We start from the raw sequence: 67703 nt of genomic DNA, 5'->3' as shown, positions 1-67703 counted from the left end.
AAAGAATCAAAGTCTGACCCAAATTCAGAAAATGTATAACGAGTTTATATTTATCATATAGTCCTTTACAATCCATCAAGGTTAGCATGAAGTTAACATTATATGTTTTTTCCAGCCTCTTCATATAGACATACTTGAACAATACTTCAAAACTCATCTTACTGACACCATCATCATCATCACATGATGACCCACCATCATCATTCCTATCATTGATCATTCAATCAGAACCTTTGTCAGAGTCTGAAAAACTGCCAATTTTTTCTTTCTCTTCATCTTCATCAGTATAGTTTGTTGACACTGAAAAAGAAATTCCATGGTTGATCAAATATTATCTAGCAACAAACTAGAGTGTGTTAGGGCACAGACACACCTGTCAATCGAATGATTAAGTAGCAATCTTTAAAAACATTAGACAGGAGGTGATACATATGACAAGCCAAAGTGGACAAAGATGCCCATTTATAAATATTTATAATTGAATTTTAAATATTCATAATTCATTTATTAGTATTTATAAATCACATATCTTTATTAATATTTATAAATGAACTCTAATTATTAATAAATGAATTATAAATATTTATAATTGTCATATTTATAAATATTAAAAGAATGAATTATACATACTAATAAATGATTTATAAATATTTATAAATGTTAATAAATAGGCATTTTTGTCCACTTTGGCTTGCCATAGATACATGCATATCAAAAACCCACAAACATCACTTTTATATCTCATTCAGGAACAGTTATAGACCACATAACCAGTCTAGGTTCGTCATTTTGTTATGAAATTATATAGATTGTGTAAGAAATTGGGCATTTTTTGGTAAAATCATATAGACTGTGTATATTTTTGTTGTAAAATCATATAGTAGCACTTTGCAGGCCTATCTTTATATAAAAAACAGCATATGTAGACAGAAAAAAACATCATTTGTTTAGTGGTTTTTTTTCAGCACCATGAATCACCTCTGCTATAGCCACTGCCTGAATTTTATATGGACGGGTACTTAAATAACAGGAAGAGCAAAACCAGTCTCACACATGGTACAACTCATCATTCTTAGTCCCAGTTTTTATTTTTTATTTTTTATTTTCCAAAATGCATCTTGAAAAATAATAAGTTTCTGGACATATTCCGTGTCTTGTCTGAACCTGATTTAAGATAATCATTAATTTGGTAACTTCTGGTTTGTAAATCATAGTTTTTTGCAACAATTCCTTTGTCCTTAAATAGAGCTGTTTCAATATGTTTGTGCTGGTAAAATCAGTCACCAAGCACATATAGATGATGATAACAACGGTAGTTGTTTTGGCACAAGTAACAGTTACTGTGGTTAAAATAAAAAATAAAATTTTTCCCCAGAAAATTTTTTCTGATAAGTTCGAGAATCAAGGAATTTTTTTTATTATTGCCTCATAGTGAAGAAACACATGGATAAATACATATACTGATACGTATTTATATTGTACAGTAACACTTGAATTTTGTGGCTGTCTAATTTTCGTAATATTTCACACTTACCAAGAGATAAATCAATTTAAATTGTAAAATATAACTTCAATTGATCTTTAAATGAATTAGCTTTAAAGCAATGAAACATGTAAGTTTTCCAAGTACTGCAATAGATGACAAAAATTACATACTTATTTTTGATTCTGAACAAAACTGCAAAAAGTTCTGTCCTAAAAAAATGAGGGTATGGTCTAATTGGTTTGTGTCTGGTCCAAAAACCCTTTGGAGCAGAAATGTATAGTTATCAACATAAAATACAAATTTACTACTTTAGGCAAAAAAAGGTCTTGTTTCCTGCTGTAAATCATAAAAAAAGAGAGAAATAGGGTAGGAAGGTACGGAAATTACTTCACTATTCAAAATCATTTTACACTGAATCAATGGGGAAACAATCTAATCTTTAACAGGGCTTGAGCAAATATGGTCATAAAATGTTTAGTGTAGGCAAAAAGACTAGTGTAGGCAAAAAGACTGGGGTAGGCAAAAAGACTAGTGTAGGCAAAAAGACTAGGGTAGGTAGAGTAGCAGGAAACCCTTAAATTTCAAAGCTGTTAGTTTTATTTTGGCTCTTGCTGTGAATATACCTTGATTATCTTTATGAATATAATTATCAGAGCCACCAACACCTGGATTGGCTTTAGATTGCTTGTTCATGGCTTTAGATGCACTGTCCATTGGATTGGCTTGAGATTGCTTGTTCATAGCTTTAGATGCACTGTCAACTGGATTGGCTTGAGGCCGCTTGTTCTGGGCTTTAGATGCACTGTCCATTGGATTGGGTTGAGATTGCTTGTTGAGAGCTTCAGTTTTAGAAATTCTTTTTGACTTTTGTCCATTTTCAGGACGACTTGTGCTACTGCTGAGTTTCTTGTTACTTATAACAACTTCATCCTTTTCACCTAGATAAGTTTAAAAGGTGTCTAATTTAAGCAAAGGTAGATATGTAAACATGTATATCATATATATATGTATATGCAAGACATCCATTTGGTTGATGTCCAATTTGATTTATTTTTCAAATTTCCCTTTAAGGGAAGTACATTGTACACTCTAATCAACCTAAATTTTAACTTCTCCACTCTCCACAATGCGTCTCAATTTTCCTCCACTGTGACTCTATCAAAGAAAAAAACTGAAATCCATCCAATCAATGGTCATCAATCCATCAAACAGTTGCACGGATCGGCTCAAGGACTGTACCTTAAAGCAGGTAATTTTCTCAGTTGCCAATTTCCCCAATTTGCTCTATGAATAGGGGTATTAAATTTTTGCGGTCTATATTTTTAGCAACTTCAGATTTCATGGAATGAATATCTAAAATATCTTGGCTTAAATTTGGCAAGCTTTTATTTTCTTTATTCCAAAACCCTTGCGAAAATTTCACACTATGTGATAATATTTATGATAACAGTACTGTATGTAGTCAAAGTTATGTATTTTGATAGTCTGATACTGCTACAGATAATTACTGCTAAAATGTAAATGTATTTTTTTTTAAATTCAAGTTAAGATACCTTTAAATCAATTGACCAAGTCCAATTACATACTAAAACTAACCTAAAAATAAATTGATTCACAGAGCAAAGCCAGATACACCTGGAGAGATTGAACCATAAACAGCGTGGGACAAATATGGACACAAAATTCAAGCTCAACACAGCTCTGACTTATGCGATAAATCTCTTGACATAAAATAATTATAAATGAAAAGGAGCTTACATTGATAAAAATGAACAATTCAACAAAGTTTCATGGAAATAACTTCAAGCATTTTCAAGTTAGTCTGCACTTATGGGAAATCCCCCTTTACAGTACGTGAATAACTTAAAAATGCATAATCAGAATTTATTATACATGTAAATGAAAAGGAGCTTACATCAGTGGAAATTTACTGTTTTCCAAATTATCATAAATTTAGGTGTAACCATTATCAAGTCACAGTCTAAAAACTGACAATTCCCACCTTTCTAGAACTAAGTTGTAAAATTAAGAACTTTACAAACACAATTCACTAAAGCTTCACAAAAAATAATTGCAGCGTTTTTGTATTAATTGTCCTCGGTCTGAACAACTGATGACAATTAAACAACTATTTAGAAAGATAGGTGTAAAAAAATCTTACACAATTTTTTATCATATCTTCTCCAGATTCTCTGATTATACTGTATAATAAATCATTTATCAAAATTTCATAAAAATGCAAGGGAATTAAAAAAGAAGATTAAAAAACTCTTGCAAAAAAAGCTCAGAATACAGTTCAACGGAGAAGGGGCATAACTCCAATTTGATCTTCAATGAAAGGTCAATGCTAATTGAAATTGAGTGTTCATGCACATGGATAATACTTTCCATTATCTGCTTTTCTTTTTCTACTTATAGGATATTCCATTTTTGTTGTCTCTGAAATATCATTTTCATTTCCTCTACAGACTATTTCTTTAAGTTTTATTTTAACAGTAGATTTTTTCTGTATTCTACCCTTCCTTCCAGACCTTCCTGGCATTTTTTTCCGTATCAGAGATAGTCAATTAGATCTACAAAAACAGATTAGTAATTTTCTTTTATCAAAATGACATTGAATAAATATACTTCGGTATTTTAATGTAAAAAATAATTAGGTCACTTAACTTAACTTGGAGATTATTGAGTTTCAATGAAGGCAATTTTTATATGGATTCTGTGAGGAATTTCACTATTTCAAAATCTAGATCAAAAACTGTTTGATTGAATTTCTGCTAAAATTACATACATCTGAAGAACACTTAACTGATATTCTTTCATATTTCAGAAAGAAAATTGGGATTCCCCAAAGTATAATTAAATAAAAGAATGGCGTTCCAATATCCCCCGCCAAAAACGAGGAGCCTGAATTGCTCACCTGGTTAAATTTTTGCCTTTTAAGGGCAATAACTCTAACAAGGAGTCGTCAGACAATTTTGACTCCATTTGATTCACTGTAAGCCTTATAATAAGGATCAATTCAGGAATTGAAAGCTATTGGCTAAACCTAACAGAATTGGTGATGTAAGCAAAAATCTGCTGACCCCATTGTTCTATTTTTAGAAATGGCAGCCATTTTTTTTCAGCGATCAAAAATCTGTCATTTCGTGAAGGATACCCTATAAAAAAATACCAACTTTCATTAAACTCTGTAAAGTAGTTTCTGAGGAGAAGATTTATGCACTGATTTAAAATAATAACATTAAAAACAGCAAAAAACGTCCAAAAAGGGCAATAACTCCAACATGGTTCAACATATTTTCACCAAAATTTGACCACAGATAGATCATCAGTTCTAAGCACAATACCCCAAGAAACATTCATACCAAGTTTGGTTCCAATTGGTCAGAGAAGATTTTTACCCATGTCCGAATTTGGCTAAACCTAACGGTGTTTGAGATATATGCGAAAAACTACTGTCTGACCCCTACGTTCTATTTTTAGTAATGGCGGCCATTTTTTCAATGGATCAAAAATCCCCACAACAGTTCTATGCAGGATATCCCAAGGAACTTTCATACCACGTTTGGTTTCAATTAGGAAAGTAGTGTCAGAGGAGAAGATTTTTGAAAGAAATAACATTAAAAATAGCAAAACTCATTGAAAAAGGGCAATAACTCCAACACGGCTTAGGTCTCACTAACCACTTCCGGGTCAAATGGCCACCCCCACCTATGTAGTACCAAAAACACACTGAACCTAGACATATGCACTGTAAGTGCATTATTTGTGTGTATTGTGATTAAAAGTAGTCAAAATAAAGCTGAGAATGTGTATTTTAAAATCATATATGTAATTAACTACAAAAGTGTATGAATATTGTTTACATGTGTGAGTAATTTGCCTCCATGCTGTCAGTTAGCAGAACAGGTAAAAATATGGATTTTCAGTATTATTTATTCAAGTAAATTTTGTGAAGAATTTCTACAATCATCGTACCATTAGCATAATGATTTTGGAAGCCTTATTTTCCAAGCTTCGCAACTTGGAAGATGTCAATTGTCCTGGGAATTCACAGTGAAACTTTGAAAATTACTTTTTTAACATGTAAAGTAATGGAAACGTTATAAGTGGTTAGTGAGATCTTAACGGATTAAAACCAATATTTGACTGCAGATAGATCTCATCATGCTGAACACTTTTATCCGTGTCAAAATTTAGTTAAACCTTACGGTTTTGGAGATATTTGTGAAAAACTACTGTCTGACCCCTTTTCTATTTTTAGTAACGGCAGCCATGTTTTTCGATGAATCAAAAATCCCCACATTAGTTCTATGCAGGATACCCCAAGGAACATTTATACCAAGTTTGGTTCTAATCAGTCACGTAGTTTCAGAGGAGAAGAGATTTGCATAATTGTTAACGACGAAGACGGACGCCAAGTGATGGCAATAGTTCACATGGCCTTAGTATTCACTGAAATTTTCTAAGTCCAAGTGAAAAAAAAAAGTGCGGAAAAATTTATATACACTGAGGGCATAACTTCTGTAAAAACCATTCAACCATAACCAAGTCAAACTTAATCTGTAAATCTTCATGATAAGGCCACATACCAAAAACATATTTTGTAAAAGCCTTAAAAAAATGTGGAACATGCAGATGGACGGATGCCCAGCATTTCCATGTCCCCTCGTTATGAGTCGCGGGGGACAAAAACTAAACTTTCCATTACATCCATTACTATAGAACATTTTTCCTCCAATTACCTCCTCTTAAGTATTAAATTTCTGAATCATCTCTTATTGTCAGAAAATACTTTGGCAACTGAAAATGATAATCCTTGAGACTAGCAGGGTCTACTTACACATAAAAAAAACTTGGGTTCTCTTACATTATTGAGAATAAATGCTCCTTTAAACATCTTCTAGCATGTATTAAACAAAGAATTTTGGATCAACCTATCTAGGAGCAATCATCACTGATATCAAATTCCAGTAGACTTACATTTTTCCAAAGTATTTACTCTAACAATAAATGTAGTAATTACATGGACATTTTACATAAAAAATCAGAGAGATCTGCATTAAGTAAAATTCGACTTGGTGCTCATAGCCTTGAAATCGAAAAGGGTAGACATTTTTCAATACCAATAGATGAAAGGCTTTGTCTTACCTGTAACACTGGGGAGAATGAAGACAAACAACATTTTTTATCCAAATGTAAATCTTAAAATTTAAAAGTCTGTTAGATCCAAGTTTAAAATAATATTGTCTAATGTAATAAATATTAATATCAATCTAACTGATGATTTTCTCATGAAGTGTTTATTTGTTTGTTTGTTTGTTGGGTTTAACGTCCGAGCAGCAATATTTCAGCTATATTCAGACAATGAACATGGAATTGATGATAAAATGAACATGAAATGATGATGAAATGAAAAAGGGGTGGGACACAAGGACAATCGGGTCGACAAATTGTGATTGCCACTGGAAATAGGGAGAGGTGGATAGGGTCGGGTAATTTAGCCTCCTGTGGCGGAGCCCTGTGGTTCCTACTCCGGGAGAATACCACAGTAGCAATCTTTAACGTGCGAGGAACGTGGCATCTTTCCCAACACGGTGCACCACTATGGTTTGCGGTCAGGTTTTCCGTATTATAGCCTGACAACCCCAGCATGTAACATGCCAGGGGTACCCCATTCCATCACCTGGGGCACACAGGGCTGCACGGGGCTGAAATGTTTATAAATAGTAAATCTCTAGTGGTATTAAGACTAACAAGTAATTATATTAGTGATTTCTGTATTGTCATAATCACCATCTATGATCTTATACATTATTATTTTATACTTTGATTATCATTATGAAACTTGGGCCTTTGCCAATTATTATAATTGTGTATGTGCCAATTCCCTACTTGCGGAGCTCGGGATGCAGCCATATTTTATTCTGTTTTTGCAGAGTTACCTCCCGTAAGAGCAGGTATAATTTTGAAGTCTCTTTAATTGATGTTCGGATTTGGGTGCAGAAAAAGAGGTAACTCAAATGAAAATGGAATCCCCAGCAGACAAACACAACGGTATTTCTAAAATTTACAGGGTGTTTCATTTTGTTGGTAGGTTACATAAGGATGATTTTCATTTGTATCCCGGGTAAAGGAAATTTATGGCAGGGTCAGTAGAACGAGAAATTCCCTTTTGACTTTCGAGATTTTCTTAATGTGTTCCGAATAGACACCTGCTCCAAAGGGAAATAAATGTTGACAAAATGTTGGTCTGCAAGTTGGGAATAAAGAATTTGAATTTGAATTAAGAGGCTTTGTACAATTAATTGTAATTTTACCGTACAATTTTCTGTCATAAATTCTGTTAAAATAATTCGAACATATTGTTTTTACATCAATTTAAACATTATTATTGAAAATATACATCTATGATTTTGTAAGATTACAGAAAAAAATGCTCAGTGTAAATTTACAACTCCTTCTATCAGTTATAATATGCGACTCAAATCGTGTTCTATTGTTACATTTGGCCACAGGGGCTTGTGTAATCCCCTTTGGAATGCAGCGTCTGAAGCGATTTTCTGAATTGGACCGAAAACTGCTTTGGACACTGAATCACAAGAGATCAGGCCCCACAAAATAGAGTAGGAAGGTAGGGAAATTATTTTATTTTTCAAAAACCTTAACATTGAGTCGATGGGGAAATAATCTGGGCTTTAACAATGTTTCCCCTTCCACATTTGATGGAAATATACGAAAAAAAATACGTCTTTTTGGGGTGTACCTAGTTTGAAACGTCGTTTTTCGCAAGTTACCGTATCGATCCCGTTTCTACATGTACGGTCAAATAAGCATTCCTATGCGAGTTTGAAGGCGTATTAATTATACTGAAAAGTGATGAATAAATAGCAGAAACTTACCATTTTCTGACAACATGTTCAGGTTTGTTTTGTTTTTGTTCAATCGTGTACCGTGTTAACGATATCGCGTTAACCCGGGTGCAAACGATTAAACTGTAGTACTTGACTTATACTATCTTTCTCGCTTGACAATGTGACGGGGATGAAGACTGTATTACTAGTCCTTCAACCCGACGAGGGTCTATTCGTGTACGTCATGGACGCATGCATTGCATTGTGCTGTCCAATTATCAAGATTTTTCATAATTTCAAAGGTAGTTTTCAACTTTTTCCCTTGTTGTTTGGTTCTGGAACTGAGCAAATTAAGGTAAAAGTAAGTGTTTAAAAAAATGAATAAACATCAGTGAACACACATTCACAATAAACATAAGATACTGTAAAGAAGTAAGTTCTTTGGATTGTCAAGTGGCCAATGTCATATAAAACAAAAAAAATGTAAAACATAAATTTAATAAACAAAACAAACTAAAGTAAATTCAAGATAAATGACATCATGAAATGAATAAACATAAATGTAACTGAATATACACGCACAAGACAGAACTAAATATAATGGAATGAAATAAACACATAAACTAAATGATTCACAGTCTCAACACACCACCATTTTTTCTGCACACCTCCCGGTAAGGTCGAACGTTGCATGTACTGTAAAATTAACGAATGAAATGGGTTGTTTCCCTTGGACTTTTGTTATAATTATAACTGGACGAAATATAGACTAATTTCACACATTTTTTTGTAGATTTCTATATTGACGAAGAGAACACCAGATGATATATATTTCACTATAATGCTGTATTCAGTAAGCCATGACTGGTTAAACGAACATATCTAGCACGGACTTCTCGGTTACTTTACAAATTAATATAACGGACTTTGTGCTCCAAAAATAATAAATTCCTAGCGTTCCAACGGTTTTTTTTTAATCACCGACATTACTTCACCGACTCTAGGCGTTATTACACCATCTCGGGAACATCAGGTTGATAACCATTTTATCACCGACAGGTCGACGCTTCTAGCTATGTGCAAGACGCACACCAAAACCGGGTCTAAAAACCCCTGTAAATAGACATTGAACCCAAAAATTACTTACAACATCTATACCTTTGCATGATATGGCAATTTCTCGTACATTCTGGACCACGAGCAAGAAATATCATCTCGACAGCAAAATAGACTATAATTTACCATATAAAATTAATTATTAACTTACCTGAGTATTGTAAACATTAGCCTAGGGATATCCATGTCCTGAATTGACAATTATAATTCCCCACTGCTACTTTACCAAACTCAATGCTTCACTCAATGACCATGTGCCGACTGATATAAAACTCACCTGTTAAATTTCTATACGTGTACAATCTCGTGATTTCACAAAAGGTCTACTTGATTCGATTTACCGGTGTTAGTGGTATTTAAAGCTAGGATAGTTTAAATAGTCCTGTATGGAAAAAATGTAAACGACAATTAACTGAAGTTTGTTACAGATACGTAGAACGTGAAATTTAAGACCATCTGGCAAAGAGTAATCAAGGGAACCAAGGTTATAGCGTTAATCAGAATGTAATCCAGGGACAAAGACCAGACATGGAAAACAGACATGCACAACAAAGAACATAAAACAACTAAAATCATACATACAAAGTACAAAAGTAAATGAGCAACTCGGACTCCACTAAAAACTGGGAGCATGGACCAGGTGCACCGGCAGGGTAAGCGTCCTCTGCTTTTCTAGAAACATCCGCTGAGTTGCTCATAAAAAGTCAAGACCCGTTGAATAAATCAGTTTTCATGGTGCTGATGGATACACCATAACGATCCACGAGTTCATGATGACGACCATAAAACTTCTGTAGTGATGACTTCAATCTTGTAGCAACATAACCCTGTTCCAGAAGCCTATTTGTTAGAGTTCTAGCGCGATACAAAAAGTCACCGTAGTTTCGGCAAGCTCTGGGATAACGTATGCGTTGTGATATGAACACTCCATACGCAGGAGCCGAAAGGATATTGCCACAGATGAAAGGAAAGTTGACAATTCTGAATGAAAAGTCATCACGTTTGTCGTAAAGTTTGGTCAATAGTTTTCCTTTACCATCGATTTCTAAGTGTAGGTCAAGATATGAGGCTGACTTCGCAGTGTCTGTAGTATCTTTTATCTCAAGTTCTTTTGGGTAGATGCGATGTATCAAATCCCCGAAATTAGGATTGTTTAAAGATAATACGTCATCTATATAGCGGAAACTGAGATTGAAGGATCTAGCCAAACAATATTCTTTCTTTCTGATCAGATCAGCTATAAAGTCAGCCTCATAAGAGTGAAGGAATAGATCAGCTACTAAAGAAGCACAATTTGTTCCCATTGGAATGCAGACCGTTTGTTGAAAAACACGTCCACCACACTGGACAAATATGTTGTCGATTAAAAATTCCAGCAGTTTGTAAACATCTTCCTCTGTATATTTGGAAGATGATTTGGAATTATTTCTTACAAAGTATGAGGAATCTCTACCAAGAACTATATATTTGTATCTAGGTGTACCATCTTTTTTGGAAAAACAACGATGTATAATGTTTTTAAGTCGGGATTTTAACTGAGTATGGGGAATAGAATTATACAGTGTTGAAAAATCATAGGTTTTAATGCTATTATATTCAGATAATAGTCTTGAACTGATTGTCTCCAAAAGATCATTTGAATTTTTCAGGATCCACATTGAATTAATACCACTACGGGAGTAACAAGTGTTGTGGTAGGATTGTAGACCCTCTTTGACAGTTGTGAGTATAGAAGTTAAATGTTTTGAAAGAGGTTTGGTGGTACATTTTGCAGATCCAGCTATGAAACGTTGTTTGTATGGATTCTTGTGAAGTTTAGGAATCCAGTAAATAGACGGTAAATCACAATCATCGTCCTTGGTAGAGAGACCAAAAGAGGATAGCACAGATTTATGTTTTTCCACAATCTCTTCTTTGGAAAGAGTGGTAGCAGTGTAGGTCTTATAACTGCTATTATTTTCTTCGTCTACTTCTGATAATAAACATTGGATATAAAACGTTTTGCAGACAAAAACAATGTTGTTTTGGGCTTTGTCTGCTGGTGCGACAACATATTTGTCATGTATAGTAGACAATGTTTTTGCTACATCGGGGTCTTTGAAAACTGATGTAGCCTTGGGACTCATTGACCTACTTAAAACGTTCATTCGTTTCAAAATTAAAGACCTCACGGCCTTCAACCACTCTGACAGAGAATCAATGTCTTCTTGCAAATATGCGATTTTTTTGTCGCGCAGGGTCGCCAAGCTTGTATATCAAACCTAATCAACTTTTTAGTCATATCCATCTAATGATTTTTGACGAACAAACAGCATACAATTGTATTTTAGCCCAGCCTTCCAAATAGTTAACAAAGATGAACTTATATTTAATTTGGGTCGAATCAAAGAATAAGAAATTGAATTTGAAAAAGTGGATTGTATCATGTGGTTGATTATAGGTACATTGGATAAACCAACAAGTTCGGACCTCCACAAATCAAATAATGTAACCTTTCTATAAATTTTAACAAAATTAAAAAAACATTTATCATGGTGCATTATATTTGCATATTTGAATGAGGAGATGACTCTGAATCAGCTACAAGGAAAGAAAAAATACAACGGCATATGCATAAATCGGGTTCTATCTTCGATAACAACTCATTAATTTTTTACTCATGTAAAAGCATTTACAAAATTTCACAGTACATGCACTACAAGACAAATAATAACCAAACGAAAATTATGGCAAGTCAAAGTGGACAAAAATGAGCATTTTCTAATATTAAAAAGTGATTTTTTTTTAATATTACAAATTCATTTTCTAATATTAAAAATTCAGTTTGTAATATTACAAAATTTGTGATATTTTATAATATTACTAAATCAGGAGTTTATAATATTAGAAAATGAATTTTTAATATTACAAAATGAATCTCTTATATTAAAAATCTTTTCTAATATTAAAAAAATAAATTTGTAATATTAAAAAATCATTTTCTAATATTACAAAATATTTATTTTTGTCCACTTTGGCTTGCCATAGAAAATGTATCACAGAAAGTATTAAAAAGTCTATCAATAGAAGAGATAAATATAGATATAAATATACAGAGCAACAATCACATAAGAAATAAGATGATTTAGTGAAAACTGACGCAGAGTGCGACATAAATGCTCATGATCGATCACAGTTATGTTTATATTCAAGAACTTCAAGAAAAACAGTTATTATGGGACTAGAACCGAAAAAGAATGTTTCACATAAGATCACATGACTTTGAACTTTGACCACGTTTTATATTTTTCTGACGTTGTCTTCTTTTATATTCCTCTAAAATTGCCATCATGTCTAAGTAACCATTGTCTTCTGCAATGTCCTTTGGTAGTTTCCCTTCCTACAATTAAAATAATTTTATTTAGAGGAATATGCTGATATACTTCTACATTAAAGCTTCTAGATAAATAAGGTTTTGCCAGAAATGCCATAATAACTAGCTTTATTGTTTCTTTATTACATTTCAAAAGTATACTGTAAGACATATAAAAAAACCCCACACATATGAATTATGTCATTTTGACAATACATATAGAAAATTTAAAGCTTGAATTTCAATAACGCTTGGCTCTGATTTTTAAATAATCTGTACGCAGTTTTGCACCACCGGCCTACTGGTTATTTCAAACAGACCGAAAAAAATGTAATATCATTCTTTATAATTCAATTTTAGCATACATGTTGATGACACAACAGTCACATTACGAAATTTAGTCTATGAGACGACGGACAAAACTTTTTATCCAGTTAGAAGCCCACGTATTCCTTCTGAAATTAAATAATAGCCAAATAATTCTACATTTATGACACCAATCACAACATTCAGTCAGTGACAGTTCATCACTTCTCAATGCATTTTGACTGCTCAAATAGAATGACTACGGTATGAATACTAAAGAAAAATATTAAACCATAACATCTGAAATAAAAGCATAGTGAATACAACAATAAAATGCACTTATAAGAAAGACAAAGTTGCACAAAAATTAGCCAAATACTGATAACAATGCAAGAATTAAACTTTGCATTTGAACAATTTGAATCCCTTCAGCACTCACCTGATACAGAAATCTGTCACATGATAAGACTGACAGAAAAATAAGCAGTGTTAGCAAGATATAGAAAGTTCTGATAAATATGCATATTTGAACAAAGAAATGACGTCGACAGAGTGAAGAAAAAAATTACACTACTGGTAACTAAAGAAATACTTGAAAACTAGAACTGACATAGCATACTAAAAATAAAACGTTCCACAACCTAATAAACACTCGGCGTTAGAAAGAAATAAATTGCGATGTTATATGATAAGGTAGACAAAACAAGCGCAACTCGTGCACATCTATGTTAATTGAAGCATAAATTCTTCTATAGCTAAACTATTCCATTCAGTGAAAATGTAGAATATTTAACCTCGTGGAAGCGAATATATGAGCGTATTGTGCAATTAAAGAGGGAAATAGCCCTTGATTTTTGTTGAACACAATTTCAACTTGAAAAATATTTTCATATAAACTGAGTTAAATAGTTGGTATTTAAAATGGTAGATTTTAAGGAATTTTATATGTAAAATAATTTGAAGGAAAAAAAAATTAAAAATAAATTTTACCAATGGAAGATCATCAGGACTATGTACAATATAAGAAACCCTGCTTTTCATACGTCATTAATATGGTAAAAGTAATTTCAACCGTACTGCAATACTAGAAAAGTCTTTCCATAGGTTTAGATATACTGTTATTTCATATTTTTTTCATTTTGATGTTATAAGCTTACTACTTGATATCAAATATGTGTAATTGTTTTCTTTCAGCTGTCATTAGAAAGTGCAATTACTTAGGTTATTTTTCTCCATTTAAGACTACAATAAATCAAATCGTTCAATATTTCGCATGTTAGAAAAAGGTGGTTTTAAATCAGCTGCTATGCCACGAATACAGAAAAAGGTATAAGCTAGCTACAAAGATATAAAATAAATTTGTTTTACTTCTTGATTATTATAAAATTGCACATGTTGAATTCTTTTTCTCTTTTTCTGAACTTTTTTCTTTCTCTGACTCTTGAGTATTTCCATATTCTTTCAATATCTGGATCATTTCATCATTTTCGCGTTTTTCAGCAATATCTAATGCAGTCGATCCATCCTGTAACATTGTATGTTTATTGAATTGAATTGCAAGTTGTAATTACACACGTACATGTATGTCCATCACAATGACCCATCCCTTAAACTCTTCAGATGGAATGGATAGTGCATGAGGAGTAATCAAGTGAACAAAGATTCGAGCGGAAATTCGAATATATATTCCAAGGATTATAACCAGATAGGAAAAAGTTTGTTTGTTGGGGTTTAACGTCCGAGCAGCAATATTTCAGCTATATTCAGACGATATAGGAAAAAGAGACACATACAACAAGGAACTTGAAATAACGAATTTGAAAATAAACACGTACCAAGAATAACAGGAAAATGAGCAACACGGACTCCACTAAAATCTGGGAGCAAGGACCAGTTACATCGGAGAGTAAGCGTCCTCTGATTTTCTAAAAAAAAAACCCACCGAGTTGCTCCTAAAATGTACAATAAGTGTCAGTAAGGTAACCAAGAACAATACAGCATATTCACAAAATATATATATATATATATATATATATATATATATATATATATATATATATATATATATATATATATATATATATATATATATATATACTTTTATCATTGCAACATTAACTATGATATAAAGGACCCAATCCAAAAACAAACCTTAAATCACATATTATGGTACTAAAAAGAGACAAATAGAATGCAAAAATCTGTAAACAAAAATATAACACATGAATAAAAAACAGTTACGAGTAAATATATATTTTCAGACTTGTGTTTAACTGTAAAAGTAACGCACCTTCACCGAGGATTCTGATGACTAAAACAGGCATAATAATTTATATAAGATAGATATAAAACCATGGGTACTTCATGCAAAATATAACTTCTGAAGTTTAGGTACCATGTATATTATACATTTCATGCAGTTTTAGTAAAATAATTTACGAAAAACGATTAATTATAATAACAGGTTAAGAACATGCTTGATAATTATGACATAAAAGTATATTACTCATGAAATTAGACATTTATTGTCTTTTTTCTTAGCTTCCTTTCCATTATTCTGTGTGTTTGTTTCATCTTTATCCGGTTGAAGTGTTTTTTCGTATTCGTTTAAAACTTCTTTCATTTCGTCGTTTTCATTGTCTGTGGCAATTTCCGAAAGGGTTTTACCCTCCTGTGAGACAAGGCAACATAGTAAAATTTGAATTTTACTGATTTCAGTGTATGTAATAGGTAACTCGTAATATTTTCCGTAAAGTAAAATCTGACAGTTGATATGAAGTTGCAAGATAAAGTAAAAATGTAAATTTACCGATTACTGTGTCAATGTTTGTAAAAAGTAACTCGTAAGATAACTTTTGTTTTTTGATATTTCTCCAAAAATGTTAAAATCTGACAGTTGATATGAAGTTGCAATATTACAATTTCTCCACTATTAGAAAATATTGGTATTGCAAGGCAAGTTGTCCTGAACTACATATGTAACTAGCATTTTTAATCAACACATAAGGAAAAACTCCGTACTTCAAAATAACTTTGGTTCATGAATAAAATCCATGCAGTAAAATGGTTTATTGATCTTTTCTATGACCGTCATATATAAAAAAAAAATGATGCGCATTCTTGAAAATTTATTATTTATTTGCTTTTGTGGCACAAAAATGTTTCTACTGAATAGCGGTCACATATTTCCAAGTATTATTTTACTCTCCATGAAGCCCTCCTCACTCTGATCTCAGAGATAGTGTTGGTTTGACCTTCCTCCACCTTTGACCTTTTAAATTTTAACATTTGAATGAAAAGTAAACTGAATTTAAGATGATACACAACTTACATTATTCGGTGCATTATACATAGGTCTGTGTTGTAGGAGTATTTTCACAGTTCCAATTTGGTCTCTAGCCACAGCCATATGAAGGGCTGTATTACCTCCCTGTAATACACAAAATCAATCAATTTGAATTAGAAAGGTTGATCTCTGGACTCGATTTTAAATTTGTTAACGAGAAAGGCTATCATACTTGGACGATTAATCTGAAAAAAATGTCTGAATGAAAGTGACATAGACCGGAAAATGTAGGAAGTTTTTTTTTTAAAATTCAACGGATATACGGCGTATTTTTGTCTCATTTCATAACATTATAATAACATTATAACATCATAATATTTCAAAACATGGTTTTGTTTTCGTAGAAGTTCCCAATGGTGCAATTTCGACAGTTTAATGGCTAGGACGTGTGTACAGCGGAGATTAGAACTGAATCGCAGTCAAGCTCTGCATTAGACACGCCAGGACGCTTACCCTACCGGTGGACCTGGTCCATGCTCCCAGTTTTTAGTGGAGTCCGAGTTGCTCATTTACTTTGTATGTATGATTTTAGTTACTTTATGTTCTTTGTTGTGTATGTCTGTTTTCCATGTCTGGTCTTTGTCCCTTGATTACATTCTTTTGATTACCGCTATAACCTTGGTTCCCTTGATTACTCTTTCAAACGAGATTGTTAAAATACAATTATTCGTCAAAGAAAATTCATATCCGAGCCTGCGTATATAAGATTAACAATGGAACGCGAAAAAAAAAGTTGAATAAAGCAGGCAGTGCTTCATTCATTGTGATATAATTCCAGCCTTTAGGAAGAGGATAGACCGGCAAGCATGTAAATAATGAGTTATATATTCAACAAGATATGTACAATCAACTTAGGATTAAATCTTATTGTAGCAAGATATAACCTATAATATTAATATTTTTTATTCAAAATTATTATATCGTAAAAAAAGAATATAAATGAATAAACTAGGTAATGTAACAATTTTCCAGACTGTCCATGCATTAGCATTAATAAGGGACAATATACTAACATACAATGTTAGTATATTGTATTTAGGTCTAATACAGAGAGTAAACTAATTGTAAATTATGCTTAGAATAAATTTTGATATGTTTAAATGACAAAATTACACGGAGTTGTATACAGATACACTGCATTTGCTACAGGACCGTCAGTATTTCTGTTACATCTCATTTTCCTCTGTAATTGTGATTTTAAACTTTTTTCAATATCAACCGAATAACGTCGGTTTACTAAACTATTAAACTATACTAATGTAAGCATATCTGAGAACATTATCAGTACCAAAAAGAACATTCACCGGAAGTCTTGGAAGCAATTAATCAAGGCCTTATCTCGTAAGATATTTTTTTTATTTACAAATCATAGTTTTTTCCCTTCATTTAAAAAAATATTAAAACTCCAGATGGTAAATATTAAGACGATGAAGTTTGTCCTATCTTAATAGCGCAGGTATTAATTTTTTGCAGTTTTGAAAAGTATTTAGTGTTTCATAATTTTAAAAAATCAATTTTCGCCCAAATCCTCTTTTTCCTCTGTGAAAACTAAGACGCTTAAAATAGTAAAATAAAATATCACAATGCTGTATATTGCAGGGTTAAGCATACACCAAGCAAATGAAACAATAAAACAATTTAAGGTAAATAAAAAAGAGATACAAACAAATTAAAGCACCAGTTAAATGTTTGAATACTATAACGAGTATGTTTACATTCTCACACCAAACAAGTTTCGAATAAAATATAGCGTAGACTAAAGCCAACGAAACCCATGTATACATGTAATATCAGGACCGACAGATTCATTTTTATAAGCGTTTTGTCATTTTCAAGTTACCTGTGTTATATATATAAGGATGTATGGTGTTCATGTTCAGCCATATCTGTCAGATTTTCAGACTCCTCTGTTTTTTATAGCATGAATATTACTTGCTCTATAACTCCCACGTTTCTTTTCATAATTTCATCAAACACATTAATATAGTACTTGGAAAGTTTTTTTTATGAAATCCTTGTTTTTTTTTTATAGTGTCTTAAATAGATTAAACCTACTAAGATCAATTCTATGGAAAACCTAGGGAAATCTTCTTTCAGTTAAAATTCAGAAATCTTTGATTTCATAACCTTTCGAAGTTCTTCTTATCAATAAATAGGGTAGCAAACATTCTTAAACTACTACTGTAAACCAGCTTATTGCGCAAGCATTTTTATTGCTAACTTTGAGAAAAAAATCGTTACGAATTAGCCTTTCAATATGTAATACATGTTAAACTGAGTGCATGTTGCGAACATAATACTTACTAGTAGCAAGATCGAATTGATATCTCGATAAGTTAGTTTAAAGAAAGTTGCTTTTTCTACAACGTGTACTTCGAAATATAAATGACTAGACTAAGCTACATGTAATAATAAGCCCCTGATCAAAACAAACAACCTACCTCGTCATGGTCCTCACTCTATACATTAAAAAAGTACAAACAACGAAGATAAAAATACTTTAATAATTGTTTATCTATTATCTGGCTTTCAAATAATCCGAATATAATCATAATGAATAGCAAACGCTCTTGTGTACTTCCATAACAACATAATCTATTTTCAGACTATTTTAGGGAGGTAGACCTAGGGTAAGGGACACAACTCGTATAATTCATTGGAACGTCTGTATTAAGCACTTTACATCAATCTCATGTAGTTATCAAAGTAACTTGGACTGTTTTCATCCACTTTCAAATGAAAGCTTAATTAGCTTTAGTGAAATTGAATATGATACTAAAATCACCTGTTTCAAGAGTTTTGTTCCTTACCCTAGGTCTACCTTCCTTAAAAGTACACAAATATGGATTTAAAGTATTGCTCCACACAAGACGGTTTGAATTCGCAAGTATCGTGTTATAATTTGAATGTTACTACCGAGAATGGTTAAATTTGTTCATTGGTTTGTTCGTAGACTTACAGCTGAGATCAATTCTGTTTCTATCCTAAACTTAGAAATTTTACGGAAATAAAATACGGAAAATATTCTAAGGACATTCATAATCGACACAAATGCTTAAATGTCGTGTGCATTAATGTACAAAATCACCATCTGGAAAAGCATAAAATACTGTCAAATCAAAATAAACAATTTTGTTGCACCTAATTTGTTGGATAACACCAGTTATACTTACAGCTTTAGCTCTTGCACCGATATCCGCCCCTTTAGCTAAAAGTTTATTCACGAGTCTATTCCTTTCAACCGGGTCTGTGCGTAGAATAGCTTGATGCAAAGGGTATAAACCAAGCTGTAAAAATGATAAACAATTTTACATGTGACAAAATATAAATACATGTATATAGGTTTTGTTGCCTTTTTTATATAAAATATTTTTTGATAAAAAAAAATAAATTACTAACCGAATTAGGTTGATTCACATCTAAATCTGGATCATCAAGAATATCATCTTCCTCGTCATCTTCCTCTTCTAGTTTAGTTGATGGTTGTCGCTTAATTGGCTTTGGGTAGTAAACATAATTCATTAGATGTCAAAAGTAGCTTGTTTTTTGTATTTATTATATGAATCTGCCCTTAGCGAGTGATCTTTTATTTTCATGAAGAAATAATATTAAAATATATAACGTAGTATAATTATCATATTTCATTTGAGCACTGCTTTATATTATTTACATTATATATATATATGTGCAACATATATTACTTTGAAACATTACGAAAAATCCAAATTTGCAATGAGCCTAGTCAATTCAACCTTTAAATATTTAGAAATAGCATGGATATTACATTATTGAAATATAACTGTTTCACTATTATGAACATGACAATAAAAGACAATATGAAAGACAATCATGTCCTTTTTCATTAAATCAGTAATTAGGTGTTTGTTAAGTAAAACGTAGCGTCCAATTGTTTTATTATGTTCAATTAGTGCTTTTATATGATTATTATCTCTTTAAGTTAAATACTTCACTAAACTTTATGCTATATATTAAGAATAAAAATTAAATTTCCTAAATTCTGTAAAATGTTAAATTTGTGACATAAAAATGTTTTCTGTAAGCACTAGTTCAAGGCATTAAAATATTCCAAATAAAATTGTCAGTTAATATTGCTTTTACACGGTTTAAACTCCCATTAACACCAATAGCACCGCTTTCCCGTAGTTCTAAACCACATTCGCCCTAGAAAATCCAAATTCCAAATAGAATCCCCATTGCATCTTTTCATAATATTACTACTTTTCAAGTCATGGAACCGATTTAATTTTTTTTTAATTTTTCAGCATTTATACCATTAGTTCTATTTCACTAAAACATAAGTTTAAAAAATTGATTTTAATCTGGTGACATCGAATTTAGCGATTTAAAATCCCCATTTTCCGTACCTCACCCCCATACATCACAGAAAGGTACGTTTCCCCATGAAAGTCCTGTACATGCTTGAAGAACAAACAACAAACAACAGAATACATGCATCACAAAATACCTACTGAACATGGTCTAGTTAATTTATTTCTCATTCGTAGAATATAATACAAAATTCATTAAAAAACAACAGAAAACAAAAAGTAGCTTTAATCTCTTACCAGTTGTAATATCTGTGTTTTCTATGATAATAATAAATTAGTGATATATTTATTTGACGAAAAAGTATATACAGCGCGATCTGTCTAAACCGAACCCTGGATATGCCGATGACCTCTGTAAACCAAACATTGTTTCGAAGCCCCTTCGTACCAATTTCAATATGTTTTAAACTTAATTTGTGTTAACTTAACATCTATCTTCACCAATAAATTTCTTAGTTCTAATGGCGTTCAGTTCGGACAGGTTTCACGGTTTTATGGGGTCGAAAAGTTACTAACAAGTAGGTCCATCTGGTTATAATGTACATCACACATCATCATTTCTCAATGCAATATTGAATAAATGTAAGTTCGCGCTCTCATATCTACTATATACATACATTATGTTTTATATTCGACTCCTGATCTATATATCACATCTAAGGATATTTTCTTACAACCAATCCCCTCCCCACAAAAAATACACTTATACGATTAATGCCGCCGTTAGACGTGATGTTCACATTCATTCTCATATACATATAAATGAAGACAAATAACTGGACTAGTATGTAAGCTCTATTTTGTAACTTGTTATATAAAAAATCCGTATAGATACCATAGATTTATAGAAAACGTAGGTTTGTTTGATGGAACGTAAGTGGCCAAAGAGAACATAAATTGCATCAATAGTAGATTATTGTAGATATTTCCTTATTATGGTTAAGCATAATTAATAAAACACATTACCGATGAACAGATACAGATACAAAAAAAAATGCTATTACATAATCAACCATGCAAGTGATATTATATTTCTATATAACTATAGAAAAGCAATAAATTAGTGAACTGAAGTGAAAGTGGTATATTGTGCAGTGTATATCTACAGAAAGTGCTTTCAAGGGAAGAGATACATAGAGGCAGTGACTACTGTTACCTCTTTATTGTCTTCATTGTTCTCATTTTCTATTTGTTTTGGTTTCATTCGAGGAGTAGGCGTATGATCACCCTAAAGATACGTAGGAAGATCAGGTTTGGTCAAAGTAAGAAGTAACAAGAAATTGTATTTAAAAGATAAGTTCTACGTATTCATTTTTGCACGTCTAGAAGATAAAGTAGTTCAGACGTCTATGTTCACGTTCTTTGTTCCATTGATTACTCTTTAACGTTTACCGTGTATATGTATTATGTTTCCTCGAATAGATATGAAATTATTTTATATTCACTGTATAACATTACAAAAGGCTTGAATGTTAAGGTGACTTCATAAATAAAGTCTAGGTTTATTCAATAGTAGGTCAGAAATGAGATACATATTCTTTTTCAATTTGTATTTACTTTGCACTCTGTTTTATGAGGGAATGAGGTACTTAAGATGTATACACGTACTAAATACTCCGTCGTAAATGGGGAAAAATATCTGTTATGAAAATATTTTCAAAAGGCAAAAAAAACCAAAAAACAAAACAAAACAAAAAAAAACCGAATAATTTTAAAAACTAATAGTGATGAAGAGACACTCACATATATAAAAAAGAAGAAAGAAATGAAGGTTTTTAAAAAGCATTTTAATGATTGTACATGAATGTCTGCTTAGACGCTGACTGCAGTTCTGAATGAAACAGTCTTCAACTCTCCGCATGAAATCAAAATGTTAGTTCATCAAACAAAAATTACATACATCAAAACTTGGTTAAATCTCTTTTTTAAGAAAAAAAAAGCAATCCTTTTGTTAGATAAGGCAGACGTTTATACGCATTCAATTTAATTAAAAGATCATTGAACAAATAACTAACATTAAGTCTTGTTTCCAGAAAAGTAATAAAAAGGATTTCTTCAAGGGCAATCAAGGACACCAGGATTTAAACGATTTTTAAAAGAGTTTTATCAAAGGATAACGACGAGACAAATTGTATGTTGTATACATATACAGAAAGTACTTTAATGGGAAGAAATACAAAATTGCAGTGACTACTATTACCTCTGTTTGGTCTTCTCCTTTCTCGTTAAAAGAGACAACAACAACAAAGAACCAAAATAACACAAACAAAGAAACAAAGGTAAAAATGCAGATTGACTGAAACATGGACTAGGAGCTTCGTGTTTTTCTAGAATCACCCTCCAAGTTGCTAATAAAAAGTCATGTCCGTGTTCAAAGGTTATTATTCAAATGAAAATAAAAAAAGACATTAAAAACAACAACAAAAAATCAAATTGCATTCATGTTGTTAAACGTGATGAAGTAAAATGAAATGAGACATACATGTATAAGATATGAACATTTAAAAGAACCTGAACCTTATTAGATTTGTTTCCGTATTCAGTTGATGAAAGGGAAATCAAAGGAACCAAGAATCTAGCGGAAATCAAAAGAATGTAATACAGGGACAAAGACCAGACATGGAAAACAAACATAACAAAGAACATAAAATAACCAAAATGGTATATACAAAGTAGCAAAATTGAACGAGCAACTTGGACTCTACTAAAACGGGAAGCATCGACCAGGTGTACCGGTAGGGTAAGCGTTGATATAAAGTTGATTCGAAGGCAAAGGTATAAACAAAGATGAAAACCAAAACTCCAAATTAACGAGAACATATCATCATAAAGTCCCATTATATGCTTAACAGAAAAGATTTGTTTTCATTGATTCAACCATAAACAACATGCACCATGCAAACTTACTCGAACTGCATTTGTAAAAGTTTGCTAAAATGAAGAAATAAATGCTATATTTTCAAACAAGAAAAAAAGACTCTTAAATATTACTTGTGACTTTTGCCGACAAACTCAATAGTTCTACTTTTTAATTTAGTACGTTGTAATTTTTTTTCTGAATTAGCAGATTTATACAAAATTAAATTCTCCACAAAACTGTAAAATGTTAGGAAAAAATCACTTCACTTCATTTGCTTACCGTAGGATTCCGGGAGGGAAAAACACCATTTTTATTCTGTAAAATTTGTTGATTAAAGTTCATTTGAGAATAAAAAAAAAGTGTACATTGGATAATTAGGTGATAACGTGTTAGTGTTGGGGAAGACTCAAATGCAACTGTATATACGTTAGAAATATTGAAAACACACAATTGGTTACTATAGTATTAAACTCTTGTTCATGAATGAACAAAATGTTTTACGATACTAAACTAATAAAGTGATTGCTGACTGTTTTAAGCTTTAAAAGCATTTAATGAAAAAGGGATTATGTTTGAAATAATGCTATATCACATCTCAGTCTTTTTTTTTTTGGGTTTTTGATATCCTATAAATAAAAATAAACCACTTTGCGATAGATATGCTTCGACTGTAAATACAAGTCTTTTAACTGTATTGTTATTCATTCATGTATGGTAGTATTTTTTAAATAAACAGTGCAAACACTGCTTTTATTTAGATTATCATCAGAATACTTTATGAAGTACCTATCCATATAAATGCAAGTACTTTCAATAGTAGAGTTTATCTAAGGTGCATAAAACAATAGCACAAACTAAGCTCTTTTGGTCTACATTCGTCATATTTTCACGCAACTACAGCCCTTTCTGTATACAGATCAGTATACTGGAGAAAACCATACATTCGTCTCTCTCTCTCTCTTAAATCAACCATATCAAGAACGATAATTGTTGTAACGTGCCAATGTTGTATTCGATTTAAATATAGTTGTCTCTAAAAAGTTAACTAACAATTAACAAACTCAGATTGGCAATGCGGTTTCCGATTAAGAAATAAAAGAGACAATGTGTGTGTTTCTGACATGCATGAACGCACACCGTTCTGTCTGATATCTATAACGACTACTTTTTGAGGAGATGAATATGCAATACAGTACTCGACAATAGAGCTGCATAATTCTGACTTCAAAATTTAAAATTAATTCAGGAAATAATGTTTTGTGGGAGAGACGATTAATGAAAAATGAATAAAAGATATATGAATGAATAAAAACATGTAGAACTAAAATCAATATTCAATGAATTTGCAACCAACAGTCCATGGTATGGTACTTGAATTGTTAGTGTAGCAAATTTAAAACTTGCAAGGTTCACAAATGTAGAAAAATGATGAACATGTGAGACTGCTCGAGCTATTGACCACGAAGTCATGCAAACATTGAGTTGTGTGGTGAAAGGCAGATCAATCAGAAGATTCTTATCGGCTTATTTTTTGGCATAACAGGCTCAATCTGAGACATAAACATATACTGGTATATATTGTCCCTTGAAATTTTATTTACAAATCATTATGCTAGATTCTGACGGAAACTTTAGGAGGTGTTAGTAAATAAAAAGAAATGTCAACACAATTCGCTCAAAAAGCAGAAATCAACCCCTGCTTTACATGTGAATTGTCTATGTCAATAATAATATTCTTTACAAATTGTTGAAACAGAAATTCTTTTAGATATGCGCATCTCAATCAAAAGACAAAATATTGTAACATTTTACTAGAATACAGCAATTAATAAAGGAAGGGTTGTGGACTTAATGCCGGAAAGACGGGGAGACGAACTGTTAGATAGACTGAAGCCTTAACTCTTGGGCTGGAGATATAAATTGGTAATTTAACTAATATTGATATATAGTTCAGCAGTACGAGATTAAATTGCAATAAAACATTAAGGTATGTACTGTTGCTTATAGAACTGGTTAAAAATATGCCCGGGGCACAGACGTGCAAACAGAATCATGAACAAAAGAAGAATCTTGTAGTTTAGACCACAAAACAAAAATGTGTTGTGTAGAGGAAAGGTGGCCATAGGTTTCTTACCGGTTTATTTTTTGGCACAGCAGGCTCAATCTGAGATACAAAAACAAATAGTAGTACATTATTTCCTGTGAATTTTGTGTTATCTAATTATAATGAAAAATGTTGACGATAAAGTGTCTGGGAAAAGTGATTATAACTAATATGATATGTTCCAATAAATAAAACCACAAAGAAGTTGTCAACAGTTGTGGACAACGAAGGAAAGTAAATGATCAAAATGTGAACAACTTAACTGACAATCATTGATTTAACTAAACTCTATTTTTTTAAAGGAACTTTACACCCACTCTACATGTTTGATGCGATAATCATATCATTTACAAAGCTTGTATGTAGTTATCTTACGATTATTAACGTTTTATGAAAAACAGGAATGCAAAAAAAAGGAAGACCTGGCGGTTGTGGAAAGTGCACTGTCAATAATACTGAAAGCAATGTACCCTAAACAGTAATTGCTGTGGTATAAAATCAAAACTTCGTACTAACAATACAAAAAGTAATAGCATTTATCGTAGAAGGTAAATAAAAAAGTGCATAAATATACAGATTTTTTCCCTGGTTTAGAGAGAATATTCACATATAAGGACAATACGTCTTGCCATAAAATGTACTAAGAAATAAAACATAATAACATTTATAAGAATTGCAGGTTTGGAATTGTAAATTTTTGCAAGGATCACAGACGTGCAAACAGGACCATGAGATGTGGCAAATCTCGTGATTTTGACCGCAAAACACATTTACACTCTGTAAAATTGTGTAGTGTAAGGCAGTGTTACTTGCAAATCTTACCGGTTTAATTTTTGGCACAGCAGGCTCAATCTGAAACAATGGCATAGTCGAAGAATCCCAAATTAATGTTTTATTAATGACGTTTGAAAAAAAGGAGGCAGTGATTATAGTTATTGGCGTTGAAATCACGATATTTTTGAGTCACTTTTCACAAGGTAAGATGATTATGTGTTCTTTTTATCCTGAAAGATGTATGTTTAATACAACATGGGTTGCAAAGAGTAATCAAGGGAAGCAAGGTTATAGCGTTAATCAAAAGAATGTAATCCAGGGACAAAGACCAGACATGGAAAACAGACATACACAACAAAGAACATAAGTAACTAAAATCATACATACACAGTAACATAAAAAGTCTCATCCGAGGTATGAAAGATGCAAAATGAATCATAGGCAAACAGGAGAAGAATAAATGTACAGATTGATAGGTAGTTCGGTATTTATGTGGATGTACCCGCCCCCGCCCCCCCCCATCCATAAAAAAACAAAAACAAAAACAAAACAACAAAACAAAACAAAAAAACGAAACAAAACGAGAACAAAACAAAAACAAAAACAAACAAAACAGAAAAAGAAGTGTACAGTATAACGGTGTACTAGTAACAGTATCATGTTTATTCAAGAATAGCTTTTACGTACAGTCCTGATAAAAATCAGACAGGAGGTGATTCATTCATTTCAAAAACTCACTAAATTTACTTTGATTCCTATTCAGAATCAGTTACAGACCACATCAACCGTTTCGGTTTTTTATTTGGGTGTTGCATTTTTGAGATAAAATTTATATAGATCAAACATGAAATTACTTAGCAAAATTTGATTTTAGAGTGAGATGAATGTATGATTTCCTAAAAAGTGCACATCTTAATGCAGAAATGATTATCGTAATGTGAAAGTATAATATATGTAGACTGAAAAAACATCGTTTGCTTGGTGGGTATTTCTTCATAATAAATCACTTTACCAAAGGCCGTGTCTGAGTTTTATTTGGACTGGTATTTTTTTTTACCAGGTTATACAAGCATTACTTAGTCAAAAATCAAAAAAAATCCTTATGATTTGATATATATATATAATCGATCCTGTCAGAATTAGAATCATTAGAATTACAGACCGCTATCTTGCCCGTAAAACAAATAAACAATCAAATTAAATCATTAAGTAGGCAATTAATGTTAAAGAGTAATCAAGGGAACTATAGAACAATATTCTAAAGGAAATCGAAAGAATGTAATCCAGGGACGAAGACCAGACATGGAAAACAGACATACACTACAAAGAAAATACAGTAACTAAAATAATACATACAATTTAACAAAAGTAAATGAAGAAATTCGGAATCCACTTAAACCTGAGAGTATCGACAAAGTGCACCGATGGGGTAATCGTCCTATAAAACAAATACATGCAAGGTACGTATAATTGCTACTGCTTGTGACTGGCGAAACCCTTTACAAGCTAACCCATCAGTAACTGAAAATCACATTATTCCAAATTATTTTTGATGTAATAGGACGAATAATAAAAAAAATTGGTGGGGAATGTAAAAGTAGCAGGTGTAGGGGATATAAGCGGGAATACAGAAGATTGTGTATAAGAATCCAAAGTATTGTACGATAAATTATGCTTCACATTTGAAGGCAAACTCCAAGGCAGCTCCAGTTCCGTACCGTTGACGTTCCTCCACTGTATTCTGAAATGGCAAAAGTAGTGCAGGCATGGAAGAGACCAATGCTCCGGACTTTGATTTGAAGGCGTCAGTCAAAGATAAGTAAACAAGATTTTAAACAAAGGGAGAAATATATTCATTCCTTAAAACAAAACAATAGTGTGATACTTGATAAAATAGTGTAAGGGGCTTCTATGCACAACAGGCTCAATAGTCAATCTGAATATATAGCGTTTAGGGAAGGAGGGAGTGATTGATTAAAAGTAAGGTAAATTAAAATTAACGTTATTGTGGAAGTCTTACCGGTGTATTTGTCGGAACATCAGGTTCAATCTAGGAGAACACAACATCACAGTAAATTTTTGAATTTTACAAACGTCTTGCATTTTAATTCAAAATGCCAGTGGGTAAATTGAATAATGTAAAAACACGATGACGCATACATAATTGTGCGCTAGGATATTGCAGTTAGAAAGTCTTGTATCAAAGTATCAGTGCAGTTAGGCATTACTTTTTTCGATCTATTAAATATACAAGCCAACTGTTCCGGTGTCAGTATTTCTTAGTCAATTTCTTTTTTTTTATATATATTTTAAATTGATACGTACTATTCAATGATATATCACGACCAAATACTTCCTTCAGTTCAACAACAGTATTGTATATAAATGGACAAACCATCATTATATGAGATCAGAGTGCTAATTAAAAGTAGAAGGTTTGCACATGTGACAGGGACAAAAATATGTGTGAACATGTAAGTCTATCAGACATGTTTGTCAATGCGACTTTTCTTACCGGTTTATTTGCTAGGACTGCAGGTTTAATCTAAATAAAATGCAAAATATAGTGCTGTTTAAAGAAAAGTATGTTACAAAGCAATGGATTTGTACATGTATGAAGTTTTCAATCATTATAAGATTTAGAGCAACTCTGTATTTTCTCATTAAAAATTATTATGAATATTTCTACAGAATAAAATGTTAATACAAATTGTCTTAGTACTTGTCCTCTTCATTAAATATATAAATTTTAAAAATATTTTAATCAAAAGTTATCAAATAACTAAGGTCTAAAAATGGCATATTTCTCACCGGTGGATTGGCAGGCATCTCAAGTTTGACTTAAAGTATAAAAGTACAAAATTCACATGCACTTTCTTTTATGATTCTACTTTTTATAATCAAACAAACAATAAAATGCAAAATTGAAAGTATAAAAGTTTAACTGTTACCTTTGCGTTGCAGTTTTCTAGTTATATAAAAATGATAATATACGGAAACAGATTAACCAACAAAAAAAACTTTCGATGACATAAGGAGGGCACATGGGTATTAAACGTGACGAAAAATTTGGAATCAAAACGTGTGAACGATATATTTCTGTAAGGCGAACTTATAAAAGTAGAAGCCGGTTTTCATGAACAATCTCAAATTTAGTTTCCACCTATAGGTATTCTTCTTCAATCAAATGTCACAACCAGATCGCTTAAAATTCAAGAGTTAAGGCACAGTATGTGAAGATTTGAAGAAACGTTTTCATTTGAGACTTTTTATGAACCTGATCAACAAGGGTTATTTTTGTAGTTGAGTTCACGTGCTCAGATCGACTACATGATTTGTTCCGAATGATCTTTTGACGTCGAAGGGACAATCAATGTATTTCTAAGAGGCTGTCAATTCAAAAATCAGGCATGTCTCAATATCTTATTCCCACTGAACTTTTGTCTCAATGTAATGTTAATATCATACAAAAAGTAAATATGTCAAAGATTAATTTTAATCGACAACAGATGGCTCAGAAAATAGTTTTAAGTTCCATAACAAAGCAGCCAAATATTGCACAAAATAAAAAATTATCTCCCTTTTAAATGAATTTCAATGCTTTCTATGTAATTTATTTCTCTATAATCGTTGAAGTTAATCAAAAACCAACATTTAACTTTGAGAAAGGATGCAAGTTCAGGAAAGTGTAGTGTTTTCTACAATGGCTGACAAAAGTGTAAATACGTGTATTGGAGTAACAGGAATAATCTTACCGGTTTCTCATCATGCAAGACCGGAGTTTGTCTCTAAAAAACGTATTGTTTAATTAGAATGTGCAACGCCGTTTATGGTGCTTTCATGAAAAGGAGACAATGTGTGTTACACCTTGGCTATGAGTTATTTTAACATGCAAATATAGATGTTTACATGCAAAAAAAGTTAATCAATAGATAGAAATACTCATATCATTTAATGTTTAAGCCTGATTTTAGACGTAAGTAGCAGTTTTATTTAAAATTAGACGGTAGGTAACTCATGCATGTCAAAAAAAAAAAAAAACAAAAAAAAAATCACCGAACTCAGTTTTATCTTTTACAGAAACAGTTACAGACAACATAACCAGTCTTTAATTTGTGTTCGGCTTTTGCACTTTTGAGATAAAATCTATAGATTGCACATGCATATAGCACTTTGTCAGAGTTATTGTTCTTGATTTGCTTATATTTGGTTGATTATAGTGTGAGATGAAGAATGGGTGGTTTCCTAAAAAATACAGATCTGAATACAGTTAAGACTATTGTAACGTATCTAAAGACCGAAATAAGTACCATCTTTAAAATAAGATAAGCGACGCAGTAAAATTGTTCTTTTAACTTATAATTTTCTGCATTTCATTCAGGAAATAACGCATATGGCACGCAATTTCAATTTCCGTTCTTGGTCAATCGGGAGGCAGACTTGCGATCAGGTGGCTTGCGTTTCCATGGAGGAGCGTCTTTAAGGTCAAAGGGTAAAAAGCGAAACTATACCGCTACATGGCATATTCGTCTTAATTAAAGTGCCATTCATTGTACATCTCAATGCACATGTAAGAGGAAAATGATATTTTAAATACAGGTTCACACAAGAATCATGCTGCTAAAGTCGAAATACTTGTAAAATTGGCTAAAAACTGTCGAAATAGATCATTCTTTAGGCAGTCATTTTTTTCCAATTTTCACAAACATTTTAATTTCTTTTACTGGTTTTAAAATCATTAATAGGTAAAGCTGGATAGTTTTACACATACATTACTAAGAAATGGACAAAATAAATAGATATATAACTTCTGCATTATTCTTAAGTGGGCTTGTACTCGACCACATGAGAGTTAATTGGGTGGGAACAAAACGAACTTACATATATTATGGGTGGGTCCTCGTATTTGACCTGTAATATACACCGTTTCACAAACTTTTAAAACTTAAAATCTATTTAATCAATATAGATTATACATGTTTCCACTTTCAAGGGCAATAACTCTTACAAGGAGTTGTCTGACAACTTTTATCCCTGAAGACGTTTGTAGTCCTAATAAAAATAATCATTTCAGCTATTGACTGAATTTGGCTAAACCTAACGGTTTTGAAGATGTGTGCAAAAAACTACTGTCTGACCCCTATGGTCTATTTTAGTAACAGCGGCCATGTTTTTCGACAGAAAAAATATTCTCATATCAGTTCCATGCAGGATACCCCAAGGAGCATTCATACCAAGTTAGGTCAGAGGAGAAGAGTTTAGAAAGAAATAACTTTAAAAATAGCACAAAACGTTGAAAAGGGCAATAACTCTGACATGGCTTAACGGATTAGAACGACAATTTGACCACAGATACATCTCATCATGCTGAACATTTTTATTTTACCCTGTCAGAATTTAGCTAAACCTAACGGTTTTGGAGATAAAAAACTACTGTGTGACACCTATGTTCTATTTTTAGTAACAGCGGCCATGTTTTTCGACAGAAAAAAAAATCCCCACATCAATCTATGCAAGATACACCAAAGAACATTCATACTAAATTTGGTTCCAATTGATCAAGTAGTGTCAGAGGAGAAGAGTTTTGAAAAATTGTTCACGACGACGACGACGGACGCCAAGTGATGGCAATAGATCACCCGGCCCAAGGCTATAAGCTATAAGGTTAAGGAAATGTGAATAAAGTAGCACATTTATACGTGCTTTGCTACGATTATCATGAAAGCGATAATTGTAATTAAAAGAACTTGTTAGTGAAATAAAGATGATAATTATCCATGATGGATAAATGACTGATGAATAAAAAGAATGAGAAGTGATCTTAATAATGGGTTACAGGAGAAAAGTCAAAGTTATTACATGGTATATATCTAAATATTGTATATCTTTTGTACATATTCATACTTGTCATAACCGAAGTATGTTCAGTTCGGTCATGTGATCGGTTTAACAAATCGCTCCAATCATCGTTCAACAAAATTTAAGGGATCTTTAGTCAAGTTGATCGGCACTTAATTTATGCAAATAATTCTTCACAAAACAGAAAAGTATTTGCAGACATTTCCTGCTATCTGTCAGAACTTGTGTATAATATACTTCTTAAGTAATTCACCCCTTATGTATGATAAGTCAGAGTACAAGATACAAATGAAAGCAGCATTCATGCGTATCTATAAAAATGTGCGTTGTCTTACCATCGGTTCAATCAAGTTCTCGTCATCTTCCTGAACAGAGTAGTTAGAAGGCTGGCATGAAATCTCTCACATATTAAATATTAAGCACAACGATAAATAATATATTGTTTTGAAGCACGACATTTCAATTACACCCTAGACCTATCTCGCATACCCTGTTCTGCACCCTTTCAGTGACCAAACTTGAAGTATTGTAGTTAATATGTATGGTATAATGAACATGACATGTCAACATCTGTATCACATGCTGTATCAACCCTCGATCTATATCACCCCGCCGTCTCGGGTTGATACCGTATGTGATATAGGTTTTGACATGTAATATTCAGTATATATCGCCTGCTTACAAAGCGGGGAAAGGGGGATATAATTTAAAAGTGAAATGCTGTGCACTTCATATTATCGTATAAGGTTCTATTTTGGTGATAGGAATATCATGATATTGTAATAATGTATATACCATAATGGTGCTGCCTATTTGTCATCGTAAAAGTGTTTATAATTGTCGTCCATTATACGTCTCAAAAGAAAGAAAAAGGAAATATGGCACCTTTAAAACAGGTCCACACAAGAAATATGCAAAAACTAAGATCACAAGTCAAAATTTTTGTCCTTTCCAAAAAAGCTAAAAACTTTAAGAATGTCGAATAAATATAGAACTGCAAAAAAAAAAGAATTGTATTTCAGATTTTTAGAGTAACAAAAGTCAAATCAATTTTAGATGAAGTCTTTATAGAAAAATATTTTCATCGCCATTTTACGTCCTCAATAGATCACTACATAAGTTATTTTCCTTCATTTTAAACCTTTATAATTTCTTTTACTGGTTTTAAAAGAATTACGATATCACATCGGATAGATCTACACATATATTGTTATTATACTGACAAAAATTCAGATTTATAAACCTCTGCACAGTTCTTATGAGGGCCTGTACTTGATCAGGTTAAGTTTATTGGATGTGAACAAAACAACTCACATATATTATAGGCGGCTCATCGTATTTGACCTCAAATATACATCGCTTTTACAAACTTAATTATCATTTTTTTTAATTATCAATAGATTCAGGAATTGTTCCGCACATCTACTCCATAACTCATATAATATGTGAATAAAATTATAATTTCTAGGCGCTTCGCTAAGATTATCATGAAAGCTATATTGTAAGCGAAAAAGATGATACGTGTAGTTAAATAAAAATGATATACATGATGGAAAAAAATGACTGATGAAAAAAACAAAATGAGAAGAGATCCTAATATTAGTTTCTAGTAGATAAGTCAAAGCCACTTCCTATTAAACATTGGATATATTCAGTATATTAACAGACGTATAACTGAATCCATTCAGTGGTATCCGAGGAGTTGTGTCAGCAATGTGTTCCTATACTGAAGCATGTACAAATTCAACAAAATCCCAGAACTCTTGTGAAATTTGTAGTATCATAATTGCAGCGAAATACTATGAACAGAAAATGGTGACTAACTATCCTACGAAATTCTAACAAAATCCGTTTAGCGGTATCCGCGGCGTTTCATCCAAAAAGTGTTCCTATAGTGTACCATGTACAAATTTAATAAAATCTTATAACACCTGTAAAATTTGTCAAATCAAAATGGCGGTGCAATATGATAAACTACAAATGGTGACTTACAACCTACAAAACTTCAACAAAATTTGTCAAGTTACGTCCATAACTGTGACCGGACGGTGGACACCGTTATTTCTATGTCCCCGTCTACATAGCGGCGGGGACAAAAACATAAATTTGTTGTTTGAGCAGCGCAATTTCAGTACTACAGATGTGTTAAGTAAATTTCTCCAGTTTAAACCCATTCAACATAATTTTAGGGATCTTCAGTCGATTTGATCAGTTCGTAATTCATATATAATATTGCTTCACAAAGCAGAGAAGTATTTGCAAATACTTTTGACTTTGCTAAGATTTCCCGCTAGATGTCAGATCTTGGGTAAATATACAGTCATATACTTCTGACGTTACATATCCCTTGGATATGGTTGGCCTGAATACAAGATATAAATGAAAGCAGCATTCATGCATATCTATAAAAAATGTATGTTGTCTTACCATCGGTTCAATCAAGTTCTCGTCATCTTCCTGAACAGAATGGTAAGGAGCGTTGTATGAAATCTCTCACATAATAATTATTAAGCACAACGATGAAAACAGTGATTTTTAACCAGGACATGGATGATTCCAATTTTAATTGAACGAACGGGCATCATGCTAACTATATACCGCTTGCTTACAAAGCGGGAAGGAGGTGGTTATAAAATGAAAAGTTTAGTTCAACCGAATAATTACTAACTTAAATCTCACTTTTATTAGTAAAGGATATTAAAAAAAGGTTCGAACTTGCAGCGGAGGACATTAAGAATAATAGGATAATTAATTGGATGGAGTGAATAACCAAAATATTATCACGAGTGTCGAATAACGCCTAGATTTAACGAGTGTGCGGAATTTTCAAGCGTTCTTAGCACGAGTGATAATATTTTGGTTAATCATGAAAACCAATTGATTATCCTATTTATTATATAGATTCTTCATAATTTACCGATATTTTCAAAATGAAATTTAAAATTCAGTGATTGGCAGATTGATATCAAAGTTGTGTTGATTTTGGGGGGAGAAAGTTCGAAATTGAAATTACAGAATTTATTTCACAGAGCGAATTGTCGAAATTAATCATGCTGGGAACATTTGATAAAAAATTGCTATCAATGAGTCGGTACTGTCGATATGTTCCAAAACTGAAATGAATCGAGTTGCCCTTGTTCAAAGTCTTGCCACAAATTAGAATTTCCTGGATTTTAATGGTCACGCTGCAGGCTGAATTGCTTTCAGAAGAACCATGTATACCATATTTGACACCTCTATCATATCTGCCAGCTTCGTTGTTATTTGTTGGGAAAAAGACGTGATCGGATTGGTCAATTTTCTGAACTACTAACAGTTCATGTCATGTTTTCATTTACTATCATATTACACAGGTGCAAATTTATTCATTACTAGCAAGGCAGATTTCTTGCTAGGATTAACGAATGTAGTAAGACGAAGAATTGAAAAGTGTAGAAAATTTCAGAGAAAACAGACACCGTCTGAAGAAAAGATAACGTGTGCTTCTTTAACTCACTGATTCATTCTGTGAATAATTTTATCAATACAATATTGAATTACAATAACAGAATACAATTATGGAAATAAGATTTTGCCACTTTTCATAATCTTATACCTAGATATCTTCTACTTACTTTTAATGGTATATAAAAAGCACATTGGTCTTACTAAGAGAAAAAAATATTACGCCGTTTGTATTTGCTTGGAAGAAAAGCTCGTCGTAGCACATTTTTAAAGCAGCACATTCCAACTTTAATCCGAATTTCATAACAATAAAAGTATTTCAGACCTTCAAAAATATTTAATATCAATTTAAGATTGGTATAATTTTGAGCCTATGCAAACACAGCTATCGAAAACTATTACAAACTGTAGCATCAATAAGTTAAAAAATACAAGGCTTACCGACAAATGGCCTGGACGGAATTTCCGGATAAGTTTGACTATTTCTTGGTAGTCTCGTTTTGTAGCAATAGCAAGTGCATCGTTCCCATCCTGTAATATCATAATAAAATCCATCACGTTCTATTGACAAATACCACAAATGTGTTCATGGTATGCATACACATGTGTAGGTTTGATAGGTTGAATACAAAACTATTCATGGCAGGAATGTAAAAAAAAGACAATTATGAAAATTATGAAGGATGGATCTAAATCATTAAAAAACTAATGCATATTTCTACCAAAGGATGCAGAGGAAGAACTGTCAATCCCAGCTAAATGCAAATTTTCAAGCAAAAGAGAACTATAATTTTAATTTTGTTTCATATAAATGAAAAAAATATCAGGAGTCACAAATGTAACCCCAGGTGTTAAAACCGTACACTGAAGCATCCAAAATCCTGTTTAAACCATACACTTTTTAAAGTCCTTCTATATCATTTCAAATGTTCTCTGAAATCTTGTCCAAACCGAACCTAAGTCCAAAGGGGATACGGTTTACACAGGTATTACTGATATGCCAGTTTGTTTTGTGTATTTGTCGTCTGCCCTGGACACAGGATGTGTTACTGATATGCTAGTTCTGTGTATTGTCGTCTGCCCTTGACACAGGAGGTGTTACTGATATGCCAGTTAATTTTGTGTATTTGTCGTCTGCCATGGACACAGGTGTTACTGATATGCCAGTTTGTTCTGTGTATTGTCGTCTGTCCTGGACACTGGGGTGATACTGATATGCTAGTTAGTTTTGTGTATTGTCGTCTGCTTTGGACACAGGAGGTGTTACAGATATGCCAGTTAATTTTGTATTTGTCTTCTGCCCTGGACACTGGGGTGATACTGTTATGCTAGCTTGTTCTGTGTATTGTCGTCTGCTCTGGACACAGGGGTGACACTGATATGCTAAAGTTTTGGGCAATAAAAACGGTTGCTGTAAGAAGTGTTGACTGACAAAATTACAATACACCAGCATCTGTTTTTCAAACACAGTGAAACCTATCTAAACCAAACCCCTTTTGTGTTCTATTTACTGAGATTCAAAATACAGGTTGAAACCGAGACAAGGGGACTAAAGAGTGTCTGGTGTAGACAGGTTGTCGTTTTGTTTCAGGGTTCGGTTTGGACAGGTATTATATAACGTTTTCTAAGTAACAATATGCTAACTTACAAGATCCTTCACTGTTGAATGTGCACCTTTCTCCAGTAGTTGATTGACAATTTTATACATATTTCCATTTTCATACAATTGCTGACTTTTGATGGCTAGATTCAAACAGTTATCTCCTTCCTTTAAATAAACATGATCGTCTTTAGTTAAACATGACACAGTCTTTAGTTAAACATGAATGTCGTTAGTTATCACACGGTTGATTTCATGCATTTATAGTAAGGAAATACTACATTATCTATTACCGATTGTAGAATAAATGACAAAGAACAAAAACAAAACAGTTGCCTCTTTTTGAAAAAATGTTCACTACAACACACCAGACTTTCCATTACTAATACATTCCTTGAAACGTTCGCGTTTCCCATTTAAGCGTTCGTGCATCGTTTATCGTGCGTTTACATATCGTTTTGGGTTCGCTTAAACGCACGATACGAGCGTTCGTTTAAACGCACGATAGAAGCGTTCCTTTATTTTTTTACTTTTATTATTTCCTTGATTTAGCTGTTATTTTTATATTTTTTGCTATTATTAATTTATATAATTTCACTAATTTTATTTTCTATTTTTTCTATCTTCATTTTATGTCAATTTTATTATTTTTCGTCGTTCGTCTATCGTGCGTTTAAACGCACGCTGGGAGCGTTCGTTTGTCGTGCGTTTAAACAGATGCAGTCTTTGTGTTGAACGAAATGCTTGTCATGCGTTTATCACTTTTTTACCACGTCATATTAGAATTACATTTTTACCGATTCTTTGAAAGGATAACATTCTTGAACAATTAATGTAAAGTAATTATCTTTTTACCAATTCAAGGAAAAGTTTTTTGTTAAAAGTTACATTTTTACCGGTCAATGGAAAAGTTACATTTAGACCGATGTATAGAAAAAAGTTACATTTTATTGATTAATGGAAAAGTTACATTCTTACAAATCCATTGCAAACAAACATCATAGATTAAGTCAACGTCCAAAAGTTATAAAGTATGAGTTTGAATTTACGCATAATTATACTCACTTATGTGTAAGTATTTGTAAGAATCAGGCACAATGGGAAAAATCAGAAAAATGCATGTCAAAACCCCACCGACCTGACAATGCAATATCACTCAAGGATACTTTCTCTATTTGAAAAGACTATTATTTAATCTCTGCATCACTGGCTTTGCTTAGAAATGTTTCAATAGGATGTTAGAAAAAAGAGGTTTTTGACAGAGTTATCTGCCCTTAAAATGTTGATTTTCAGTGCATTTCAATGAAATGATCATTCAATGCATCAACATGATATGGAAAATATTGTCTTTTTTCCTTTATTCTGATGGTGTAAATAATCAAATTACACTATTTAAATGATGTTTTTTTTTCATACCATGTTTCATCCACTGCCTGATTCTTACACAGACTGACACTTAAGTATCTTAAACATATAACGAAAAAGGCTAGAACAGCAAATACCCAAAATAATTGTTACAAAGACTTAAGTTCTTACAAGGGTACAATACTTACATAATCCCTGAGGTTAGGATCTTGTTTGGCTTGAAACAAAAGAGGTAGAAGGTTCTCAGGTGGATGCTCATAGTGAGTGAATAAATAGTGTATTGCACCGGCCCCATGCTGTAAATAGTTCATATTCTATAAATGGATGCTCTATTTGTAAGTACATTATTATAATATTTTTATATATTGCAATTGGAAGACGACGGATTCGATCTCCCTAAACTTTCAAATAAATCTTCATGCTTAGAATTGAAGTACAGTAGAAGTTATATATAAATACAATGTCATCTCCTAACATAAAATATATGAAATGCTTCCATACATGTATGAACCATTTTAAATTCTTTGTAGTTATCGAATAAAGTAAAAAAAAACATAAAGTAACTAAAATCATACATACAAAGTAACAAAAGCAAATGAACTCGGACTCCGCCAAAAACTGGGAGCATGGACCACGTGCACCAGTAGGGTAAGCGTCCTCTGTTTTTCTAGAAACACCCGCCGAGTTGCTCGTAAAAAGTCAAGTCGGGGTAGACAAACGAGGAAAGGAAAACTATGACCCGTTGAATAAATCAGTTTTTATGGTGCAGATGGATACACCATAACGATCCACGAGTTCATGATGACGACCATAAAACTTCTGTAGTGATGACTTCAATCTTATAGCAACATAACCTTGTTCCAGAAGCCTATTTGTTAGAGTTCTAGCGCGATACAAAAAGTCTGCGTAGTTTCGGCAAGCTCTGGCATAACGTATGAGTTGTGATATGAACACTCCACACGCAGGTGCTGAAGGGATGGTGCCACAAATGAAAGGAAAGTATGACAATTCTGAATGAAAAGTCATCACGTTTGTCGTAAAGTTTGGTCAACAGTTTCCTTTACCATCGATTTCTAAGTGTAGATCAAGATATGAGGCTGGCCTTACAGTGTACGTAGTATCCTTTATCTCAAGTTCTTTGGGGTAGATGCGATGTATTAAATCCCCGAAATTAGGATTGTGTTGGAACTGATGTGAATGTGGAAGTCGTCTATCAGAACCGCCTCTTTTGAAAAATGTGTTTATATCATCACGGTACAAATTTCCGTCAAAATGAGTAAATAATAGCTGAAAACTTTTTGTCTGGGAGAACCCACGATCAAAATCTGGATCAGCACCAAAAGTACCCCATTGATGAAGTAATAGACTTTTCTCTTTCATATGCACGACATGTTACATAAGCGCATTGATGTTGTATTCAGATCCAACTAACGCAAAAGATGCTTACATGCAAGTTAATTGATTAAATTCATTCGAGTTTTCCCGCCATTTTATACTTTCTTATATAATTTTTTCAAGGGAGAAACAGAATAACGGATTCTTCTTCTGCCTATTATTAAATGATATGATTTATTATTCCACTCTCTATTTTAAATTAAAGATGTCTCGAGTGGAGAAATTATTTAACCAATCAAATATAAGGAGAATCGATCTACCACTTACCACCAAAGTAGGAAACTCACTCAAATTCTAGCCAGCCCTCCAGTCCTGAATACGACTTTCATTTACTGTATGGCTATATAGATTTTTGATAAAATTAGCCAGCCCTGCCAAAAAAAAAAAAAAAAAAAAAGCCAGTCTCGGGCTGGCGGGCAGGCTACTATTTCTAACTCTGCTTACCATATTGACATAGTTAACGTTGGCACCATTCGCTATACATTCCTTTGCTTCATCTTCCTTGCTGTTCATTACAGCATCAACTAATCTGGCCTGATAAAAATATAGCCGGTCAAACAAGTAAAAGCGTAAGTGTGCGGCTTTCATGTATAGACTAGATAAAACTTGTCAAAAAAATAGTCCAAATTGATAGCTATATGCATGCGGGAATTCCTTCGTGTCCGAGCTATTTCAAATCAATCAATTAAGTATATTCGTTGCTGATACATGTATTTTTTCGTGTTGTCAATTGCAATTTTCACCGAAGTCAAGTACAATCAGTTTTGAATGAATCAGCAGTTCATATCTTTTTTTTCAAGTACCTATATTTTACAAATGTATGCATTGATGGAAAGCTATTTATCCACTGCAGGTTCGATTAAACACATTTATTTGAATAATACAAATAAACAACTTGCTTGAAAGCAATATTTTAAATGTTAATACGTGTATTCATACTTACACCAAACATTGCACCTATTCCATCTTCATAATATCGCCTGGCCTGTTTGGCATCCCTGCTTCCATCCAAAACGTTCGCTAATTCGAAGAATCCCAAAGCTATGGCCTCATCATACGGTGATCGTAAGCGCTATAAATGAAAAGGACGAAAATCTAGAGAAAGTTCATCAGGATAATATTCGCTCATACAATATACCCAGAACTCCAAATTAACCTGCTACATTGTATTCCAAGTACATAACTTTATTATACACCCACTCAACGAGCGAAATAATCAATGGTACGAAAAATATTGGAATTACCTTGTCCGTCCGTCAGTCCGAAGTTGTCGCAATTATCTTGGGTTCCAAAGGATGGATTGATTTCAAATTCGGTGGAAGGTTTCATTCAGATGAGGCATTTACGTTGTAAGCGATTTTAGGTGCTGTCCGATTTCGTTGGACTTTTCACTATAATGAATGACAGAGAAAATTGTCGTCACAAAAATCTTTGCTCCCAATCAATGGATTTATTCCAAATTTGGTGTGTGGTTCCATAATGTGGTTGCTGTCCGTTATTGCTTCCCGCTAAAATTCTTCGCGAGATCGCCTGCCACAAATTTCAAGACATGTAAATGTACTGTCAGATTGGTGAGGCGACGAAAGACAAAATTTTAACCTATCTCAGAGAATTTCTGGAGAAGACGTCGATAACCTAGCACTGTCCTAATTTTGCAGTGAAGTAGAGGATGATAAATCACTTTCGCAGATTGCAATAAAAATACATGTAGAAGAGGATTACGCTTTGTGCCAGGGAGGAAACCGCTACGTTGACAATATGCCCTTCCAGTTAGAAAGTTTTGTTGATAAGGATTCGTTTGATGACAGAAATTTAGTCTCAGAGAGTGATTTCATTCTCTTTCAAACGGCCAATTTAAACAAGGACTACACTTTGGCGGAAAAGCAGGATTCAAATGACCGGTTTTCTACAATCGTCAGTGATGATGAAATTTCAAATCTTATGAATGACAGAATGAACGCTAATTAAAAAAAGTACACTAAATTGGTATTCAACCAATTGAGATCGTTCCGTGTGCAGTACGTGGATGTAGTACTTGAGTTACACATGATAGACGCGGAATGTATGAAGTATAGGTTTGCTATTGAGTGAGGAAACAAAACAGAGACGACTATACACCGAAATCTTTATAGTACATGGTGTGTGGTCTCTTAAAACATTGTAGGGACATGAATGTCCACGACAACTTGATCAGAAAGCTGGACGATTTTCTCATTTCAGATGCGTTTTCATGCTAAAATGGAAGACTCGCTGTCGAAAGGATCGCTAGGCAGATCCTATATCCAATGACGACGAAGAAAAGCTATGGGCTAATGGCGTATTCGGCTAAACAAATTCAGCTACATTGCGATAACAGTATTTTACTACTGAAAACTGCTTGGACTAAAACTGGACCACTTTCAATTCGAAATTGGCCAGGATGCCACAGGAATATTTGTAGGATTCATTGGTCGGAACAATAAGACTTTCAAAGGTGGTTTGGGTGATTTATGTCAAGAAAACCAAGATGTCATGAAACACTAGGCAAGTGGTAAGTTCGCACTTATCGAAAATTTTATTAAATTTTTAAAAATAAAACGAATTTAAATTGGCAATTACCAGAAAACATTGTGTATTTTTTAAAATAAAACAGGTGACAAGTCCGTAAGAAAAAACAGTAGTTTAGATGTTTACATGTTCTTAAACTATTTGTTATTGTTGTCTGTTTTAATTTATGCAATTCACATTCGGCGGGAAAAAAAGAACTCATCAAAATCCATTAATTTTCTTCTATTACAGGACTAAGATGCATTACTGATTACCGTAAAACCTACTAAAGATAAATAAGATCTGGTGTGTTTTACTGTTAACCACTTGTTGTCGACCATCACTACGAAAGTCCGTTTGGAGTAATTTAGTACTCCAGCTAAGAATTATGCAAATATGTGTAACATCGCAAAAAGGCTGCATTTTTTTATTTGTTGTTATCAAGTTGCTTTATATGTCTATATGATGAAAATTAATGTATAATCATTCATTCCGTCTGTCTGCTCTTAGGAGATAATTCACATTGAAAATCCAATAGTTTCTACTGTATTTTAGTGTCATTTACAGAGTTGTCTCCCTTCATTTTTAATTATGCATTACATTCTATATAATTCATATCTGTTATAAACAAGGGTTGTATGAAAATTCACATGTTGTTTTCTGTTTACTATGACATTTTAAACAAAATATAAAAAATATGTAGGCTTCTATATATTTTATATCTTTTTATGTTTAGCTGAAGGGTGAGCTTTCTATTTTTCTGCCAAAATGTCTTTTGATAAGGTTTTGTTAGCGTATGTGCCGAAACCCGATTGTGTGGTCAAATAAATGTTTGCACTTGATAGTGTACATGTATTAGAACAACAGCAATTACAATTTTAGTTAATACAGCTTTATTTATGAACCTGGATTGTTTTCGTGGTGTTGAAAAAAGAAGTAAAGCTTTACCGTGCATTCAAATAGGGAAGTTAACTCTGTTCTAAAATATCAGGTTTTAATGCACATGAAAGATCAAAGAATTTAGTAAAAGTTGAATTAGTTATAACTATTTTTATCTTAGAAACTAAAGGTTTTAAATCTTAAAAAAAAGGCATGCATGCAACAGTCACAACGAAAAACATATAGAAAATTCAGAGGCGGATCTATGGGAGCCCATCATTTGTTGAACATATTACTAATTCCGAACAAAATATTGGCTAAAATGTCCAAATAATAGACTTTACCCCCTATTTTCTGGAACTCCTTCCAAAATCTTTGGATCCATTCTGGACCCCCCTTTTCAAATTGTCTGGATCCGCCCTTGAAATTTGTAATTATGAGGGGAAAGTCATACCAATCGAAAAGGTACAGCGGTACATATATCTTTAATGAAGTTATTTTTTTTTAAGAATTTGGAATGCAGAGTAAATAAAACTACCTTGTTTCGTATTGATACATCAGGATTATATTCCAATACTTTTAATATTGCAGGAAATGCCAAACGTATGGTATTATGTCGAGGAATCAGATGTAAGATTGTGTCACCATCATTTTCCGTCTGAGCGTTTACTTCACTTCCGCATTCTAACAGGAATACGATAACTTCCTCAAAATCATCCCTGGCACTACATGAAACAACATGTATTGGCATCATCCCATCCTTTTATTATAAAAAGAAATGTCATTAAAAGTAATACACGACCATAACAATTTAAATATTAAATTTATATATATAATGGTCCATTTTGAACAAATTAAAGAGTCTAGGCACTAGGGTAATTCTTACAACATATCATGCTCATTGTCATCTTTACCTCAAATGCATAGTTACTAGCTAACTGTCATTATCATCATCTTCTATTTTCTAATTTCATAATTTTTTTTTGGACTGTGAAAAAATGTGCCAGACAGTACAAGTCATATAGGACCTAAATCCTTCATGCACTTGTATATTTTAAACCAGTTGTGCAAGATATACATGTATGCTATTGTTCGTGTTATATTGTCCGTTCAATACTGAACAAAAAGAGCCAATAAAATCAATATTAAAATAGGTTTAATACGAAAAAAAAAACCCAGGACCGATACGGAATAAAAACAAACAAAACACAGGTCTAAAATGGGGAAAACTGGTCAAATACGGCTAGGCTCAATATGGATTTTTCACTTTCCGTGACTTTTGTTCAACCAGAAAACTTAATAGTTTTGACAGATTTTGGCTTACATTGGCGTTATAAAGAACGATTTTTAAATGAAGTCTAATATTCTAGCAGTATATAAATCATGATACATAAATCTACATTGTCGTATCAGCGTTTTCCTTTCTACGCATACGCGTAGGAAGCAAAAACTTATTAATACTGTTTCTGACATAGGGACACGAAATGTCCCTACCACATCGCGCAGCTGAACAAGATTGAAAATAAGAAAACAGATGAAACATGTCAAATAAAAAGCAACAACAACAACAAGAAGACACATTTTATGTGAAGATTATTGATATACGGCATACCGTACCTGTCAAAATTATTTGTACGGTCGGAGCAGTACCAACCGTACCGGTTCCTACGCCCATGTTACGCAGTCACTTAATAATGGTGTCATGCAAGTAGAATGTGTTTTGGTCATGTTTTACGCCCAGACAAGCTGTAAAATTAGTCGTATTGAACATCGGCCCAACACAGTTATCAAAGACCCAAATACGGTTGTATTCGGACATAATACGGGGACAATATGGAAAAACCCATTCTATAACCCGATAGTATAGTATTTGGTTTAAAATTACACATACACCAATGTTTAGGTGCATAACATTACATAAATATAGTAGTTGATGAATTTCTTTGGGCGCAAATCTCTAATTTTTGCTCACTCTCTAGGACGAAAAAGGCCCGCCTTTTTATCAATTATTGTAATCTCGATCATCTATTATTTTTTTTAAGAAGCTCAAAGTATTGATATGATTTATTTTTGTTTTAACGCGGAGTCCTATGATATATTGTACAAAAACTCATCGACGAACGTAGTAACCACTTTATGATTAATTTTTACATCGTATCATTTGGAAAGCAAGGCGCAGATTCACTTATGGGAGCACCCTACAAACGCCACATACCCCCCTATAAGATTGGAGAGATTTAAAAAAAAAATAGTCATCACTGATTTTCTTTTACTCGCTTCGCTTCACAAGGCAGGAACTTGACAGCATTTGGACTCCGCAAGCATACTACTTTACATAAAGAGGCGGGGCTTAGTACTGTGTATGACAGAGGTGTAAAAGATTTTGCATAAGGAGGCGGGGCTTAGTAATGAGTATGACAGAGGTGTAAAAGATGATGATGACACTAAAAGGAATTCTTTCTCTGACTACTTTTTATACCGAATTTTTTATGGTGTAAAGCAATTAATCTCATTATCTCATCTCATTTATAAACCGATGAAGTTATGTCGTGCTCTTCTCATGAACAATTAAATTTGGTACAAAACAATCTACATAATTGAACAAGGGAGCCAAGGAAATTTTACCTTAACAATCTGTGCAACGCCATCTGTTCCTAAACTATCTTTGATATCTTTCAAACTCCCTTCTAAACATGCTTCGTATATCCTTTTCTGAAAATCCAAATAAAACTATATGAAACTAGTACAGATAGGCGGTCTTGCAAATGTAAGAGACTGCCCACCAATTCGACTTTGACTCCCTTAAACTTTTTGACTCAATTCTTCTGCAGTTCTTTCATTTCAGAACCGGCTTTTCGAGAACAGTTCTGCTACTAGAGCCAGCTCTACTGACAGTTCTAGCAGAGTGGGCTCTACGAGAACAGTTCTAGTTGTAGATACTGCTCTGCTCTGCCAGAACCATCAGTAGAGCTGGATCTAGAACTGTTTAAAACCTGTCATAGAACTGTTCTCACGTTAGTACAGCTTTGTGAGAAGTCAGAACTGATCTCATCTGTAAATAGTTCATGTTCATATAAGTTCTGAATAGGGATACATGTATCCAACAATCCATAATAAAGCATGATTGAAGAGTTACAAGACTCCATTTGCATTTACTAAGCATACATTCACTTAACTCATCATGTTTGTTAAGTATGTGTCTGTTTTAAAACCAGGCAGGGGATTGATTTAGCAAATCTCAAGATAATCGAAGAAAGTCTTTAAATATATTGTTACGACCTAAAAACAACTCTAAATGTGTTCATTTTCCTGGGTCTGCAATAATGTATCGTGAAATATTTTTGAATAGTTACAGTGCAAAAATGGTGTTTAATAAGTGTTATTAACTCCAGTGACCAACTTTCATTTGCAGTTTCTTTAAAGCCTACTGAAGGATTTCCAATCAAAACAATTTCGAGTTACTAACAGCTTTTGCCTGGTTGTAAGACACAGCTATACTTTAAGATATGTATTCGTTTAATTTAAATGTCATATTTGTCTGCCTCCTCAAAGAAATATCTATGTGAATTGTGCTGCTTTGTATAATAAAACCAATATTAATTTTTATTATATTTTTAGCCAAAAAAATCAGCGAGGGGTATGGTTTCCAGTATAGATGTATGCCCCCAGTGGGTCAAGGGGATGGCATCAAACTCATGTTAAAAGTAAGGTTTTATCCAAATTTTGTCTCATCATGTGGAGCCAGGGTTATATGTTTGTGTCGTGAAAGGTTTTAACTCAGTCACTGTATACATTAGATTTACCATCGATTTGTAATGATAAAATGGTTATACCATTGGTGTACTCTTCGTAATGCAGCCTATATTTATATGCTGCCTCTAGATGGGATTTAAACGCAGTATTCACCATCTGATATTTCCGAGTCATGAAACTATACGCACACAATTTCAATACTTTCTCTATAAAAACGCTAACAATCTTTTCCCTAATTACTATACTGCGTGATAGTGTCTTAGAGATTCTGTAAATATTGATCAATTAAAAGAGAGAGCAAGGAGTTTAACTGGTTGCCACTATTAAAAATGACTACAAATCGTGTTCAAGTGTAGGTACATGTGTATATAGTACACATCTTGTTAAACTAAAATGTCAGCTTGAGTGTTGTGAGAAATAAATAAAATATAATACTTATATTGAATAAATAATGTGTACCGATAAGATTGATTGATAAATTTAGTTTTACGTGCCAGTTAAAACTGAAATATCACCAAAACTACATGTATGTAAACACCAAAAGTCTTATTGCATGTAATAATATTTAAAGTATAGGCACAAAATAGAGATTGAGAAATAAAATTATCATACAAGAGATTGGGACTCCATACCTCCTAAACCCTCGGAACACCCACCTGGATCAACCAAAATTATCATATAAGAAACTGGGACTCCATCCCTCCCAAACCCCAGGAACACCGAGAAAATTATCATAAAAGACATAGGGGCTTCATCCCTCACAAGCCCCTGGATCATCCACCTGGATCAACCAAAATTATCATACAAGATATTGGGACTCCATCCCTCACAAGCCCCCGGATCACCCACCTGGATCAACCAAAATTATCATACAAGAGATTGGGGCTCCATCCCTCCCCAACCCCTAGAACATCCACCTGGATCAAACACAGTGATTGATATAAATAGCAATAGTTTAGGTGCACTGTTGTCAGACGGTGATATTTCATTATGAAGTAGCGATCCACCACATTATAAACATTTATTTTAAACCATTTGTTTGACAGTTCCCTGTTGGAAGTAAATACCAAGGCCTATACCTTTATTCATCTTACTACTACATGTAAAACTTACCTGTTCAGGTGAAATACCATCATCTCCAATATATACAGGCATATTTCTCTATTATCTTAATCACTCAGTCCGTGGACGCATTTCACTTTTCATTTTTTATCCGTCGATTGAAGAAATATCCACATATAATATTTTTATATATCACTTTCATTCATCACACATCTGAAGCTAAGATTGATTTTACAAACTTCACCGAATGCAAATTAGCTAGGTTGTTTTAAACGTTTAGGTTTGGAAGGTACAAATCGTTCTTTAAAGTTAACGGTGTTCTTATAGTCATACTTAAATGTTATATATTAAAGTTCGAACACTGTTTAAGTTTTAAAACCTCATTAATGAGGTACCCACAGGGTTTGCGATCAAAAACGTAAACAGTGGTATTTTGCTATTACGATTTGAAAGTCCAATATAAATTCATATAAAATATTTATCAAAAATCGATAAAGAATTGTAATGTTAGAACTTAGTTGTCTTAAGACGTTATATTTTACTACGTACACAATCATGAAGACTTGGATTTCAGTGATAATAACAAAAAGTATGTACCCTCGTAAACTTTTTTTGGCATTTTTAGTGAATGGCATGAAGAATCTTCGTAATAAAGACACGAGTACAATCACTTTAAAAGTACATAATTTAATGAATGAGACATCAGTATAGTTTGCATATAAAGCTCAATAATATTAGAGATATTGCATATTCAATTCAACGAGGGAAAAAAGGGGGGTTAAAACATGGAAAAAAAGTATCTGTGTTAATTCTGAAATTCGATAAAAAAATTGACTTCAATTCTGAGTCAATTTAGAAAGGCATCCTTATGATTCAAACTATAGCTAAAAATGTGAATCAAATTTATTGCTGATTAGATTAAGACAGTTTTACAAAAGAAGGGGTTATTAAGCTGAAGGATAAATATTTGTGTAGTTACAGTTGCCATTTAAATGAAATTGAGCACCGGAATGTGTATTGAAGACATTTAAAGATTTGAGCATTTAAATTTATCACATGATATAAACTAACAAATAATTGTATCAAAACGCTAAACTATTTGACTTTATTCCATTTTAACCAATCTGAGTTACTCCCATTATTGATACAAGTCGAGTAATTTAGTTTGCAAGCTAGAAACTCTTTTGTAGAAGTTAAATTGTTCGTTGTTTGACCCTTGGTGGATGACTGTCTCATCACCACATCTCCTATTTTGATGTTTTTCTATATTTCGATTGTTTACATTTGTACATGTATCTTGATTTAGATTTTGCCCCCGCCTTGTTAATAAAAATGTGTTAATTTAGAATTTTGCTTCTAACCGAGAGATGCGCTCTTCTATTCATGATATTTCGTTTACAACTAAGTCAATAGGTAAATATGACCAGGGTCAACGCTACTTTTTTTTCGGGGAGGGGTAGCTTGTCAGGGATTACTTTTCTTGCTAATTTTTGGTACATCTTTGAGGATCACTAGCAACATGCTTTTCATTTTGCCCCTCTGTCTGAATTGGTAGACGAACATGGTTTTCGACTGTGCTTTCGTTCGCCAAACCCCGTTTACTCGCCTCGATCGCCACGCTTAGGGTGAATAATACCTCATATTTTTGTTCTACAACTTTCTTTTTTCAGTAACTATTTGCGAACACACCATTTTTAAAAAGGACAGAGCAGGGACATTTGAGCTTTTTGAGTCTAAATGTTGGTGGTTTTATTAGATCATATAGGGATTAGCTTCAATTCTTGTATATTCAAAAATGTTGTTTGTATTTTTTAAACTGAATAAAGAGCACTTTTCTGAGACATATGGGCTCCAACTTTTTTTCCGTTATCTACAAAAGGCCTAAACCCTCCTCGTTTTTTTTTAAATGATGGACTTTATAAAGATATTAGTGTGTAATACATTTGTATTTGTTTATAGAAAATACTCATTTTCTTTACACAAAATGCCAAAAATAGAAGCCCCTGTAATTAATTCAGGGTTTGACTAGCCAGGCATTAAGTACAGTACGTTCTACTAAACTTACCGAACAGAGTTTGCGATTTACTTCTTTTATATCCTACTTTGAGTGTCTCTTATTTATCATATAGATAGCAGTGTTTTATCGAATGTTCCCAGTGTAATAAATTTGGATAATTCACACAGAATTTAAAATTTACCCTGAAAATATATACAAGTTCCGCACACTCGTTAAATCTAAGCGTTCTTCGGCACTCGTGATCATATTTTAGTTATTTACTCTTTCCAATTAATTATCCTATTACTATTACTCCTACACTACAAGCTTAAATTTTATATATAATAAAAAAACCATACCTCCTATTTACGAGTTTGATCCAAATCAATTCAGAGGTAAAAAGCTGCATCTTATCTAATGATGGAGTGGGGGTATGAGTTAATGAGCATTTGTCACATTTTTTCTATACAACTCTGGGTTTGTTATGTTGTTTGCATTGGTGGTTTATACTACATGTAACCTTCAAGGATCTCGCGAACACGACTGCTCCTTTGAGGAAGTTACGGTTACTAGAAAACCACCAATCGGGACATCTTTGTCGGTCAGAGTATATCTTACCAGCGGTCTGGCTGTTGTCACCTTCTCTCAGTCCGCACGTGGGTCAGTCGGCGTTTCTAAACTCTAACCGTCATGGGAGAGTGCTGAATGAAGAATTATGATTCAATTGGGCAGTGGATGATGTATCGATTTCCTACTTGTTATGTCCTCTAAATAATGATTGAATGATTGAGCAATGTCCTTGCTAATTCATCAAATGGATTTGTATTTAAGTAGTACTCCAGATAAGAATCATTCAAAATGTGATCATGGGTGGAAAGCCTACATATTTTTATTTTTGATATTCTGTTTGAATTGTCATGATAGTAAACAAAAATTAATAATCGGTTTTTCATAAATTATAACCCGTGTTCTTATGAGATAAAAGTTATATAGAATGCACTGTATATTTTAAAATTAAGGGAGATAACTCTGAAAATTACACTCTAATACAATATAATCTAATTGATTTTCAGCACTGATTATCCCCACTGATTAAGAGCAGATAAATTTGAATGAATAATTATACATTTCATAATACGGACCCTTAAAACAACTTTATTACAAAAGTTAAAATATATAGCCCTTTTTGGGGTGTATCACTTTTTCAGTTTCTTACAAAGACAGCTACTTAAGCACTTAACAATAAAGTCTTGTATTTAATTGTTTACCCTTTTACATACACTACTCCCACACTAGCATCTGAAAACCAAGTCTTCAAATGTTTCACTTAAACGATGCTTTTGACAAAGGATGATGAACGCACTTATATGTTGCTTTTTATAGTCGAGACAAATCGTACTTAATGAAATTTTCATATTCTTCGATCAGTAAAAAATGGTGATAAATTCATTACTATTTTATTAGTTGAATCCATAACATATTTATTAGTTTTTGTAAAGTTTGGAATATTTTCACTTTAAGTTCTCAGAATTGACATTTATTACCTATATATACATGTATGTTGAACGTTGTAATTCTCAGTTTTTAGATTTGAACAGATATGGGCAGACCGATAGACAACAGTTGTGCATATCTACTTTTCTATATCGTTTTCTTATCTCTTATTAGGCAGATTTTCAGCAAAGTCATCACAGTCATTTAATTTTAGCTTCTGTGATATGGATGTTGTTTAATCGCTCGGTTTAGGAATTCGTTCTTCTCATCTATCCAGTAGAGCCTGATATTATAGACGCTACAGAAACATTTAAGTCTTACTGCTCGTTATCTCGAAATTGACAAAAAAATGGCTTTCAGTTAAACTACACAAATTGTAAAATGACAAACGCGACTCAGAGTGAAAGGTCGTCAGCCTGGTAGTTCTACGCTTATTACCAGACATGACCTTCAACGTGCTATACGTTTCTTAAAGTAGCTGAAATTACTTACCATTAAAGCGGACTGGAATTCAACTACAGGTGAAATGGGGATTGTGTTGCACGTCCCTGCGTACATTTGTACCCGTTGTGTTGTATTGTGCTTTTTTTATTCTTTATTTACCCTATTGATGTTCCCGGTCTTGTATTGACTGCTTATGCACTTTTTGTCAGCTGAACCTTTTCTATTTCTACATTTTGTAATACCTGTCTTCGCGCACTTGAGTACAGCTCCGCCTTAAAACCAGACAGAAGCTAATTATTAATGATTCATGTATTTTTTTATCCCAAATATTTTTGATTGTAAATTCTTCAGTAGGCTTTATAGAAACTATATTCAAAATAAAATTGCAAATGAAAGTTGGCCACTGAAGATATTATCACTTAAAATTTAGTTCGTTCTGCTACAGAAAAGTACGTAAACGTTTACACCAGAATTTTTACGTTATAATCAGTCAAAAAATATTTCACGATATACAGCAGATCATAGGAAACGAACATAGTTTTGGGACGAGTTATTTTAGGACGAAACAATTGTATTTGAACACTTTCTTTGATATCTTGAGATATGACGAATCACCCCCCGTCTGGTGTTTAGACAGAACCACGATACATAACAGACGATGCTTATCTTTAATTATAGAGCTTGACTTGCATCCCGGCAATTAAAGTGCTAGGCTTCAATGTTGTATACTTTTTTAATCTTTAGTAACGAACTCCTTATCTTTTAAACGTATGACCTGACGTCTTAAGAAAGTTGACCACATTTCTGGCATTGGATATTCTGATTTTATTTGTATGATTTGTAGAATGAGTCCATTAGAATGGTATTAAAGCATTACAGATTTTATTTTTATATACAATGCACAATTAGAAAAAAAATCTGAGATATAAGGAATGATGCCTAGTGGGCAATCCCAAAAGTAAAACGAGGTGAAAATGCTGTATCGCCATCAACATAAACATTTTATCATATTTTTGTTTGTCTATTGTCTCTACTGCATGATTTTTGAATATAACTGATACTGCTTTGATAGATTTCCATGTCGGCATTTTTAAGACTTTGTCCTGAAGCATCTGTGATTTAGATATTTTTGGACTGTTATATATAAGGAAAAATGTGGAAAAATTTGGCGCCATTTCTCCACAACGCATTTCAACTAAATTTGACCTTTCAATTTCTTTAAAAAAGAACCGCCTTTAAAACACTTTGATGGTTAATTCTGGATTTTATGAGATAAAATACTTGGAAAATGCAACAAAATCTCTTTGTTTTGAGAGACCATCCTTCTACCAAGCAAGATTGCTTCTACATTGCAAACAAAATCATCGTGTTTAAAATCTTTCACTTCTACATTGGCCTGATCATCATTCTGGTGAATTTCATGTTTCCTTTCCCTGCCTCGCAACAGACAATGCCTGTATTTCCTATTCCTTCTCCATAAATTCCATTGAGTTTGCATTGACCACAATTTTGGTACCACCAACCACCACTTCCGCCGTATAGAGTACTACAGTGAACTGTTCTAAATCTGTCATTATCTTGATTCATTGTTGAAAAGACCTCGCCATTATGCCCTTGCAATGCATTTCCTAGAAAAATAGCAAACGTATAATTATATATTTACAAAATGATTACACTATTCTACATTTATTAAATTTCAGTAATTTGAGACCAAGATAACGATAAACAAGAGCGTACCCGATAACTTTAACGCTTAACCCATGTTCAGAATCTCGATTACCAAACCCCTATCCAGTATCTGCAGGCGGGGATTCCCCCTAATTTCTAAGTAATATTCCATAGGTGAAGGTTTTTATTGGCGGTCTGTGATTACAAAATTTACCGTTACCCCTTCGGCTGTGTATTATTTATTTATTTATTTATATTTATTTAGACAAGTCAAGCACATATAATACATTATAAATAAGTATGCATATACACATAAACATAAACGTACACAGGCAAAGACGTTACATGAATTAAAATTAGCATTTATATGTAACCTTGGAACTTGTCAAGGATAGCCCATAAAGCCGTACTTATAAAAAGGCTTATTTCCAATGGGATCCATAAAAAGAAAAGAATACGTGAAAAATACTTGAATCTACTCATGAAACATTTCACATTTGCTAAAATATGAACAGTTTATGGAAATACAAATTTATTATATTAAAAAGTGACATTATATTACATTGAACCTGCTGTGCCTTTGTACGATCCCAGTGTCAACCTATACTTTGAAGCTTCATCGCCGATTTAAAGTCGTCGTTAACAGCATACCAGCTTGATCGAGCCCAATTTTCAAGATCAACGCGTAGTTCAAATCGCCCAAGTGAAGTTATAGCATGGATTTTGTCGTTACCTAAGTTGGAATATATGATAAAAAGCACCACTATATAGTCTGAAAATGTAGCGTGTTGATAAACTGGAATGACGTTACATGTCATTCTGATTACGAAAACCAACAATATTACATGTACATGTTATTAGTGTATTTAACATGTGTTACAAAGATATTACTGCTCGATACATATAACACATAGTTTCTGCCCCGATCACGTGTACATGTAATGCGCATTTTAGTTAAAATTGCGACCATCAAATGTAAATTCAACGACAAACGAACTTACATAAAAATGGAAAACCTAGATACAAATACGTAGTAATTGCCAAAATTCTCAATACTTTGTATAAAACGATTGCATATCATTATTCTTCTAATTATACCGAAGAATATCTTATCAAAATACTGGAATTTGTGATCGACAACATGTACTTTGCGGACACTACAGACACTATGAAGTCGGCCTCATATCATAGAAATCGATTGAAAAAGAAAATTCATGTCACAACTGTACGATAAAATGGCTCATTCCGTATTGTCAACTTTCATTTCATCTGCAGCAATGACAGCACCTATGGAGTTTTCATATCACAACTCATACGTTATACCAGAGCTTGTCGAGTTTTTGTAGTGGTAGACTTATTACAATTAGGCTTCCTGTAAAGTGTTACGTTGCTACATTTTTTTTAAAGATGAAAGTCATCACGGAAGAATTTTTATGGTCGTCATTATGAACTCGTGGATCGTTATGGTGTATCCACCTGCACTTTTATAACCGATTTGTTCACCGTGTTACAGTTTTCCTTTTCTCTATCGTCTACCCCGGATGTAACATTTTATGAACAACTCGGCTAGTGTTTTTAATAAAGCAAAGGACGCTTACACCTGTTCACCTGGTCTATGTTCCCATTGTTTTGTTAAGTCCAAGTTATTCATGGACTTTTGTTTCTTTGTAAAGTGTACGTGCTTTAATTGTTAGTTTCATGTTCTTTGCCGTGCGTGTGTTTTTTCCCTGTCTAGAAATTGTCCTTGGAATATATTCCTATGATTAGTTCCCGTGTGAATTAATGAAAAATTAAATGCATTTATACATTCGCGTTAGTGATCACTACGTTTCGATAATGCACATTCAAATTCGCATCTGAATGCTTATTCTATAGTCATTTACGTGACGGAATGTAATCCATCTGAAGTCGTTTTACGTCTACTACAGTCGTTTTACGTGACGGTGTATAATCCAAAGTGAAAAGAAAACAAAGTTTGCAAGAAGTTTAAGTTCCGGAGTCCTAACATAATGAATTAATACAAAAACTGCTTATATGCGACATATCTCTTTTTTTTTGGAAATATCTTTTAGTGAATTTGATATGAAATATTGATAACAACCCACCAAGCCAAAATTCTCCATCCAGAGTCCCAAATCCATCTTTGTACTCCTGCCATGTTTTGTTGAACGGAACTGAACCGTTTTGTCTTTGTTGTATTACCTACATTATTATATATTTTGTACATATGAACGAAAAATAAGGTGCTCAACAAAACAACGCAAACAAATCAACGCAAACAAAACAAACAAAATAATAAATAAATAATAAAAAATAATAATAAACTGGCATCAATATCTACCATAACTATAATTCCATAATTTTGTAAGCATATTTGTATTAAAAGTGATTTTTGAGAAGATCGTTTTGTTTTTATAAAAAACTTTAAATTCGTTTGGTAGTGAAATTATCATCCACAAAGCTACGTGTACTAACCGTCCATTTCCCTTTATCAACATCCATATTGCACACAACTTTGAAGGGATCAATACCAACAGGATGGATATAACGATGCCCTGTCTCTCTTTCCAAAACCTCACTGCATTCCCGTGCTGCATAAATCCGGTGTGTTTCATCTGAAAAGAAAACAAAATCAACTAGTACAAACTTGCTGAAAAAGGCAGGGCAAAAGAACCTATCGTGTTAACGATGGGATAGTCGATGAGCGTGCGTGGAACATGCCCTATTTACAATTAGTCTAATACTTACGCGAGGAAAATTCTTATATTCTACTCAGGCAAGCTCTACACCGCAGAAGTATATACCACGCTTGCTCGTCGACTTAAAATGAAAGGATCTATAGCAAAGTGTAAAATACATCATCCCGCCTTTTCAAATAATGAAAATCTTATCAAAAAGATAAAAAATAAAACGAATAACAATGAATATGTTTGTAAGTATGAAGTGTAATTTTTTGTGTGAATTTTGTCAATTTTTATCGTGTATGATGAGACTGCTATAAAGAAGAAGAAAAATAAATTGATAATTGGAATTTCATTTTAAATGTTATCAATCTAAAAATATATGTTAAATTAAATTAGGTTGAGCTTCATGTACATATATACAATGTAGGTAATACATGTATATTGCCGGAAAATATCTAATTTATTTGACGAGCTTCAGGAACAGTCAAATCGCGAGGGTTCCCCAAGCTAATCCGACTGTTTCAATGCGAGTACAAACATCCGTACAAATAAATATATTGATTTTTTCGGTAATGTTCATGTATTGTTTTATCCTGCAGCCACATTTTCTAAATAATACATGCAAAATTTGTCCACATTAGTTTATATTAGTCAGTAACTTTTTGAGCGCTGTGGTCGGCGAGGGCACCTTTAAATTAGTAACCTTTTCCCTGTTTTTGACGTTGCTCATAACTGAAAAGGTAACCAGGAGACAATATTATGCAGTGGAGGAATAATGACCCCTTTATTTGTATAAAAGAAAGAAGTTGCAGGATAAATAGAATTCCTTTTCAGCTTCCTGTATATTTCTACGAAATATCGAGATCTAACATATGTAACAGACTACATATAATTTCTATTGTTTTAAGGAGGTAGACCTGGGGTAAGGGACATAACTTTTACAAATCATTGGAATGTTTGTATTCAGCATCTTACAGCAATCCCATGTAGGCATCAGAGTAACTTGGATTGATTTCATTCTGTTTCAAATGAAAGCTTGAGAGGCTTTGGTGACATTGACTATATGATACAAACATATCACTGATTTCAAGAGTTATTTCCCTTACCTTAGGTCTATCTCCTTAATTGCTCAAAATGTATATCTACATGTGTAAATACAGTTAAATAAAACCGTTATGTTAAAAAATTGAAAACTAGAAAACCCGTGAGCAATGCTCAGTAACTTGATAACATCCGAGTTGCTTATTTACTTTTATTACTTTGTATGTTGGTTATATTATATTCTTTGTTGTGTGTGTCTGTTTTCCATGTCTGGCCTTTGTCCTGTATTACATTCTTTTGATTTCCGCTAGAATCTTGGATCCCTTAATTACTCGCGCACCTTTCGACCGCTAAATTGATTTGAATCAAAATTAAAAGAGGAGGTACACAATGAGATTCCGTGAAAATTTCATAAAGTTTCATTCAGTGGTGGAAGAGGAGTAACAGATAAGAAGAATCGGACTGAAAGAAGGACTGAAAGAAGGAATAAAAGGGGCACGGAGGGAAAGAAGAACAAAAGGACACCCCTATCAATATATATACCTTATTTTGCAAGTAGGGGGATATAAAGTATAGTTGAAAAGATGTTGACCACTACCTCTTTCATTGTCCTTTACATGTAGTCTAAAGACAAACTTTGTTTAATAATTTAGGCTGGCTCTGTGATACTTATCCATTTAATGCAAAACATTTTACCAACTGGGAGCCCTGAATTAACATACGAAGAAAACATTTGTATTTTTCAGCAGGTTTTTCAGTATATAAAAGGGTCAAAAAGATTTCATGTTGTATGATTTGCGAATCAAGTTGATATTTTGTGTGTATGTTTTTGCTGTGTTAATGATCGTCTACACCACACCACCTCCCCCAAACTGTTTTTCTCTCCAGTCGACTTTTAACACTCATTATAGTAATGTATAGTTCATATATTGTTAAAGCATGCTCCCTTATTCTATATGTATATTTATATATTTTATCTCGAAAAATGACTACATAAGTATGATTTACTTTTGTTTAATCCATTTTGTTATTGAGCAAATAAAATATGTTTAAACTAAACAAAAAAATTATAGTAATTTGTCATGTGTTTTTTTTCTATGGATATAATACGGACTTTCGAAAGGTCTCTGGAAATAAAATTATACAAATAATACATGTACATTTGAGGCTGCTTCATCATTTAAAAAGCCTGAGTTTAATTTTCTTTATTTTGATATTATATGTTGTAAAACTTTTTTTACCCATAATCCAAAATTGAAAAAAAAATAGGGCTCAATTTGTCAGAAATGGGGGCACAATATGGGGAATTTTGCCTTAAAAATTAATACCGATTGTCTTTAAATTGTGTAGTATATATGCAGAATGTATCCAAAATAAATCAATTTTTTAAACGCCTCTATTGTTGTTATTTGTAAAGTGGACACTACTTTTTAAAGTTAAATAAACATATGTCCTACAACTTGCATTTATCAAGACTTATTTTTCCCCGCTATTAAGGCTCATTTTTTGCCTACAAATTCACTCATAAGAAAATAATAAAAAAAAATAGCACTTGAAATATGGCAATATTTGTAATATTTCATAATTTTTTGTAATGAAATTATCGCCTTTTTTCGTTGTTTTTTACTTGTACTTAGAATTTCTATATTGAAATATAGAAGTAATTCACAAAGCGCCATATTACCATGATGAATTCACATGGAATAGTTTCCAGATTCCCTGAAATGAGAAAATTAGAATTTTTGAACTTCGTTCAAATAGGGGAGCGCCCCATATAAGTTATTTGATGTTATCGTTCGCTTGTGAAGCGACAGCATATGGTATAGTTTCGGAGAATCGCGGAACAAGGCGAATTAAAGAAGTACATGTACTATATATGTACGAATTTGTACTATACCCAAATTATGATCGAGCATGTAAAAAAACTGTTTCATTTCATTTCCACAAAATTAATAAGCATTTAATAAAAAACTGATTAAGGAATGACATTAGAACTGTTTTAAACACGTTACGCTTCCGAAGCAATAAAACCATTTGATGTCAAAGCTTTGCATAAAACATTTTAGTCATAATGATTGTAAATACCTATTGAAGAATTCAGAAATGTGATCGCCAATGATTCTTCCCACTTTGTATATCCAATTCCTACAAAAACAATCATTGAATATAAAAAAAAACCTAGAAACAGTAAATTATAGCAATATTGTTTAATGATTTAAAAGTTATTAGAATTAATTGACTATCAAAAAACGGATGTAAGAACAAAAGGGACACAAATCACGTGATTACACAAAGGCACCGACTATTTACATACTGAAAGGGGTGGGGTGGTGGTTTTGGGGATTGTTTTGAAAAAAGAATACCAAATTTGAGTTAAAGTATTTTTTTACTCAGCTATAGACAGAAAAAGCATGATGATTCAATATTTCCAGAAACCAGAAAAGTGTGATAAAGCTTCCGAACATTGATGAAAATGCATGCAATAAATTCCGGAAGACTTAGTGCACTTTTATCGTCCCGCTGTTGCTATTCGTTAGAAATCATTTACGTTTTAAAATGTCTAATAAGTACATGATAAAATGTAAGACATACATAAAACAATTCATACACGGTAAGACACTTCTGTTTATTGACGATTGTGAATGTTAACTTACTTTTTACAAAAGTTTCCATCTGATTCCGTAATTTATGCTGTATATCTAACAGTATAGTGTGTCGTCTCAAACCTAAGATTATATATTTAATATACACAATGAAAGAGTAATCAAGGGAACCCGGCAAGAATCTAGCGGAAATCAAAAGAATGTAATCCAGGGACGAAGACCAGACATGGAAAACAGACAAACACAACAAAAAACATAAAGTAACTAAAAAATACATACAAAGTAACAAAAGCAAATGAGCAACTCGGACTCCATAAAAAAACTGGGAACATGGACCCGGGGCACCGGTAGGGTAAGCGTTCTCTGCTTTCCTAGAAACACCCACCGAGTTGTTCATAAAAAGTCAAGTCCGGGAAAGACGACAGAGGAAAGGAAAACTACAACATGTTGAACAAATTGGTTCAACTATGACACGTTGAATAAATCGGTGTTCACAGATAAGCCACAAATGAAAGGAAAGTTGACAATGCTGAATGAAAAGTGTCATAAAGTTTGGTCCATAGTTTTCTTTTACCATCGATATCTAAGTGTAGGTAAAGATATGAGGCTGACTTCACAGTGTCTGTAGTATTCTTTATCTCAAGTTCTTTTGAGGAAGATGCGATAAATTAAATCCCCGAAACTAGGATTGTTTAACGATAATACGTCATCTATATAACCTATGTAAATGGAACCCCTTCTATACTAAAGGATTGGTTCGGTTTCGACAGGTGTTCGATTTACCAAGTTCAAAATATTTTCAAAATGATATAACATGACTTTTTTTATCAGTATCTGGTTGAGAGATGTTTTCGAATTATTCAAGGTTTCACTGTACTGTAATGAATTTAGTATTTGCATCATGATTCCAGTTTCGCTCCCTTTTACGGAAACTCCTTTTTGTATTATTAACAATTTCACAACGTAGGTACATTTGTAATTAATTATAGCAGCAATATGTGTTAATATAAGTTCTTACTTATTAATATGAGCTATCAAGACTATGGGAGAGCGTCCAAAACATCTATTCAGTCAAACAATCCATTTATAGATAGTTATGATTCTACTTTCGTTTTGGTTACACAAAGGTTAATATTTAGGTCGATATTGTGTATGGTTGGCATTGGAAGTAATAGGGTTCTCATTCTTCAGACGCTTTAATGCTTTGTAATGGTGCAGACATGACATGTCAAACGCCTTGGTGATCTAGTTTGGATTAGTCTAATATTTGGACGAATCCAAGTGTGGTATATAAACGTGGGCTTGAGCAGCCATGGTCATTTTGATTTTGAATCTGATATCGATCGGTCGATTTAACCACGAGATGAGTTTAAATAGTAATTCTGAATGAGAATTGCAGTAATTCGGAATAAGAATCAAAGCAGGTGCTTAACGATATTTAGCACTGGTTAAAGTTGTAATTCTGAAAAAGAATTGTGAAGCATTGCTCGAAGAGTACTGAGCACCAGACGGAACCACTGCTGAATACGCAGCTGGTTATTTTGTAAAGCACTGCTCGATAAAGTAGTATTACCTCATACATGTAAAGTTAGAGTAGAGGCTAAGATAGTATTATAAGCAAAGTAAAGCATTGGTCACAAAGCATACATAAAAAGATCAAAACCACAGTATAATCGAGAGCTTTAGTTCTTCCTTTGCATCTGTCACCAACTTAGAAGAAGTATTTTAAGTCATTAACTTGAAACGCTACTAAAGTTAGAGTTTCCTCGCTATATTCAAAGAAATAAATTTGGCACGAATCCTATACGCGATAGTAACATACTACCCCCGGTACGTGACAGTATTTCATTTTTACGGAAGAAAGAAAGAAAAACCCTCAATTAATTTGGATCAAATTATAAAATTGGAGGTGCACTTTGGGAACATGTAATACATATTCTGTGAAATGTTCATTCAATTCCTTTCAGTGGTGTGCGAGGAGTTACGGATAAGAGAGAGACACCCTTCCACTATTGAAAAAAAATGTTGATTTTATGCAAAATTTGAAAAAAAATCAGCAAATAATAGCCTAAAGCCCATTTTTTTTCTTGAGCTATTTTCCTTTCGAATTCTGCATCTACCCATAGACAGCATACCAGGTAATACCAATCACACAGACATAGTTGCATTTTTGAAAAGTTTCTAGTAAGCGATTCGTTTCATTTTTGCATGTACATTTGTGTATTTAAAACATTTATCAATGATCAAATTAAAATGCACTAAAATGAACAGCTGTTTGATTTGAGAATACCTACCAATTTAAAACAAAAATCAACATTTCTTCATATATTAGGTACAAACATTATGTACCAATTGAAGGTCATAGTAGTTCATAAAATCAACATGAATAATTATGATTTTTTGTACATTAGGTATTGTTGGATTAATTGGTACTTGACATGAAGGTTGCACCAAGTTTACTTTGAATTCTTATTCAAAACACCTTTAGACCACAGTAACACTCGTCATCATTTTGAGATAGAAATTATACCGATTTTGGTTATGAAAACGGTGTTTTTCAAGAGTTATCATTCTTTATTTTAAATTAGTTCGATTTGTTTGAACTTAGTTGGAGATAAAGGTATAATTGCTTTCTCAAAATAACATATATGAATAAATAAAGGCTGTCGTTAGTCAAAATGTATAACGAGGATGGATATGGTGAATATGTCAAAGAGACAACAACCCTACGTCAACTTAAGGTCACCCATGGGCGAGGAAACCGTCACACCACAGGGCAGGCAACAAACATTAAATACAGGTACATAGTAATAGCTGCCCATATATACTTCAGGAACGTATGAAAGTAAACCGAAAGGGAAACAATACATACAGAGAACAGAAATTCCTGACTTGGGACATGCGCAAAAATGCAGTGGGATTTATATAAGTAGTATATGTAGACCAAAACTGCATTGTTTGTTCAGTGGGTTTTTTCTTTACCATGAGTAACCTTTACTATAGGCGATGTCTGGATTTTTATCTAGACTGGTGCTTAACTAGATGATACATTATTACTTACTTTTTATAGCTATTTCAGAGTATTTCAAAATATCATAAACAGTGGAGTAAGAATATCTGTCTTCAAATGACCCTAAAAAGCACGTTAACAGCAATTACACGTAATAATAAAAGTATTTATACCCTGTGCCAAATAATATGTAAGCGCGTTAGTGCTTCATTTCCAAGATGTACGACCGGTTAACGCCTTTACTCGCCGATGAAACATCGAACATGAAAACATTGATTCTTATAATTACATTTCATGTGTTTCTCTTATTTATTTTAGAAAATTTTTATATACATAGAAAATAGGCAATACACAGTGGTCAATTAAAGTAGCCAACTTATGGGCGTGGCCAATGTAAATGTTTCATCGACAGTCACTCATGACACGTCACGTGTAAAGCCGATTATCCAATGAGATAAGTGTATGTTAATGATATGCACAGTAAATATAATTGAAAAAAAATGCGCATGACGTTTTATAACGCAGTTACCAATCTGTGTCTGATTAAGTTCATTTGACATTATTTCATGTTCAATTCGTTGTCCATTGAAATGGAAAAAAATTGAATAGAATAAGTTTCCCCACTTATCTAAGAAGAAATTTGCTTCATTTAAAAAGTGAAAGTGAATACTTGTACACTGAATGGAATGTATACATACCGTACAACCTCTCTAAATAGCCATTCACAGACAATATGGAGTTACTGTTTTCTTCTAACTTCATTACTGAAAATATTTAAAGATGTCAATTCACGTATAATGCAAAACAAAACGACTCCATGGGCTCATGAGCAACTCGGCGGGTGTTTCTACAAAAGCAGAGGACGCTTACCCTACCGGTGCCCCTGGTCCATGCTCCCAGTTTTTAGTGGAGTCCGAGTTGCTCATTTGCTTTTGTTACTTTGTATGTATAATTTTTATTACTTTATGTTCTTTGTTGTGTATGTCTGTTTTCCATGTCTTGTCTTTGTCCCTGGATTACATTCTTTTGATTACCGCTTGGTTCCCTTGATCACACTCTCAAAGCAACATGCTTACCTTGGTTTTGGAAGATTTTGGATTCTATGCCTCCTAACGCTGTACAATTAGTTATCACTGCTTCTACACCAAGATTCAATATTTAAAGGTATAAAGACGACTTCTTATTTGGAGTTAGGATATGGTGATTGAGTGGAGCAACACGTTTTTTTACGGCCTGCTATAAGGCTCAATGTGTCAATTTATTACATAAAAGATTCTGTTCAATGTTATATCGCCCCCAAATGTGTTAAGTATCTACCACTAGAATCAATCAAACAATCATGCATGAAACAGCATGTGAAAACATAGGTCAGGTCCACGAGCAAGGAATGAATACATTATACATTTGCATTGCAATGCCTACTACTTTTGCACAAGTTCAACTGAGAATCATTGAAAGAAGATGCACTAAGTCAAAAATAATAACAATAATACTAAAATGACATAAAAAAAGCAAAACAAAAACAAAAAAAAAAAAATAAAAAAAATAAAAACAAAACAGTAAAACAAAAATTCGGCCATTTTTTTTTCGAACAAATTAATAGAATTATCAAAAATAATCCGACCAAAAGTATGTATTGTCTTAGATTGAAAGGATGTATTGAAATCAAATGAGTATGATCATGCAAGACAGTTCAGTTGAATTCTGTTGAAAACTATTTCATGACATTTTCTTAATTTGACAACATTAATATAACCTACCATTTAAAAAGCAGTTATATCGTAAGTGTTAAAACAGTAATTACACTTACCGTTTGCCAAGTGTTTATTCTGAGTTGTATAAATGATTTCGGATCTTCCAAAAACACAGAGCACGTGTATAAAGGTAACAATAATTTTATAGAACCCCTCCATCTCGATATTGAAATACTCTATCTGGACGACTCTTAAAAATATTATGCTCTCACGCCACCTAAGCACTTACACAACACTTAAAAGATAGTGCAATTATTTTTAAAAGGAAACACAAATTCTGAAATTTCACACTGGTACCGAAAAAACGGAAAATTCACATACTTAGACACCAATCTTTGATTTCAAAATAACAAACTTTGTTTGTAATCAAATACATATACATGCGCATAAACATTTTGTAACATAATTTGTCTGCATATAGCTATGACTAAGGAGAATAAAGACGAGTTTGTGTTGTTCAGCCTCATTTGTAGTAAACAGAAATTGCTATCAGAAGTCCACCGAATTATAAAGCGGCGTCTTTTTTGTAGAAATAAGTAAATATGCTATTCTGACTACATGTACATGTACATGTACAGGTGGGTAATAATATGAGGGTCAGGGATTTTTTTTTCTTAGTTTGTATTATTAAATCTTAATTCAACTATCAAACTAACAATATTTTTGAAATATGTAGATGTCCCTTAAAAGGGCCGTTTAAATATGTGGAAACTGATATCACATCAAATAATGTTATTTCATTTTTTTCATCTACATTTGATTTGATAATAAAAAAAGGAAGAACATATAAATTTGGCTACGTGTCGAATGCTTGTCCCCAGATACAAAATACCCTAAAGTAATGGCTGGTTTAAAACCGTGATTTATGAAGTTTTTCAATTCTTTACCGATCCTATCATACTCAGAAAGATCGAACACAAATACAGATGGATGATTCGTCCTCTAGTCAGTAGTAGTTGGGTCACAAGTTGATCCCCAATCTTCTCTATGCTGAAAACCAGGGTCTAACTGAAAGAGACATTTATTTCGATGAAAAAATGATTAAACAGCAATACTTGTTGTCCTTTCATGTTTTCTGAAACATTACATATCCTGATTAAAACATACGATATCAGAAATAGATAAGTATTTATTCAGTAATATCAGAAATGATGTAATTGGTTGGTGATTAATGCCAATTTATGAAGAATTACCCCCGTGTAGGTCCGGGTGTTAAAAGAATAGGCCTGCAGCAGCGCTAAGCTTGTCGTAAAAGGCGACTAAATAGTGGTCAGAACCCTAGTCGGGGGCTAGGCGCTTTGCCCACAGAGCAACTGGGATGTGTGCCCCAGGTGGTTGAATGAGGTACCCCTGGCATGTTACATGATGGGGTTGTCAGGCTACAATACGGAAAACCTGACCGCAAACCATAGTGGTGCACCGTGTTGGGAAAGATGCCACGTTCCTCGCACGTTAAAGAACCCTACTGTGGTATTCTCCCGGAGTAGGAACCATAGGGCTCCGCCACAGGAGGCTAAATTGCCCGACCCTACCCACCTCTCCATATTTCCAGTGGCAATCAAAATTTGTCGACCCCATTGTCCTTGTGTCCCATCCCTTTTTCATTTCATCATCATTTCATGTTCATTTTATCATCAATTTCATGTTCATCGTCTGAATATAGCTGAGATATTGCTGCTCGGACGTTAATCCACAACAACAACAAACATGAAGAATTAGAATAAATATTTAGTATCGAAAAAGGTACATTTTTTCACTTGGGCCAATAAAGTTATCACAAATAAAGTTACGATGTGACAATATGAAGATAATTGTCAACTAAAAAAAAATCAGAAAAAAATGTATTCAGTATTAGTATGGCGTATTCAATTATTTCTATAAAAAAAGTAAAATTTAGATTTTTCTCAAAACTGCAAAGTTTAGCGAGTAAGTAAACATCTGAATCACATATCGAGATTGAAGAAATATTTCACTACCGATCTCGTCATATTTCAGTTTCATATTCATATTTCGTTGTATTTTCCCTCTATGTAATCCTTAAAACAGTCATTAAAGTTGAATCGGCTAATCAAAAATATAATCAGAACAGAAATTTTAATGACCTGTAATGTTATGCAGTGACTGAACGGAACAATTGGTACGTCTTAAAGTTAAATTAGAATATACAATTAAATGACGCAAACGTACACCTCTTGACATAAGTAATAAGTGGTCAGGTGATATATTAGTGATTTGTTTTTATAAATGAACTTTATGAGTTGATTGTATTTTTCCGCCATTTATTTTAAGGGAACTTTCAAAATTTATCGCCACATAGGATAGGTGCAAAAAAAATTAAGAGCAAGAGCCTAAATAAAAGTTGCAACCCTATGGCCATCTGACTTGAAAAAAAATAATGTCCTATGTCAACTTGGTAAGAAAAAATTTGGTGTCCTATCATGGTTTTCTTATAAAGTTTTTTATCTGAAAATATTATATTATGTAACACATACAGTACTATTGTATTAAAGATCTTACAAATGAGGTATTGATATTTTAATACATATAGTTATTCCAGTTACAATGAATTATGATAAATA

General features: G+C 32.9%; 2 protein-coding genes, 1 long non-coding RNA gene and 1 pseudogene across 16 annotated transcripts; 1 reads left to right on the top strand and 3 right to left on the bottom strand.

The window, feature by feature from the left end:
* Positions 1–8822: 8822 nt before the first annotated feature.
* LOC148628290 (uncharacterized) lies at positions 8823–48786 on the bottom strand. Of its 12 annotated transcripts, none has more exons than XM_088585631.1 (17): positions 48482–48784; positions 46241–46327; positions 44154–44375; positions 41154–41282; positions 40655–40744; positions 39004–39111; positions 37499–37618; positions 36292–36381; positions 34834–34863; positions 32742–32771; positions 21966–22037; positions 19860–19958; positions 19634–19747; positions 18902–18919; positions 16446–16544; positions 9608–12835; positions 8823–9453 (listed from the first exon to the last, which is right to left on the bottom strand). In XM_088585631.1, exons 1-16 carry the CDS (start codon positions 48521–48523, stop codon positions 12698–12700), a joined length of 1488 nt encoding a protein of 495 aa, XP_088441757.1. In that variant the 5' UTR covers positions 48524–48784; the 3' UTR covers positions 8823–9453; positions 9608–12697. The 12 variants fall into 12 exon arrangements, with proteins under 12 accessions (XP_088441757.1, XP_088441766.1, XP_088441743.1 ...); XM_088585640.1 differs by having other exon boundaries at positions 9734–12835; XM_088585617.1 differs by lacking the exon at positions 8823–9453 and adding an exon at positions 14483–14639 and having other exon boundaries at positions 12695–12835; positions 48482–48781.
* LOC148628292 (uncharacterized) lies at positions 27080–29388 on the bottom strand. The gene is made up of 3 exons (XR_015922585.1): positions 29359–29388; positions 29063–29092; positions 27080–28288 (listed from the first exon to the last, which is right to left on the bottom strand). It is a non-coding gene; the product is annotated as an uncharacterized LOC148628292 (long non-coding RNA).
* Positions 41430–42796, top strand: LOC148628291 (uncharacterized; annotated as a pseudogene).
* A 4396-nt stretch (positions 48787–53182) lies between the features above and the next one.
* Positions 53183–66446, bottom strand: LOC148628289 (uncharacterized). 3 transcript variants are annotated; one of them, XM_088585574.1, is made up of 9 exons: positions 65181–66263; positions 64069–64134; positions 63422–63493; positions 60412–60483; positions 59843–59902; positions 56508–56647; positions 56138–56234; positions 54595–54765; positions 53183–53992 (listed from the first exon to the last, which is right to left on the bottom strand). In XM_088585574.1, the coding sequence occupies exons 1-8, from the start codon at positions 65281–65283 to the stop codon at positions 54629–54631; spliced, it is 747 nt and encodes a 248-aa protein (XP_088441700.1). In that variant the 5' UTR covers positions 65284–66263; the 3' UTR covers positions 53183–53992; positions 54595–54628. The 3 variants fall into 3 exon arrangements, 2 of the variants coding, with proteins under 2 accessions (XP_088441700.1, XP_088441691.1); XM_088585565.1 differs by having other exon boundaries at positions 54602–54765; positions 65181–66255; XR_015922566.1 differs by lacking the exon at positions 53183–53992 and adding an exon at positions 59442–59476 and having other exon boundaries at positions 54723–54765; positions 65181–66446.
* Positions 66447–67703: the final 1257 nt, after the last annotated feature.

Source organism: Perna viridis, chromosome 1 (genome assembly GCF_037379345.1).
Source record: "Perna viridis isolate PV_CMFRI_1.1 ecotype Kerala chromosome 1, ASM3737934v1, whole genome shotgun sequence".
Lineage (NCBI taxonomy): Eukaryota > Metazoa > Mollusca > Bivalvia > Mytilida > Mytilidae > Perna > Perna viridis.
This window is presented reverse-complemented; position numbering and strand designations above follow the sequence as displayed.

What these genes read in the sequence shown, in the direction of transcription:
- LOC148628289 (XM_088585574.1), bottom strand. Translation starts at nt 65,283, where the DNA reads ATGGAGGGGTTCTATAAAATTATTGTTACCTTTATACACGTGCTCTGT. An exon ending in GAATAAACACTTGGCAAACG is followed by an intron (nt 64,135 to 65,180) that starts GTAAGTGTAATT and finishes AAATATTTTCAG; the next exon opens with TAATGAAGTTAGAAGAAAAC. An exon ending in TTGATAAAGGGAAATGGACG is followed by an intron (nt 56,235 to 56,507) that starts GTTAGTACACGT and finishes ATAATAATGTAG; the next exon opens with GTAATACAACAAAGACAAAA.
- LOC148628290 (XM_088585609.1), bottom strand. Translation starts at nt 48,523, where the DNA reads ATGCCTGTATATATTGGAGATGATGGTATTTCACCTGAACAG. An exon ending in ATGGTATTTCACCTGAACAG is followed by an intron (nt 46,328 to 48,481) that starts GTAAGTTTTACA and finishes TTGGATTTTCAG; the next exon opens with AAAAGGATATACGAAGCATG. An exon ending in GCGTTGCACAGATTGTTAAG is followed by an intron (nt 44,376 to 46,240) that starts GTAAAATTTCCT and finishes TTATAATAAAAG; the next exon opens with GATGGGATGATGCCAATACA.